General features: G+C 46.4%; 2 protein-coding genes across 2 annotated transcripts; both read left to right on the forward strand.

Annotated features, from left to right (window-relative positions):
- The first annotated feature begins 15,037 nt into the window (after nucleotides 1-15,037).
- On the forward strand, nucleotides 15,038-20,957 carry ACTB (actin beta). The gene is made up of 6 exons (XM_026650585.2): nucleotides 15,038-15,123; nucleotides 17,525-17,653; nucleotides 18,033-18,272; nucleotides 18,826-19,264; nucleotides 19,575-19,756; nucleotides 20,265-20,957. Exons 2-6 carry the CDS (start codon nucleotides 17,531-17,533, stop codon nucleotides 20,406-20,408), a joined length of 1,128 nt encoding a protein of 375 aa, XP_026506370.1. The 5' UTR covers nucleotides 15,038-15,123; nucleotides 17,525-17,530; the 3' UTR covers nucleotides 20,409-20,957.
- An 8,116-nt stretch (nucleotides 20,958-29,073) lies between these two features.
- On the forward strand, nucleotides 29,074-53,392 carry FBXL18 (F-box and leucine rich repeat protein 18). The gene is made up of 5 exons (XM_024205268.3): nucleotides 29,074-29,150; nucleotides 31,094-31,294; nucleotides 32,481-34,027; nucleotides 37,689-37,907; nucleotides 52,371-53,392. Exons 1-5 carry the CDS (start codon nucleotides 29,133-29,135, stop codon nucleotides 52,525-52,527), a joined length of 2,142 nt encoding a protein of 713 aa, XP_024061036.2. The 5' UTR covers nucleotides 29,074-29,132; the 3' UTR covers nucleotides 52,528-53,392.
- Nucleotides 53,393-71,267: the final 17,875 nt, after the last annotated feature.

Consider the following 71,267-nt stretch of genomic DNA (forward strand, 5'->3'; position numbering starts at 1 on the left):
AGACAATATTGGAAAATGGTCACAAAATGCAAATTTCAACTTTGGAATCACAGGTATATGCACTGGACTGCTGAATCTAAGAGTTATATTAATCCAATTCGGGACCAGAAGCAATACAGTCTGATCTATGTATCCAGTCAGAAGAGATTAATTTCTGAATATCCAATACTTGTAGTGAACAGCTCGCTAACCATCTATTGACCAATAATTATTCAGTGACACTATCCACTTAGTTTTGAATAATGAGGAAGTGCAAGAAATTTGTGTACAGAAAAAGAGACCGAAGATGACAAGTAAACAACCCTTTGTGATTTGTTCATCCAGCCCTAGTTTGGATCCTCCACTTATTGTTGTAAGAGCTACATTGTGGCTGGATGCTAAGGCCCGTGGGAAATCCAGATCTAGGTCTTCTCCTTCCATGGAGTCCTCTCTTTCAGCTTCTCCTTATTCCAACTGAGTTACAGACTGCGGGAGCCCTATGCTTCTCAGACACTGATGCAGATTTTGTTACTTAACACTTTTTCTCTGTTATAAGCAGAATCCTGCATGGCCTTTTTTTTGTGCCCATATGAATTGGGCTCAGACTAGAAAAACTGAGCATCCTGTTCTCTCCTAAAAGACCTTGCCACACCTGGCTCCTCCCTACCTCTGAGTAGTTATTACTGGTTAATGGTAATAATTCATGAAGAGAAGGGATTAGGCGATATAGGTGTGGGGGATGCAAAATGGCGGACATTGGTTTGACTAGCTGGCTGTTTCCTAGCCTTTAGATTTTCATGCTCTTACATTTTGACTGTTGTTGCGTTTTTGGATTATACCATGTGGTTCTCAACCTGGGGGTGGGGAGTTGTGAACAGGTTTGAGGAGCTCACAATCACTTTCCCTTTCTTTATGGGAGGTGCCCCCTGAAACCTAGTGGAGAGGGATGGGCCCAAACCTGTTCTCAGTTGTAACATAGGGTGACAATATGGAAAAGAGTGGGGAGCACTGAATTGTACTAATTATTGAGCAGATAACGTTACTCTGAAAATAAAAACTGGCCTGACAACCAGTCACCCAAGCCAATAGCACCCAGTGTTTTTCTGTTGTCCCCTTCCTTTCCCTTCCTCCTCCACCAAACTGACTAACCTAGGAGAGAAATTGCCCCACGCCCCGCTCCGCCATCTCCCCTGGAGTCACGGTAAAACCATGAAGGCAGAAGGAACAAGCTCATATTGTGCAGTTCATGCAACAAAGTGAGGGGCAGGGGGAATCCACCAGCCAATTCTGAGAGGGGAAAAGGAGGAAGAGGTGTATTTTCAATGTCGATTCCTGGCAAATGTACAGGCTTGTCAAGCAAGAAAGGGAGGGGGGAGCTTCAGCCGCTCTCTGGTTTCCTGTTTCCGTTAACCCATTCGCTGAGAGAAGCTCAACGTCAGACCCTATTGGCCAAGCAGGGCTGTAACCAGGTTTTGCCATTTAAGGCTTATTTCCCGGACCGGTTAGGAAACAGGCCCCTGGCTGCGCTGACGGAGCTGCTGGTTAGGTTTGTCAATTGGTGACAACTCACATCAGTTGAGTCTCCTGCTCGTAATGCTGCAACTGTAGGTCAAAGCAAAGGGACCCCTGATCTCTGTTAAACACTGCTGGACGCTGTCTGTAATACATTACAATGGAGGAGTTGCTACCTGATTCATCTGGTGACAGACGTGGTTTAAAAAAAAAAGGGTGGAGGGGTTGGAATTTATTCTCTCTTGTGATGGGCTGCCACCCATGCTGGAGTGGACCTGAGACACATTTCCACAGCCTGCCAAAACACAACAGAACAAAGCTTTGCTCTGCCTAAACATTCCCCAATCCAGGCACCGGACTGTGATACAAGCTGGGCGTGGCAGCCAAAGAGGTTAAGCTCTGATGCTCTTCCTGTAGCTCTTGTCAATTGCCTTTGCACTTAATCCCTTGCAAATATTCAGTAGCTGGGTCTGAATGAGGCCTGGGTCATTGGCTGCTGCCGAGGTAGGCCTGGCTAAGGTTGGGAAGAAGTGGGGAGAGGAAGCAGCAGAGTTATCTCTGGGAACCACCACCAAAGCAAGGCCAAAGCATGTGCTGTGGCTCTATTCCCTGCCCTTCTGACGGGACTGGGCCGGATCTAGTTACACTAATATTCCAGGCAGTCACTAGGCTGCTGTGGTCCATTGAGAATAAGGAACTGGGGCGGACTTTAAAAATAGACGGACAAGAGCCGGCTTGTCTTGTTTACCCCTTGGTCACACCCTGTGTCGCCTTTACAAACTGTTGGGAAGCCTCCGAGGCACCAAAACCGATGGTCCTGTGGCGCAGTGCTTCCCTTCATGCCTTCCAGCTGAGGGATCTGGCCTCTCTCTTACTCTTCTCCTACCTGTCGTTTTCTAGAGCTGTCTCTCTGTCTTGGCCTTAATACTGGCTGAGGCCATCACAGTGGCCTGTGGCCGCCTCTTTCTGTTAGATACCGCCTCTCACGTGGGGTTAGCTAACCAACCCATGGAAGTTGTGGCTCGGGGCCCTTGTCCGTAGGGAGGACATGCTGAGCATGGGAGCCCTAATGCACAAGGTGGAATGGAGGAGGGTTGACGGCTGCAGCAAAAGCCACTGTGGGTATGTGGGATAACTGGATGGCAGGTGAAGCTATACAGGGATCACACAGTGCGCACCCGGGGGTTGTGAATGTGCTACCCCAAGTCACCTTGAACCTTCATCCATCAGCAACGCAGTGTTTGTTCCACAGAACAGGCAGGATATGTGAGAGCCACAGTCCATCAGCGAGACGTGGGGTGTGACCCCCCCAGCTCGCAGCAGACTCCCCAGGGCAATAGCTTAGGGACTCCCCAGCCACGGCCTCCAAGGAGCTGCTCACTCACTGCTGAGTGTCTTCCTCCTCCTCAGTCCTGCTGAGAACTAGGTAGGCTTTTCCCCCTTTGTATTGAACAAGTCAAGGAAAAAGAATGTTCAGTGAGTGCGCGTAGTGTCCTCAGCAGTGGACGGTGCATCGGGACCACACCATGCAGACAACATCTGCTGGTTTTACCAAGGGCTTTGTTGAACTTGGCTGGGCAGACGCACACGCGCGTAGGTGCCCAGTAGCTAAAATCATTGGCTGTTACTACCCTAGGATGGCGGCTGTACTGTCAATGGGACTGAGGGATTCTGACCAGTATGATTCCCCTCTCTGCTCAGATCCTGCCCAATTATTATCTACATGATGTTTGGCCTTCCAGAGCTGCACAGCTTCCTCCACCACGGGGGCTGTGTTGCTGACTTCAGCAATCCGGACCCTAGCTGCAGAACAAAGGAAGAGGCCTGGAGCGCCGATAGGGCGCCAAGGGGAGGGAGTATCATCTGAGCACACAAATGCCTCCTCTGCACTTTCTCTGGGGACATGAGTCCTGCAACAAAACTAAGGCAGGGGAAGTGGCTGCATTAACCATCCAAACGCTCAATACTCCGCACTGTGACGTGTACGCGCCGGCGTGAAATAACTAGAAAACAGCACCCGTCCTTGGAGAGTCACAGCCCCGGCCACTGGAGAGGAGGGACGAGGGACTGCAAAGGGGAGGCGAAAGAACTGGCGCTTTTAGATAGGAGGAGCGATGGGCGGGGACGGGGAGATGAGGGCAGAGCCGGGAGGCAGGAGCAGGACGGTCTGGAGCCTGGGCAGGTTTGCGCCGTTGTGCATTTAATCTCAGAGCGTGCCCGTTGGGGCGGGGTTCTTTTGTCGCTGACATTCAACGTGAAAATCAAAGGTGCAATCCCGCTAGGCAGATCTAAGCTGCATTTCTCCCTCCCCAGCTCCCCTGGCTCCAGGGTATTAGTTTGACTCTAGACCAGGTCTGAAAGGAGCGCGTCTCCCCAGCGGAGAGCTGTGCAGAGGCCTGTGTGGAAGGAGCTGGTGATCTCAGTCCCATTCGGAGTGGCTATTGACACTCACAAGTGCCTCTTGCAGATGGTCTGGGCAGAAAGAGTCGAGGGCTGAATGCCCTGAGGTGACCGAACTCTCCTTTCCCTCCTAGAGGTCCTTTCCAGGTCAGGGCTGAGTCACATTAGCAGGGCAGCATGGGGGAAGCTTGCACGGCTGATGTCCATGCTGTGCATAAGGGGGCCTCTCTCTCCACTGCTGTCAGGCTGGTAGTTTTGGGTTCCAGTTTTCAAAAGGTGGCCTCCATTGCAGAAGGCCCAGAGGGTTAGCTAGCTCCACATTGAAAGCAGCTTCTTCTGCTAGATGTGAAAGCAAGCCACTCTGATACCATGGAGGTGCTCACATGCTGCCTCTCTGGGTATATGTACACTGCAGTAAACTACAGTGAGATGGTATTTTATTGCAATGTAGACACACCCTGAGATGAGCTCATGCAAACAGCTCTGGAGATTGAAGCCCCCCGGGCGTAAGAAGGACTTAACTGGTGTTGGCCCTCTCCCCAGTGGTGAAGTTCACCCTGTATACAGACACAAAGTACATCTTTGGATCATTCTCTCCTGGACCACAAATGATGGGACTTTATCACACATGTGGGCAGGGGGCATAATTGACACACACTGACCTCATCCCCTATGTGTACAGTTATAACATCTGTGCACACAGGTATTGGTGCAGAAAATTGTGCACCATAGTGTGGTTGTGCAAAGTGGCCTTTGCACAAATGGAAGCTGGGTCGAGGGCCTGTCTTAGGGCAGAGTGACTCTAAAACTCACTAGATACATTTATCTGAACCTCTATAATTTAAAATCAATTGGTGAATCTGTTGGGAAAGCTTGTACTTTCTCCTGTGTGTGTGCGTGTGTGTATGTATGTGTGTATATATATACAAAAACAACAAGGAGTCTGGTGGCACCTTAAAGACTAACAGATTTATTTGGGCATAAGCTTTCGTGGGTAAAAACCTCACTTCTTCGGATGTATATATATAAAGACTCTTATTTATAACTGCTTGTTATCTGAATATGAGGGCCTCTTTACTAATCCCAAAATGAAAAAATTAGACCCATATCTGGTGGAGAACAGGACATAATATGCTAATGGATCAAGGGAGTGTCGATTAACACAAGATGTTAACTGGTTTTGTTTAGCTTTCTACTAAGATCTTATCTTCTGCCGGAAAGAATGCATGGAATAAGCCAAAGTGGGGTCTAAACAAAGTGGAAGATAGGAACTTCTGGGGACATGATCTGCGATGAATGATAATAAAATGCAGTTGTTTTGGTTTAGCAACCCAATGTCTAGACACACACAATCTGTAACAGGACAGATTTATTTAATCCCAGAATTTGTTTGCTAAATGGACCATTAGATTGTCTTGGAGGGCATTCAAATACACTGCAGGCCCACCATGCTCCCATTGAAGTCCATGGGAGTTTTGCGGTTGACTTCAATTGGAGCAGCATTGGGCTCTTCTTTGGAGCAGTGTTGCCTAGAGAGAGATAAGGCCTGATTCTGTTCTCATTAGTGTAGCTCCACTGATTTCAGTGAGTTACACCTGATGTGCACGGGTTTAAGAAAAATGCCCATGTACCTGGCATTGGGTGAAGGTCCCACTGTTCTCCTAGAGTGAGTCATAGTTTGTGTACTGCTTATAGGAAACTAGTTACTGGCATTAAGGGGTGTTAGGTGGCATTCAGTATCATTGGTTCCAGTAAAGAGACTAGTTGGTGCACACTGAATTGTCCCAAATGATTTCTTTCAAAAGAGAGATACCAGGGGACTGAATGCAGGACTGGGACACAAGAACACCTACATTCCATTCCTCTGCCACTGACTTTGCAGCCTCGGACAAGTCACTTGGGGGGGGATTTTCAAAGGCACAAGGGGAGTTAGGCACTTAACTCCCATTGACTGTTAAGTGCGAGTTGGGAACCTGCCTGCCCTTTGTGCCTTTGTTATCCTCCCCTCTTTAACCCCTCTGTGCCTCGATTTCCTCATCTGTAAAATGGGGATAACAACAATGCCCTGCTCCACAAGGCTGTGACTGAGTGGATAGATTTTCATGGCAGTTGAGAACTTGCACCTTTGGAAATCACACCACGTAGTCAGGCGCCTCAGTATAGATTGAGATGCCTAGCTGTGGGCACTCAGATTTGAAAAGGTGAGTAGTAGTCACTTGCCCAAAGACAATGGCAGGGCCAGGAAGAGAGCCCAGTTATCCCAAGTCCCCGTCCTTTGTACAAACCACTAAGCCATCCTTCCCTCCCCTAGCCCGAGATTAAAACCACCACATCAAAATCACAATAGTGCTTAGCAGTTATACAGCTTTGTGTATTTTCAGGGCACTTCACAACTCTCAGAACACCTGGAAACGTACGTTTTCAAATGCTGGCTTCAACCCCTCTGCACCTCCGTTTCCCCATCTATAAAATGAAGATAATGCTCTGTCTCTAAGCCTGCCAACAGTCCTGTGAGGTCATCGTGTCATCTTTGCAAAGGGCTTTAAGATCCTTGGAGGGAAGGTGCTAAAACCCTTGTTATTGTCAGCAAGTTGAGAGGAGATTAGACTGAATCCCATTTTGAATATTCCAATATCTGTTTCATTTCCCATGTACACTGATAGCCAGCAGAGAATTCCATCGAGCATTATAATGCTTTTTACAACAGAATTTGCAAAGTAATTAGAAAAAAGATGTAAAAGATACTGTATGGGATGAAAGAATCAATGTTCACCTCTTTGTGCTACGTTTTATGGGCCATGTAACAAATCCATGGAGAACATCACTGTCTGAGAAAGTTTCCAAGCAACTCTGATTCTGCTGCGGCCGATTGTTCTTTAACCCTGACTGGGGTGATGCAGGGTTTGAGTTTCAGGCTGAATCACTGGGGTGATGAATAGTTCCAGGGAGCTGACACATTTCAAAAGAAGCCAGGGTGCCTGCTATTTAGCATTACCCTCTTGTTCTCTCATTCCCCCTATTGCTAGATGGAGGGATGTCCCCTGAAACTCGGGCTAAGGCTAGTGTGAGGGGAAATTTACCAGTATAATTATACAGGACTAGGAGGGCCTTTTTCTGATCTAGCTCAGTGGTTCTCAACCAGGGGTCCGCGGTGAGGGGGGCGGTGAGCAGGTTTCAGGGGCTTTGCCAAGCGTGGCTGGCATTAGACTCACTGGGGCCCAAGGCAGAAAGCTGAAGCCCCACCGTGCAGGAGAGCAGCCCGGGGCCCTGAGCTCCAGCACCTGGGGCTGAAGCTGAAGCCTGAGCAATTTAGCTTCGTGGTGCCCCTTGTGGCATGGGGCCCTGGGCAATTGCCCTGCTTCCCACCCCTTAACGCCAGCCCTGACTTTTATATGGGTTGGAATGGGGAGAAACGGTAAATAATGGTATCCCCAAGATCTAACTGTGTTAGGATGAGAAACTCTGTAAGCAAAACAGACACACATTTAAAACCCCTCCTTTTTTCTAAAAAGGGATACCGATAAAACATGTATGCGACGGGGACTCCTCTCCTCTGAGAATGCTGCTCTCCTGAGTTGGGTGAATGGCTGTCACACTTGGCCAAACATTTGTTGGTCCCCATGGTTACTAGTGAGCTGGAAATAAGGGGTAAACAGTGCAGGGATGAAATTCACAGAGGGAACTAACCTGAGAGGAGCTACAAACCCCAGAGAGGACACAGAAGCTATGCAAAGGGACCTAGAGAGATTCGAAAGGGGGGCAGCAAATAAATATGAGATTCAGCTGGGGAAAATACAAGCCATTACATCTAGGGGGTTAACATAAATGCAGAGGATCCGCTCTCATACTGGTGCAAATCGGGAGTGACTCCACTGGAGTCAAGAGTATTTCACTGGTGTGAAACTGGTTTAAGTGAAAGAAGAGTCAGGCTCATCTCTTCCATGGGAAAAAGAAACCAGTGAGGCCTTACAGCTGAAAGAAACACAGGATGGAGGATGGTGAGTTAGACATGAGCTTTCAAATGTGTTATTGAAGCCAAAAGGCCAAAGCAATTTTTGGCTGTAGATGGAGCATATGCCTGATGCAATTTTATCCTGCCCATGCAGAAGCATCAGGTCACAGAGGGGATAGTTCTGCAAGGGTAGCTGCATACACCTCATTACCACAAAGGCGCTGATCAATTGGAGTGACTTCTCAGAGGATCATAGTGAGGCATTGATGTTTGAATATATAAAGCGATATACCTCAGGGCAATGATAATAGTCTACACATACTAGAAGGGGAGGAGTTGTCTGGGGTGGCACAGGGGATACAATGAAATTAATAAGGAAAAATGTGACTGTCCCTACAAAGCTTCAGGCTAGAGAGACTTCTTAACTCCTGTGGGTGCGATGGACACCCCACTGCCTGGGACATTTCAAATAAGTGGGACAAAACTGTCAGAGATACACTGTAGTGGACAATCCCATGCTGGCCTGACAAGAGGAAGGACTAGCTGGAGTGACCAAATCGCTCCCATCTCTAATGTCTATGGACCAAACCCTGAGGTCCTTGCTGAGACGCCCATTGAAGATGATGGAAGTTTTGCGGGACTGAGGACTAGTAAAAATGGAGTAAGGAACTCAGGATCTGGGCCTGCAAATCTATGAACTAAGATGTCATGGGCTGGGCCTTCCCTTCCGCCCCACAAGCACAAGAGGAGGGAAAAACCAGTGCTAGAAAAAAAGCTCTTTGAGGGGATTTTATTAAAAACCCACTTGTTAATTTCAAAAGTTTCCAGGGGTTGCTCAGTATCTTTTGGCTCAGTGTCACCATCTCTCTTCCTCATTGTGGCTAGAGGGTGGAAAGTGAGAGAGCGAATGAGCGTCGGTGTAGGGAAGGGGCGGAGGAGAGGACTCCAGAATGCATCTCCTTGGAAGGGGCAGGGGTGCTAGAACAAGTCCTTCTCATGTCATCCCTTGTCAGTAACCCCCTGCAACGGTTTGGGAAGGGAAGAGTCTGAAGGAATCCTTGCATGAGACACATCTTCGTTTGGGTTCCTCCTCCGAGGTTCTTCTATTGGGCATGGGAGGAGGGGTTGGAGCTCACCCTCAGGGATGTTTCTCTCACATAATAAATCCGAATGTTCCATGGAGGCACTGACTGGCGGGGAGGAGGGAGAGAAAGCGATCAGGAGGTTGTGAAAAGGCTAACGGCCAGAGCACATGATGAGGGAAAGAAAGCTCTGATTATGGGAATGGAAGGGACAAGCTGAAAACAAAGTTGATGCAGTGTCCTATGAGCGAGGCTGCCAGGGGGTGAAATTTCTTTTAAAAAGAGCAAGAGATGGAGATGAAGGCAGAGCCGTATAGTTCCTGAGAACTAGGCCTCAGCCATATCAACCACAGCAGGGCACAGAGCATCCTCCTACAGATGATTTCACCATGAGCCAGGGAGATCCAACACCGCAGAGCAGGCCAAGGGGAAGGCAAGGAAAAGTGAACTGAAACAAAGAAAACCCCTAAAGCCTACATTGACAGTTTCACAATGCCTGCTCATGGGAGGAACTTGTGCCTTCAACTGCCGTTGGCTTCGACAGACCTCATTGTAAAGCCTGTTCTGGTATTTAACCCGTATCTTTCTTGGCTTCTCACAGCAGCACATCTCAGATGTCAAGGGACTGGCTGGATATAGACAGGTTGGTCCCCTATCCCGAAGAATAACAAAATCCCAAAGTGAATATGAGTAGGAGACTGAACCCCCCCGTTGCATTTTCAGAGAAGATCCAGCCTTTTCTATGGCCCACGTCCAATTTCAGATTGTGGAACGCTCTCTGCTATATCCCTAAACTCACCCTTGAAAATGTTCCCCCCTCGCCCCTCTTTGTGTTACTTCCTTGCAGGTGCAGATAGGGATGGGCGATCTAGTCCAGGTGCAATCCGAACCATCCATGGAGCTTTGCCTCAAGCCAGCATGGAGGTGGGCGTGAGGTTCAGATCAGAATGGGAGCCTTTGACACCCACTACTCACTCGCCTGGCCCAGGGGTAAATGATGATGCAATGGAGACCCAGGCCCTAAGACTCTGCTCTGACCTGCTGTGTCCATCACATCCCGTTTGCCTGGTCTCTTCTGTTTAGGTTCCTGTGCCACCTCCATCGCCATGGTAGATGAACGCCTTACATGCGCCACCAAAAGATATCGGGTTCGTTTCTGTGCTAACTAATATTAACCTGGAGTCTCTTGCCAGTCCCTTCCTCTGCGTTTTGCTCCAGGAGAACATCCTGTATGACAACATTAGGCAGTACTCGTGGTAGTAGTCAGTCTGGGGTGTGGAGAGGACCTCGCTATCTGTCTGTGATCAGCAGCCTCCATAAAGAATCCACTTTATATTCAGGAGACTTGAACCCTGGCTTTTCTCTACCTCAAAGGAAATGACGGAAGCCATGCTGCTAACTACTTATTATGGACCCGCTTCTGTGGTCCTTGTGCGGGCAAAACTCCCATTGCATGAAAAGGATTTAACGTTCAGGGGTTTTGTTATTGTTTTCCAAGTGTTTCCAAATTGCTTTATGATTTGCTCCAATATTCCTGGATGTTAGGTGATTCTGTCTGGCAGGTATTTCCCCTTCCTTCGAAATGATCCAACCTACATCTGCCATCCCCCATCACACCTCGCCCTCTCTGCATGAGTCCCCAAAGACAGGGGAGCTTGGTGACTCCTTTGCTCAGTTCCTTTGCAGGGCTGATGAATCGCATCTGGCCTGCTGATTGGTACACTTCTTATCTCAGGAGTCTTTCACTTGCCTCTTATGAATCCTGATGTTTCTAGTGCCTCATTAACATTTATCTGCCTGAGCCCCCTGCTCCTTTCATCCTTTGTTGCTGAGAACTGCAACAAAGCAGATGTTGACCATGTTAGCTTCCTTCACAGTCCCTATTATGGGAGCTCTCTGTTCCCTTCCCCCAACAAATGGTAGTGCTTTTTCTGGTCCCTTATCAACTCTCCCATTCATCCAGGACTTGGAACATCTCCTATCTGACATATAGTACTCACCACGCAGCCTTTTCAAAGCAGTGCATTAATTAATTATTCCCCTAGGGAATTAACCATTTAGCCCCATTTTACTGATGAGGAAGCTGAGCCACAGACAGGTTAAGGGACTTGCCTAAGGTCACAGAGAAAGTCAATGGCAGAGTCAGGATTTGAGCTCTGGAGCGCCTGGTCCCTAGATTCCTATGCTCAGGCCCCTCTTTCCCCTCTTCACCCCTCCTTAAGGAAAACCCTGAGGTTTTGAAGTAACCTTTATTTCATTCCTTATAGCTGGACATTTTTGGCAAGGTGCTTTGGCACTCACTAGGCTGTATTCTGTATGTTCGTAAGAGGAGATCTAGGGTAGGTTTGTAAGAACATTATCAGTGTAAGCTGAGTGCCTCTTTGCACGTGTATTTGATGACATTATCATTTAAGAGCCCATCCATAGTGCATACACTAGTGATCTATTGTGTCTTATGGGTTTCCCTTCATAGCATAATTAACAGAGCACATTCATGGTGCAATATGCATGGGATGTGATCGTCAGGTTCATGTGGCATACTCATGTTCCTTTAGGCAGGTTCTTGATACCATACGGGTTCTCCTGGATAGGGCGCACATTGTGTGTATCTTCAGAGCCTAACAAAGCTAGTACAGACCTAGGGGAACCCCCTCATTGCTAAGAGCACAGTAATGACACAAAGGGCCAAATTCTGCTCTCAATGACAACCGCATAAATCTGGAGCGGCCCCATTGACAGCCCTGGAATTACTCTGGATTTGCACCAGTGAAGCCGAGGGCAGAGTCTGGTCCAACCTTTCTACAGGGCAACGTGACCCAAGCCAGCACAGAGTTTGGAACAGAGCAGCCACCATGTGGCGGAGCAGGATGGTCCATTCACAGCTATGACACGAAGATACCCTCCTCTCAGCCCCCACCTTCCTCCTACCCAGGATGGCTACTGGTGGCAGCAGCAGCAGTTCTCCTGGTGTTACCTGGGGCGGACACAGCTCTTTCCACCCCTGCCTTAAGAAAAGAGCTCCCTCAAAACAAGGGGCTTCCAAGCACTGAGTCTGGGGGGCACAGTGTCTATTTACCTGAGCTTGCTTGATATTTTCTCCTGGCTGTCATGCCCTTGACACATGACTAGAAATCGCTTATGGCTTGAGTTCACCAGCAATACAATCCTGCAGTGGATCAGCGTGTCCTCACCCTGCAGCTCTAGGGGATCCGCCCCCCTGTTAGGAAGCCATTGGTCCCACAGGCTGTTCTCTGGGCACCTCAGCACTAAGCCACAGGAAGAAGAAAGGAACCAAGGCCTGATGCCACCAGCCCTTCCCAACTCCTCTGAGCATCCTGCAGGATTCTGGCCCCATACAGGGCTACCACTGGGCACAGACCCTCTGCACAGGGGTGAATTCAACAAAATAGAACATAGGAAAGCAACATAGGAAATGATAGGATGGGAACAAGATCCTGGCCCAATCCATAAATGGGTTGTTACAGTTGTTATATCCTATAGTATCCCCCCTCCCTAGGCAACTGCAGAGCTCTGTTTTGAAGCTGTTTACACAGCTTCCCCTGCTGCTTTCTTCCCTCCTTTGTTCCACATAGCACAGATGCCATGATACATCTTACCTGGGGAGATAATGTACTTACCCCCCCCACACCCAAAAAAAAACAAACAAACCACCCAACCTCAGCAGGCAGGATCAACGTTAAATGGCTGAAACAGAGATTCCCTTCAGGCATCCTGTTAGTTGAATGAAGGCCCAGTCCTGCACACCTTTACTCTTCGTCTTTATTCACCTGAGCAGGCTCCTTGACTTTCCTGTGACTAAGGGCTTTCAAGGAACAGGCTGTAAAACTGTCACAGCAGCCCTTCCTATGATGTGTACCCCATCACCCTGTTGTCCCGCTACACCTGAGCGTCACCTAACCATATGATCAGGGCCAAGCTCCTTTGGGGCATCCCAGCTTAAAGGTACCAGTTGGAGGTGTCTGATAAATAGCACACATTGTTGGCATTTTCCAGGGGATTTTGTGTTTTAAACCACTGGGATTAAATCTGAAAGGACCTACATTTAAGTAACAGCAAGTCTGTGCTGCCGACTGCAACAGATTGTAAATTGAGGCTGACACTTTACCTACACTACTGTTTAATTAACTTGGTTAATTACTTAAAGTTTCTACAGTGCTTTGAAGATGCAAAGTGCTATGTAATTGCTGGGCATTGTTACTTTTATGATGGCCTAACCTTTATTTTGAAATGATGTTTTATTATAATAATGAAACCCAGAATTGCAGAAATACAATGCAGTGAGGAACGGTCACACAAAAACAACATACACAAAGACACATTTAGCTTGGCACCAAACAGCTAAATGGAAAAGGAACAAGAACTCCCAAGTTCCAGCTAAGTCTGATCCTACAATGACCTGTGTGCAGATGAGTGGCTGCAGGCCTTCATCTGCAGAGAGCTCAGGCCAGGATCAAGGCCTAAGACAACAACCACTAAGCACTACTCAGGCCAGGTCTACACTATACATGCCCTGAGCAACACAGTCATACCTACCTATCCCCAGTGTAGACACTATGCTGATGGGGGGCTTCTCCCATTGACATAAGCTACTGTCTCTTGCAGACGTGGATTAATTACACAGACTGGAGAAGCTCTCTTGTCAACATAGTACCATATTCACTGAAGCACTACATTGGTGCAGCCTCACTGGTGCAGATTTTTAAGTGTAGACCTGGCCCCAGTGGGTGGGATTCACAAAGGTATTTAGGTGCCTAACTCCAACTGTGACACGCAGAGCAGGCAGAGCAGGTGCTGGCGTACCATATCACACATGTGCAGCAATCTTAATACAAATATCATTCACAGTGTTTGTAAGTTACTGTAATATTCCTTGGGTGGGTGAGTTAAAGGGCCGCCTTTACCAATGATGGCAGCAAGAGCAGCTCCATTGTGCCCACTGCCTTGTGGGGTGAATTTGACCCTTAAATTCAATTTTAAATTGGAATCTGTTCTGGATGATTATTATTTGCCTGGTGCCAAAGGCACGTTAATAGTCCAGCATATGGACAGTAGGGTCTGATTTTCCTTTGCCCTATGGCCTCTTGGTGCTTCTTTCCGAGCATAAATGGGCCATAAAGTCAGCAGCTCTGCTCACTAGGAATACCTCTAGCGTAGGGGCTTCCCTAGCTGATATAACCAGCTGTATGCCATGCCTTTTCACAGCCTGGGGTGTAGGGGATATTCCAGGGGCACAGTTGGGGGCAGGAACTCTGCTGCTGCCTGAGGCGACTCTAATTTAGACTGGGGGACCAGGAAGGCCCCTTAGCTCCAGAGTAAGCTGCCTTTGCGTTTAACCCCTTCCTGCACTGAGGGGGCCCTCAGCCAGGCCAGAGAAGTGGCTCTAAGGTTCCTGTCCAGAAGACCTTGCAGTCTAAGGGCCCATTCGCAGCCGAGTGTCGTGTGGCCCCAGTGAAGGCCAGGCATTTCTTCCAGTAGCCAGCCCACTGCAGCGTTCGCAGGCTCAGGCTCTAGATAACCTCTTTTTCACTGGCATGCCGAGGCAGGGAGGTTATTTGAAGGGGACGCCGCCGGGGCACCGGGCGCCACACAACCGAGCCTGCCACGCTCAGTCGAGGGCGGCCAATAATCGGTAGCACGCGGGTGGGATGGGAGGCCGTAAGACGCCCCCCAGGCCTGGCGAGCCACAGTGGCCTGGGCCACCAGACCCACGCGGAGCCCTTTTCCCCAGGGAAGAGGCTGGTGCATGGGCAGAACAACAAGGCAGCCTCTCTGCATGCACGAATCAACCCTGCAATGCTCTGGCACTGAGCGTGGGCTCACGCCTGCAAAGGAGCAGACAGGGTACGGCACCCACCGCCAGCCAGGAACAGCCCTCCCCCCCCCCCCCTGCTCCACTCCCCGCCCCGCCACTTGTGAGTTTGTTTAGCAAGAGGAAAAAAAAAATAAAAAAAACTGCTGCAATGTGCAAAGCGGCTCGGGAGAGGCAGCGGCCGGGCCAATCAGAAGGGCTAGCTCCGAAAGTTGCCTTTTATGGCTCGGGCTCTACCGCTCTGGCCCCATAAAACCCGGCTCGCGAGGCGGGTTGGAGTAGCTGTGAGCTCCCTCTGCACGCGTCACATTCCCCCCAAGCCGCTTCTTTTTTTGCCAAGGGGCTAAAAAACTTGCAACTTCCTTAAGGTAAGTGATGGGGGGCAGGAGCCCCCCTCAGAGCCGCTTTCCTTGGCGGGGGGCAGGGAGGACGGGCTGGATTTCTAAGGGCCCCTTGGACTCGATTTCACTCCTCCCACCCCAGCAAAAAGACCCCAAAGGGGGGCTGCATTCTGCTGGCTTCCAGATAAAAGCGGTTGGTGCCTAATGCTGCCCCCCCCCCAAGGGAAAGCCATTGCAATGAACTCAAGCTGTTGTGGGGTTGCTTTTTGGGGTCAGATTTATTGAGGGGCTGCTCCGCTTCCAGGGGGGAGTCTGGCTCTTTTCGTGCACAGCTAAAGTGCACGAGCCCCGCTGTGAATGGCTGAGCAGGCGGGGGCATGGTCTGTTTCTTTTCGCTTCCTTGTCCCCGAGCAGAGCTGGAAGTGATGGTGCGAGCGAGCTCCAATGGGGGGTTGAATCCCCCGGTGCTGTTGCATGGTTGTGATCGGGACGGGGCGGGGGGTGCGGTGCGGTGGAGTTTGCCTCCAGTTAATCTGAGTTTGTGGGTGTCGCGAGGGTCTGGTCGGTTGCAGTGTTGCTGAGACCGCTCCGGGGCTGTAATCTGGTTCGCTTGTCTCGGTGCCTAAGAGGATTTGTGGTGGGAGTAGAGGTGGGAAGGGACGTCTAAAGCGAATCCCTCTTCCAAAGAGGAGGGAGGTGGTGGGTCTGGTGGACCAGTGGTGCTGCTGAAAAGAGGGCTTGGGAGAAGAAATCTGGGGGAAAGGGGGGATCTGGTCGCTGCCCTTAAGATCTGGTTAGGGTGTGACTCCGGAGCTGCTGCTTCCGGTGGCAGAAAGCCGGTACTTCTATTGTATCAGCTCAGCACATGCTGGGTAAGGGTGGGGGAGGCAGAGGGAGGATCCTCCATGCACAGGATGGGGAGGGGGGAAAGACATGAATCAGTCTCCCGGCCCAGAGGCGGTGGGGGGGGGGGGGGGGGGGTCTCTTTGTCTTGCTGAAGGCATATGGGATCCCTCTGAGAGGTAGTTGCCTCTGCTTCTTCTCTCCCTCCTCCCCCCCATCCTATGGGGTGGTTACACTGGAGGCCCCCCATACACCCTCTTAAAGGAATACTGGAGGCTCCCTTTTGGTAAGGGGCTGAGGGGGTGGGTGGATCCAGGAAGACTGATCAGAAACCTGATTCTGCTGAGGGCATTGTCTCTAGTGTCTGGGAAGGGGTGGGGTCCCCGCAGGTCTAGATGGCTAGTGTCTCTGGCCTTGGGGCACAGATCAAGGGCTATTCTGCCTGATAATAGGGGGAAGAGGTGCTCTTTTTATTGCTGGTTTGGTTTTAAAATGCATTTAAAAAAAAAAAAAAAACAGGGACTCTTCCCAGCCAAGCCATGCTTCTACCCGACAGTGGGGTGAAGGAATTAGGTTCCCCGAGCAACCTTGCTAGGTTGGTACAAAGGGTGGGAGCAGGCACAGGTGGGGAGAATCTGACTCTTCAGTTAACCAGTGGATCTGCTGCTCTAAACCTGGCACTTTGGTCTCTGTGATTAGAGGTCTCCTTATGTGACAATTGCATAATAGCATTGTCTTAATCCTGTGCTAGCTTCTGCTGTCACTCAGTGTAAAGGGTTTTGAGGCTAGCTGGTGGGGAACCTGCAATTAAACTTGCCCAGTTAATTAAATGTATATAAAGCAGGCTTCTTTCTTATGAAACCCTTTACTGCTTTAGGGGTTAGGTCAGTGGGAGACTATTTCAAAATGCATCTGTTTAAGCTAATGCAATTGCTTGCATGACAGGTATAATGAGTCATAGAGCCTGTGTGCTCAACAGGGTGGGATCCAGGGACAAGCTGCTTCTCTGAAGCAGGGTGTGGGTAACTTCCCCTTTTCAAACTGTTTCAGTTGTCCTCTTACCCTGTGCTTCAGACACCCTAGTGCTGGTACCAGGCACACTCCCTCTTGCAGGGAGTGGCCACAGCCATATGCTTCATTTGAAAAGGGAGGGGAGTGGCTTGTCTCCTTAATCAGTCCTCCAAAAGCTGGCTCCACACCGCACTACTGGCTTCTTGCAAAGCCTGCTCTAACGATTGCCTTTTATGGTAATAATGTGAGACTAGAGCAGGGACTTCCTTTGTCCCAAATCGGTGCAAAGGCAAAATATGCAGTGCTCTGCACCCTCTAGTGGCTGAAAGGGAGAAGTCCAGCTCACAAACAGGAAGCTAGAAAGGAAATGGGTGGGGAAGGCCCTTGCCTCTGCATACTCAGAAGCAAATAGCTTAACCTTACCGCATGGGGTTTTCCTCCCAAACCATTATACACTCGCAGCTATTACAAGTTTTTCCAGAAATTCTGGAGCATGGAGACTTCAATAAACTAAAGTGGAACATCTGTTGCCCAGCCAATCAAGCTTGCTGATGTTGTCTCCATTACTTTACAGTTCGCCATGGATGATGATATTGCTGCGCTCGTTGTTGACAATGGCTCCGGTATGTGCAAAGCCGGTTTTGCTGGGGATGATGCCCCTCGTGCTGTCTTCCCATCCATCGTCGGTCGCCCCAGACATCAGGTATGTAATGGAATAGCATCTTGCCTGTATTGTCGGATGAATCCTAGTGATCAGAAGAAAACACTGTGTAGCGTATATGATCTATATCCTGTCTGTGCACACAGATGTGTGGCTGTGCAGGAGTGAAAAGAAATGAGCTAGTTTAGTTCATCTTACTGTCAGCCAGTAAAACTCCCCATCTCTACTGGGATGGGTAAGTTCTGTACCTATGGCCTGACTTCCTAGGTCCTCTAACCTCTAATGCCTCAGCAAAACTAAAGAGCACGCTAGCTGCCATGGTTGAGGAACGGGGCCTGGTGTTTAGTCAGCCAATGGATTGGTGTCTTCAGAGTTAGTGGACCAAGTTTGACTAATCGGCTCTGACTTTTTCTCTCTACAGGGTGTGATGGTTGGTATGGGCCAGAAAGACAGCTACGTTGGTGATGAAGCCCAAAGTAAAAGAGGTATCCTGACCCTGAAATACCCCATTGAACACGGTATTGTCACCAACTGGGATGACATGGAGAAGATCTGGCACCACACCTTCTACAATGAACTCAGAGTTGCCCCTGAGGAGCACCCTGTGCTGCTTACAGAGGCTCCCCTGAACCCCAAGGCCAACAGAGAAAAGATGACACAGGTGTGTAAGGTGGCCTTGGTCCCCATTCTCCATCATTTGGCTCCAGCTGACTGAGAGCCACTGGCCAGCATTCCTCCCTTGCGTGCCTTCATCTTTTTTCCTTTGCCATTCTCTACAGGGTTTTCCTTTCCTGACCTGAGTCTTCTCTTTGCTGGATCTTGACAGGTTTTATTTGCTCTTCCTAAGCTGGTTTCCTCTTGCTGACTTTATACTAGCAACTCCTTTAACTGCTTTTTCTAACGACACTAACCCATTCACCTGCCCTGAGTGACTTCTGTAACATAGCTTTCTAGAGCTTGTGAGAAAGCTAAGATGTTAGTCCATGTTCTCCATTCCTCTTTCCAAGGTTTGAGCTTGGGTTGGTGGGTTTGCTGTGAGCTCAGAGCTGGTTGGTATGGTCTCCCATTCCAGAAGACCAAATCCTGAGTCTGCAGACGCTACACTCTGCAGCATAAGGACATTTGCATGACTTGCTGCAAACTGTCTCTTGTGAGTGCTGAGTGAGCCTCTTGGTCACATCCTGTCAACTTAACCGCTTCTCTTGTGTCCACAGATCATGTTTGAGACCTTCAACACCCCAGCCATGTACGTAGCCATTCAGGCTGTGTTGTCCCTGTACGCCTCTGGTCGTACCACAGGTATTGTGATGGACTCTGGTGATGGTGTCACCCACACTGTGCCCATCTATGAAGGTTATGCCCTCCCCCACGCCATCCTCCGTCTGGATCTGGCTGGCCGTGATCTGACGGACTACCTCATGAAGATCCTGACAGAGAGAGGCTACAGCTTCACCACCACAGCTGAAAGGGAAATCGTGCGTGACATCAAGGAAAAGCTGTGCTACGTTGCTCTGGACTTCGAACAGGAGATGGCCACCGCTGCCTCCAGCTCTTCCCTGGAGAAGAGCTACGAACTCCCTGATGGTCAGGTGATCACCATTGGCAATGAGAGGTTCAGGTGCCCAGAAGCCCTCTTCCAGCCATCTTTCTTGGGTAAGTCACCATCTTGTAGGAGATGGTTGGTGCAATTTGCTTTTGCCTTTCCCACCAAGCTTTAGTGGTGAATCTAAATGGCACATAGCTTCCCACACAATCAGTCTAGAATAACTTAAGTGTTGTGAAGCCAAGCAAGAGATCTCTTCTTGGCTGAAGGCTGGAAGAAGCACTCGGCTCTATCTGGTGCTGGATTCTGCATGATGTATGCATTTGGCATTCTTAGTGTGCCCTAAATTACACTAGCTTATTAGGTTGTGATCCTCTAGTTGGTATCTTACTGACCTTATTACTGGCTCCTTCCTGCTAGGTATGGAATCCTGTGGCATCCATGAAACTACCTTCAACTCCATCATGAAGTGTGATGTGGATATCCGTAAAGACCTGTACGCCAACACTGTGCTGTCTGGTGGTACCACCATGTACCCAGGCATTGCTGACAGAATGCAGAAGGAGATCACAGCCCTGGCACCCAGCACAATGAAAATTAAGGTGTGGTGGAGACCCCAGAACTTATGCTCTCTGCTCATGTTCCAGTAGTGGGTGGGGTTGTCCTGATCAGAGCTAGGTCCCTGGGATGGGGAAAAAAGCTACACGAGCTGGAATCCTTGGGTCATGGTATTATGATGACAGTACCACCATGTGAATAGTCTTCCTTGGCCTGAAGCACTGGCACTAATGGGCTGATGGAAAAATGCTGTTCCTAAATTGGGAACGAACATGAGATCTTGCCACTCAAGCCTGTTCAGATTCAATGCCATGTGATGGTGGCTAAAAGTGAATGACTACCGTTTGGTCTCTTAATGTGGCAAATCTAGTGGCTTGCAACAGGCCTGGTCTTAATGAAAAATTGAGTAACATGAAAGGTTAAGTTGCAAAAGAGCTCCAGAAGGGGTTGTGCCCTGTTGGCTATAGCCCAAACTGTGATCCAGCTACACTAGCATCAGTGGTGTTGGTTGGCATCTGATACAAGCATGTAACTCTTTCTTGTCTCCTACAGATCATAGCCCCCCCTGAGCGCAAGTACTCTGTCTGGATTGGTGGCTCCATCCTTGCCTCTCTGTCCACCTTCCAGCAGATGTGGATCAGCAAGCAGGAGTACGACGAATCCGGACCCTCCATTGTCCACCGCAAATGCTTTTAAACCGGACTGTTACCACATCCCACCTTTGATAAAACCCATAATTGCGCATAAAACAAGATGAGATTGGCATGGCTTTATTTGTTTTTTTTGGCGCTTGACTCAGGATCTAAAAACTGGAATGGTGAAGGTGACAGCAGCAGTCTTAACGTGTTGGCGCGAACGTCCCCAAAGTTCTACAATGCATCAGGACTTTGATTGTACATTTGTTTTTTAATAGTCATTCCAAATATTGCATAATGCATTGTTACAGGAAGTTACTTGCCTCTGTGGAGGCAGCAGCCCAGCTCGAAGGAGTAGAGTAATGCTTGTCAGTAAATTATGTAACCCAACAAGTGTCTTTGTATCTGCCGCCTTAAAACAAAACACACTTGATCCTTTCTTTGGTTTTTGTCAAGCAAATGGGCTGTTTCCCCAATTATAGATGTGAATGAAGGCTTTACAGTACCCCTTGATCGTCCAATGAGAAGTGGTGCCAGTATGTGGGGGGAGGGGAGGGGCTACCTGTACACTGACTTAAGACCAGTTCAAATAAAAGTGCACACAATAGAGGCTTGGCTGGTGTTGACTCTTTCTCTCACTTCACTGCACACACGGATCATGTCCCGCTACTGGGTTTGGTGGGGAGAAGACCCGTTCCCAGCTGGGGTGAGGTTGGGTGGGAAGGCAAGATGTGGCGCCGAGCCAGCGTTTGAGCGCTGCACCACTGCAGAGCCTACAGCAAGAACAAGTCTCTCCTGGAACCTTCTCAGCATTCCTTGGACCCTACCAGAGGCCAGGCCTGAGCCATTACTTTAATGCCTCCCAGCTGCCTCTCCTGCCAGACTCCCTGCTATTAGGTGCCAGCTGTACTAAAGCAGGTGGACTCCACAGTGCTGACAAGTTTTGTGTCCTTAAACTACCCCCACCCCCTCCCCCTTTCTGCTTCCACCACTTCTATCTGGGTGCTCCTAGAGGAATCAAAGCAGAAGGAAAAGGGTGACCGACTGGATGTCTGCTACAGCCAAAAAGGAGCAGAGGAGTACTGGGGCAGCTCTGATTTGGTTGCTAAAGCACTGAATCTCTCTGCTGTGCATTCAGATCTGTAAGGGGGCTAGATCTAGAATACGCCTGTTCTTTTTTGCGGATACAGATTAACACGGCTGCTACTCTGAAACCTTTCCCTAGACATAAGCAGAATAAAGTTCACTTGTAGGGTTAAAGGACTACTTAAACCCAGCAGTCAGGAATAGTCAAGACCTGACTACCTTCCCTTCACTACACTTACCTCCACTTGTGGACCCCCCCCCCCATAGTACACAGGTGAAGGCATAGGGCACCCACAACTCCCAACTGCAGGTTGCTGAGCAGCTCATAAGCAGGGTCACCAGCAGGGGTAAGTACTGCCAGATGTGCAGTGCTGTGCCCCAAGCAGAACTGAAGTCTGCTGTCACAATGCACTTTCTTGTAAGATTAAAAATCCCCATCAATCAATGACTATAAGCACATGCTCCAATCAATGCTAAAAATACCCAGGAGGCTGGTACCTTGCCCATAATAACCCTCATTGTTTATAAGCAAAACTGATTGATCGTAGTTACGTTGTCTGCAAAAGTCAGTTAGCAGAGGCATTAATCTGCATACCCCTAAGAGTAGATCCACAAAGACCATTCATGCTTAATCCTAGCTTTAGTGACTGTCCAGTCAATAGCAAAACTCTCAGGGCAGTAGGGATTTTATTTATAGAGCATCCAAACTGGGCTAGGCATGGCCCTGTTAGAAAGAGCCGTCCATTTGAAAGGATGGCATTGAGACAGGGAGAGAGATACAGGCCATATGATTGGCTGGTGTAGAGACCCTAACTGAGATCAAGCCCCCATTATTTTAGGTACTATGCAAACAACCCCTGCTTCAAAGAACTTGTCTAAGATGGGCACAGAGGGTGAACTGGCTTAACCCACAGTTTCTTGAGTTCCAGACTTATGCCCTGCTGTCTAGACTGTGCAGCCTCTCCACTACATACTGGGACATCTGTATTAACTTTTATTTATTTTTTACACTATAGGTAGCGTTGAGGGATTCAAAGGAGGATGTTCCAGCACGAACAACCGCACAGCTGTGCGGGGTCAGGCCCTCACCTCTCATCCAGTTGAGAGTGGCTGACTAGAAACTCGGGCTGAGCCAGGCTATGTAATGATGTCCCAAGGCTTTTATAGTCTGCCTGCCTACCAGCACTAAAGGCCTGCCAATTGATCGCCCTTAAGAACAGAGTGAAGGCAGGAACCAGTTTGAGACTAAAATTCAATTTTTATCTGCTTTTTCGGCCTTGTCCTGCTGGGCCTAGCTATCAAGCTGCCTACGGTGTAAACCATCTTCCAGCTTGCAGGCCTATGCATTCTGACTCCGTGAATGGCAGTGTATTAACGATGGGAGCTCAGCGTACTTTTGAGTCCGCTGGCCTTGGTCTGTCACCGTATTAATATATACTTGGCTATGGATACTTACAGAAACTGTTTCCAAACACGTGTTCGGGGGCATAGAGGATGATCTGAACCCATGTCTCTTAGCTTGTCCTTAGAGCGTGGTGATGCCATGGAGCTAGTGTATAAGAGTCCAACTCATGCTTTCCTTTCTGACCGAAGAAGTTGCTGTTGAAATGGTGGTTGTGATACAAACAGAAGATTATGATGTAAGAGGTGCAGGGGAAAGAAACAGCAGGAGTCAGCTATTTATGAAGATCTAAGTGGCCAGGCAACTATTCTCAGCAGTAACAGACACAGGAAGAGCATATACACATATATCTATGTAACTAAACAGGGGGAATTGTTTCACTAGAGGATGTTTTTTGTAAGGTGGCAGCGCTTGTGTTTCCTGCTTACGAGGGCTTCTCAGTGAGGTCAGGGTTATCAAAGTGGTTTTGGAAATGCTTTTGCAAGGGCTTCTCTGATTCTTTTCCCTTGCAGCTACAGTCAACCGACCAGTGAAGTGCACATGCTTCTTACAAGGTTATTCTGGTATAGCTTATCGCCTTGGCTAACCAAGAACTTTATGCGTTATGCCATGTCGAAGCAACATGCATAGATTCTTATTAGGTTCCTTGGATAAGGCTTGGTAATTGTGTCTCTTAGTGATTACATGCTGGAGAAAAGAATTTTGTGTCACCCTGGGGAAAACATTACTCACTACTCAGGACTCTGAACTCCTGGGGTGTTTTCCTTTAGCGAGTGAGGGGATGTTTTTTATACATAGTCATCTCTTCCTAATGCTAATTAGTGTTGAGCTAGATCTGGGAATTTATTTCTAGCCATTGCATAGGTTTGGGGGTAATATATCTTTCCACTGACTCTAATCCCACTGAATCACTGGTCACTGGAAGAATGCGTTGTCCTTAATCAAAAGTAGTCATGCACGGTGCACTGGTTGTGGCAGAGGCCTGGGAGTCAGGAGACCTTGACGCTATACCCTGTGCTACCACTGCCTCACTGTGACTATGTGCAAGTTCACAGTCGCTGTGCTGCTTTCCTCAGCTGTAGATTAGAGAGAACGATACCCACTGTGGTAGAGTGGCCTTGAGCTCCTTAGAAGAAAGAGGCTATGGAAGGGCAGCATGTTATTTACATCATTGCATGAGTTAGTCAGTGAACCACGACATGGATTCAGCGCTAAATATAGTATGTTTATTCATCAAATGTATTTGCATTTCAAATAAGGCCCTCAGCTTCCCAGATGGGGGAGTCCCTCTTGTTCCAGTCTCTGCTTTCTCACTTTATATCTAGCTGGGCCTTCAGACCCTGGTCACTGATCAGTGAACAAGTGCGCCGCATGTAATGCTGCTGGGACTTCCTTAGCGTACACTCAATACAGAATCCAAGTAAATCCTTTTTTCTTTGGCACTTTGGCCATTGGGTAAGTCGATTTCTCAGCCGTACCTGGTATGTGTGTCAGTATTGTGGGTGCCAGTGACTAGGATCCACCCTCATTTGGATTTTTTAGGGGATTTTTCCATATCCTTCTGGAAGGCCCAAGAATTCCCATTTGTCTTAGCTTCACCTTCCTCAACCGTCTTTGAGACACCATGTCATGGGTTTAACCCTCAGCCATCTAGCCTTAACTCAACTTCCCAGTCAATGCCACACTTCATTTGATTGGGAGAAGAAGGCTAATTGGGCCCAGACTTACCTGGTTTTTCGTCCTTCTCCCCTAAAAGTGCTCAACTTTCACTAATGAAATAGGTAGACACCAGCAGCAAGATGTGTGTTCTGAAATCAGCTTGGGAACAAGGAAGTCACCTCACTGATCAGCTTATGGATGTAAGCTATCGAAACAGATTAGTGATGTCCTTGGTAAAGGAGATTGTTTCTTCTTTTGGGATTTAACTCCTGCATTAATTGATCATCAGCCTCCTTACTTTTCAATGTTTCCCAACCACTGGCAATATTATTGGGTGCCACCAGATGGTGCTGTTACAGATAGCCTTACAAGCTCTAGTTAACAGAAAGTATAGCTAGTTATATACTGCAGAAGAAATGCTTATCGTTAGTGGTGGTACAATTCTTTTTAGCAGCTGTGTGTAGCACCAGTGAAGGTGCAGAGCTGCTGGCTACAGGTTATACTCATGCAAACAAACTAAGCTATCATATGGTGTCAACGCATTACATGCCCCCTTTGGGAAAAGTCTATTGTCAAGCAGCAGATAAAGAATGTTTCGACTGGGATTTTGTCATTGAAATGGGTTGTAAATATTCTTTGCGCTCAGAGGAAGAGTTCCATGTTCTGAAGCGAGTAGTGTGTCTGTTTTTTTGCAAAGTGGCTGCTAAACTACATTATATAGTTGCTAGAGGTGGCATTGTGCTCTGGCTTGCCCCCTTACCCCCCCTCCCCCCATAACTCCCAAGTAGGCGGCAAACTGGTGGCAAGAGGGATGAGGCCGTATCACATGCTATTAGCTATTCCGACTTTCATTGCAATGCATGGACATCACCGGGGTGATTGCTGTAGTTACACTGGGAGCCTTAATGGTCCCTACAGCAGCCACATTTATGTATCCTCCACCTTCACCTTCTGTGCTACACTTTCTGGAGGCACAGCACAGACGCTGCCCTCCAGATGTTTTACGCCTATCATGCTGGTCCTGTTGTTTTAGTTGTTTATTTTGCCTGTATGTTACATTGGAAATCCAGGTCATGTCTACCCTTTTTGCATGAAAAATTCTATGGATGACTAGAGAATGGGTAGGTTAGTGATCTCACCCATACTAAGCAAGTCCATCCCGATTGAGGGGGCTGTGATTGTTATTCAGACTTTAAAATATCCTTTTGGTTTGGTTTTGATAACTTCTATTTAACTCCAGCACTTGCCAAATCGTGAGCGTAATACATGTCTTGTTAAAGATGCTACACTCTCTGCCATCAATCAATCAAGGGTTGAAAGAGCTCTCACTCCATAGCTCTGGGCCCTCCAAGGGACACTGCTAGCAAAACAGGTATGACAAGACATAAGGCTCCTGATATTTCTAAGGTTAAAAATACAATCACCCCCTAGTCTTTTAATACCTTGTTCATGACTTCAGAAAGAAACGGCAATTACTCATTTTTGTCCTTTCTAGGTCATCTTTAAGGAATCCTTTATATGAAAACAAATCTAAAACCATACATGTAGCTACAGAAAATCCATCATTTTGGTGGTTTCTGTACTTGAGATTCAGCCATCAGTAGCCAGCAATGCAAATGAGGTAAGTTGCACTCCCCATCTGTTTGAAAGTGCAATATAACGTTCCTGGGTGAGTCATCAGCAGTGGGGATTGAACCCTGGACTTCTAAATCTTAAAGCATAAGCTGCTGCACCTTGTGCCTAAAGAGATGTTTCTGTTAGCTGATGCTATATAATATAAGAACAGCCATACTGGGTCAGACCAATGGTCCATCTAGCCCAGTACCCTGCCTTCTGACAGTGCCAATGCCAGATGCATCAGAGGGAGTGAATAGAACAGGGCAATTTTGAGTGATCTATCCCCTGTCATCCAATCCCAGATTCTGGCAGTTGGAAGTTTAGGAACACAAGGAACATGGGCTTGCGTCCCTGATCATTTTGGCTAATAGCTGTTGATAGAGATGAACTTATCTAATTCTTTTCTGAACCCAGTTATGCTTTGGCCTTCAAAACATCCCCTGGCAATGAGTTCCACAGGTTGACGATGCACTGTGTAAAGAAATACTTCCTTATGTTTGTTTTAAACCTGCTGCCTATCAATTTCACTGGGTGACCCCTAGTTCTTGTGTTATGTGAAGAGGTAAATAGCACTTCCCTATTCACTTTCTCCGCACCATTCATGATTTTATAGACCTCTATCATATTCCCCTCTCCCTTAGTCATCTGTTTTCTAAACTGAACAGCCCCAGTCTTTTTAATCTCTCCTCATATGGAAGCTGTTCCATTATACCCTTAATCATTTTTGTTGCCTTCTCTGTACCATTTCCAATCCTAATATATCTTTTTTGAGATGGGGCAATCAGAACTGGGCGCAGTATTCAAGACTTATCAACCTCTGCATGTGGCCAAGTCACCACAAGAAGGGGACAAAGTGCCACACCGAGTGGGTGTGGGTTACAAAAGTAGGGTGAGCTCTACCTTAGCTTTCTTTGTCTACACTTGAGATTTGCCTCATTGCAGCTGCTACGCTTGCGGGATCAGGGATAATTGCAAATATTGGCAAGGCCTTTGCATTCCCTCCTGAAAGTGGATCCTGATGGAAGCCATCGAATGAACAAATTCATTTGGGAAAACAAAACTGCAATGCCCTGCAAAGCTAGATGTGTTAATAATCAAACTTCATTTGAATACACCAATCAGAACAGGAAGCAAGGGCCGCCCAGCGACTCATAGGTGGAGCCGGAATTGTGCTGGAGGGATCAGTAACTGCTGCCAAGGGTCGTCATTTGGGATGACTTCTCAAGGGGTTGACTGACATTTGCAAAGCTGAGTCGTGGTTTTGAATTATGCTAGGAGTTTGTGAGCAACCTCTCGGTCTGTTTGGAGCTAAAGTCTATGATGGCGTATCGCTTGTGGAACGATGTGAAGTGAGTTGCTGCCTGGCTCAAAGCAAACCACATCAGAATGGATCCGTTGCTGTGGATGGGAGATGTGGGCTTTGGGGCTAGCTTTTCAGTAGCCCAGGCAGTGTTACCTGACACCATTTAAGATATATTTTAAAAAATTTTCACTGGCCCCCTCGCAATGTTTCTGGGCACAGATACAGTGAAATTTATGTTTATGTGATTGTCATTCACTATATATTTGCAGAGTGTCTAATTCAATGAGGCAATGAAGTGACTGCCTCTTAGTGGTATCACAACATACATGTTTAATAATAATAATACATTTAGCTAAATACACAATAAGAAAGTTCTCTGAAATGCATTGACCAATAAGGATGGATTCTTGTCTAGGTTTTACTGCTCATAAATTGTTTTAAACAATATAGAGATAACTAACTAAAGTCAAATTAAATCTAAAGAAACTTAACCCCACAATCAGCTGTGTGCAGACTGTATACCCCATTTTCTGCTCATTGAGCAAACCTTGACTAAACAGATGGGTTTAATTTTTCCTATATGTTTATTTTTATTTCACTAGCTATTGAGTGAATGCATTACCATCCCATAATACTATTATTTTAGTGTATTGCAATAGCACATAGAGGCCACAGGTGGGATCAGGGCCTCATTGTGTTTGGCATCACACAATGTAAGGCCACACCCCTGCAGCTTGATCCACAAGAACAAAAGAGTCCATCTGCACGATCCGACTGCAGGATTGAGGATTAATTAATGAATAAATGTCTGAAATGTTGTACTCTGTTTGCAACAGGGTACAATAAATGCTTTCAATGAGGGAGTAGCCTGTGATAGTAGATAGACAGGCCTTAAGGTAAAGTCCTGTACAATTTAATAGGGCTGAAACCACTATGAAGCTGCAGAAATTTCACGGGGTTCTATAAAAGTAATCTGAAACCAGCATTACCAATTCTTATGAGTTTATCACGAATCTAACCATATTTGCTGCTTATCTTAAAAGTCCCAGCGCTCGGAGTCATGGGATTATGCAACAACCCTGGCTTCCATTTAAAAAAAGAGTAAATTATTAGCTGCGATGAAAACGTGATTCCCTAATCGCTCAGAAACCGGAAGGCAAGTTAAAAGACCCTCTCCCCCATGTATTACTTTAATAACATATCCTGCTTTCTAAACGCAGTTTATGGGGGTTTTTTGGCACCTGACTCGTTGTTTGGGGTTGGCAACTCTGAAAACCCTAAGACTGTAGTATGGGATGAGATCTTTCATAGGTTTTGTTGGCCCAGGCTATCAGGACCTATGGCAAAGAGTCTAGAGACGATTTTCCGTGTAATCCCATAGCATGGCTCAAAGAAGGTTTGGACAAATTGCCATAAGGGATCAGGGATTGCCCAGTGCCACTCCCAACATGACGGCTAGGAAGGGGGCGAGAGCCACTGCCACACTCAAGATGGCGGCACGACTGGGCGTCAATGCCACTCCCAACATGGCGACAAAGGACGGCGCTGAGACGCTAATGCCACTCCCAAGATGAAGGCAGGGGGCTGGCCCCGGAGAAAGAGCGGAAGTGAGGTCAGAGGTGCGCCGGAAGTGTGGGGTGATCCTGAAGCCGGAGAAGCGGCTTGTTTGAGCGGCTCGAGAGGGCGGCCCGGGCTCTGGAGGCAGCTGCTGGGGGACCATGTTCGACCCGGGACAGGTAAAGCTGCGGGAGAGGGGCAGCGGCCCGGCGCCATAGCAACCCCCGCCCGGCCCCATAGCAACCCTCTCTATCCCACTCCGCCCCCTCCTGCCTTCATCCCTCCCCACAAAGCCTCTTCCCTACGGGCCCTGCTGGCCCAGCTTCCCCCCATATCCCTCCCCCGTCCCCCTCGCAAGGCCCTGCGCTGAGTGGGCCAGGGAGGCTGAGCTCTCCCAGCCCCCACTCTCGGGTGGGGGCGGGGGCGCCGCACTGATGCCCCCTGGCTCTGGCAGGGGCCCTCGATGGCAGCCCGGCGCCTTTCTCAACGATACAATCAACATTCCCCGTGTTTCACCTCGCGGAATCCCCTTCACTGCCGACTGTTAAGAATCCGCCGAACAAACATCTGTCAGGGATGATCTCGGTTTATTTGGGCCTGTCTCAGGGCAGGGGGCTGGACTTGATGGCCTCTTCTCTTGAGACCCCTTGCAGCCCTACATGTCTAGGATTCTAGCCTCACGTGCGCCTGCTCCAGAGTTGATTTTCTCCTGTTGATGTTGTTTTGGCTTGGCTTTCTTTTGAGACCCCAGGACTGTTGTCACACTTGTTTTTGATTAGAACAAATGAAAGAACCGTGGATTAGAATGTAAAAATGAATGGAAAGTAACCTTAGATCAAAGTAGGCTAATTCTGGGGCTTGCTAGGTGATCCTTTCACTTCCATGTCAGTGCCCGGCCTGGTTATGGGTTGTTTAGTTAAACTGGAAGGGGAACTGTCTAGGATCTTACTAGTGTATGAATTCCTTCTCTGAGTTAGCAGGAATTTATAAATTGTGATCTTTGCTTCGTGCATCTTTTATCCATGAGAACTGCATAATAGCTGTTTCTGAAATGATCCTTAAAGGAGCAGTTCAGCTGTTTCAGTGCTCTAGCTGTAGTGCAGTGTGTTGGTGGGGTATTTGGCCATGTCTGTGCTGGGTATTTGTTGTCTGTACTGGCTTAAAATGTTTTCTCCCTAGTTTAGAAAATGTATGTCTAGACTTTTAAAACAGAGTCTGACCATAGGACCAAACTCATATCATATATATTTGAGCCCTTTTAAAGACAGGAGGAGAAATCCTGGCCCTCATCAAAATCAGTGGCAAAATTTACATTGATTTCAATGGGACAGGATTTCCGTGAGGGTCTTTAATAATCTAGTTTTGTTCTTATCTCTGTGTAGGCATGCTGTAAATGCCAGACACTCAGGCCTGGGAGTATCATTTTGCTACAAAATCATTCCCAATGGCTGCTGCAGTGTTGATGAGCTCTGGGATTAATAGTCTGTTAGCTGGGAATTCTTGCCACAACATGTGATCTCAAGGGAGGGAGGATAAAAAGGAAAAACAGAGGTGGAATATGGCTTTGCAATTTCTGTAGTTTCAAACGATGTAAACATCTGACATAAAATGTACAAATAAACTGAAGGCAGATGGTGGTATAAAAGATGAGGCAAAGTAAGAGGTTCTTACTTAGATCACACGTTTTGAGGGTAGGGGGAATAGAGGTGATAGGTTGCATTTCTGAAGAAGGGGGAAATCACTTTCCAAACTCCCAAGCAGGTCTTGGGCAGTACTGGGAATTAACTAGTTTAGTAACAACACCATAACAATAAACTACAAGAGCAGAATGAGCATAAAAGGGTTTTCTTCTGTTTCTAAATCAGCACTTAGAAGGAGGCTGATGAATTGTCAAAACAAGGAGAAGGCACTGCAGTATTGGCAAGGCAGTAGTGCAAAATCTGATCTAGAGGAAAGTTTGGCTCTGTAGACAGTAGTAACCAATGGCTCAATCCGTGAGGCTTAATCTGTTTCTACCTCGGCTTATTTTATAAATCCTGCTCTTCCCAGGTCTGTCTTTTCTCCTCTGTCTCTCATTAACTCCATGAGGCTTCTGAGCTGATTTGCTGCTTTTTCCTTTCAGGAGACGCTGAGTGCAGAGATTGGGGAGGACAGTAATGGCATCAACCTGATGGAGTTCTCAGATGAGATCCTTTTGCACATCCTGAGCTACGTTTCTTGCACAGACCTTGTTCTGAATGTGAGGAGAACCTGCAGAAAGCTTGCAACTCTTTGTCTTGACAAGAGTTTAACCCACACGGTGCAACTTCATAAAAAATATCAGGTGGGGAGAAGCTGGTTTTATGCCCAGATAGGGCATGGGGATTGTGGTAGGCTGCCAGAGTGCGCTGCTTCAGAGAGTATGAAGACAGACTGATTTCTCCAAGTACAAAACAAACCATAAACATAGTTATATCCTTATAGCCCTGACTTGGAGGGAAGGGGATGATTTCTCAAGAATTAGGACAGTTAGTATGGCTACTCCAGAGACCTAGTGTCACTTGGTTTAGGATGTAGTCCAGAAAGCCAATGTTACAACCACTTCTGGTTTTCCATATGGCTGTTTAAAAAAAAAAATGCTTAACTAGAATGTACAGTAGACCTATTTCAGACTGTCAGTTGTATTCCAAATCACTTAACTGGCATTTTAAAAAAAAAATCTAAATGGTATGTAACAGCCTGCAGGTGATAAACTAAAGGGATAGCAACAACTTGAAAACAAGTAGCTTTAAAAAAAGTTAAATGTAGCTTTGATCATTTCTGTCTTCCCAGGATGATGATGTTAAGATGCCATTACAATGTTTCTTATTTCTTCAGAATTTGTTTCTCTTCCTGTTAGTGAAACACCCACATGAACAGGGGGAAATGACTACACAAAGTGCTGTCAAATACACAAAGTAAACTAAAACCGACAAATGTATTTTTCGGTCTCTTGGTTATAGAAAATCTTAAGTGTTGTAATGATAGTAGGTAGTAAAAACAACTTCCAGGTAGAAGTGTGACTTTTAAGTTGACTGTCTCTCTAAGTGTAGGAAAGGGAGAAAGCATATTTCGTCTAATATGGAATGGGCTGGAAAGTGGATGAAGCAGAGAGAACAAGCAGTAGTTCCTCTGTCAACTTGAACTCTGCCACAGATGCATAATTCTGCAGACATAGGGCCTGAAGCTGAGAAGTGATGAATGCCCTCAATTCCTGTCAGTCATTGTCACTTAGCATCTGTTAGGGCCAGTCAGTAATGCAGACTCAAACTAGAAACTAAATGAAATGTAATCTTCAAGATCCTAAGTCCAAAGGGTAAAACAAACTACCAGCAGTTACAACAATATGATACTTAGTACTTTTATTGTGCATTTTACCCAGGGGTCTCAAAACACTCTAGTAGAGGGTATGTCAGATGGGAAACTGAGGCACAGAGAAATAATTAAGCATCCTCTTCAATGTTACTGAAGCGGTTTGTGTTTAAATACAGGTCAACAAGGACAAAGTGAAGCAGCTAATGAGGGGGATTGGAAAAGAGATCCACCAGCTGAACATGGCTGGCTGCTACTGGCTCCCCAGTTACACCATTGACCATGTAATACGATGCAAGAACCTGGTGAAGCTGAACTTGTCTGGCTGCCATCTCACCTCCCTCCGCCTCTCCAAGATGCTCTCTGCTCTCCAGCACTTGCGCTCACTGGCAATTGATGTCAACCCTGGTTTTGATGCCAGCCAGTTGAGCAGTGAATGTAAAGCCACACTTAGTCGTGTACTGGAGCTCAAGCAGACCCTTTACACACCGTCATATGGGGTGGTTCCATGCTGCACCAGCCTTGAGAAACTGCTGCTCTATTTTGAGATCCTAGACCGATCCCGAGAAGGCTTAATTTTGTCTGGCCAGCTGATGGTGGGTGAAAGTAACGTCCCCCACTACCAGAACCTTCGTGTCTTTTATGCTAGGTTGGCTCCTGGCTATGTCAATCAGGAGGTGGTGAGGCTGTATCTGGCAGTGCTAAGTGACCGGACCCCAGAGAATCTTCATGCCTTCCTCATTTCTGCCCCTGGCAGTTTTGCAGAGAGTGGAACCACTAAAAACCTTTTAGACTCCATGGCTCGAAATGTATGTTTGGATGCTTTGCAGTTGCCCAAGTCCTGGATTAATGGATCTGGCCTCCTTCAGCACTTGAAGTTCAACAACCCTTTCTACTTCAGCTTTAGCCGCTGCACCTTATCTGGTGGCCACCTGATCCTGCGCGTTATTAATGGAGGGAAGGACCTCAAAAGCTTGACCAGTTTGAATCTCAGTGGCTGCATTCACTGTCTGTCTTCTGACTCCTTGTTTCGGAAGGCAGAAGATGATATTGACAGCAGCATTCTGGAGAGTCTGGTTGTTTCCTGCTGCAATCTGAGACATCTGAACCTTTCTGCTGCCCACCATCACAGCTCGGAAAGCCTAGGGAAGCATTTGTGCCAGCTCCTGGCACGGCTAAAGCACCTGCTGTCTTTGGCGCTGCCGGTTTGCTCCATCACAGATGTTCCTACAAACACAGACAAGCCACCTGTGCAGTCTGTGAGTAATGTGGTGCCCCCAGGCCTTGGAAAGAAAATCCGGATTGGGGTGCCAACATATGCCAAGAACTTCTTGGAGCAGTCAAATCAGAAGTCTCAATCTTCTGTGTTTTGGACTCTATTGGAGAACCTCCCGTTTTTGAAAAACTTGGAGTTAATTGGGTCCAACTTTTCCTCTGCCATGCCCCGGAATGAGCCAGCAATTCGGAACTCACTGACCCCTTGCAGCCGGGCACGGAGCGTTGGGGATTCAGAGGTGGCTGCCATTGGCCAGTTGACCTTTTTGCAGAACCTCACTTTAGCACAGCTGCCTAATATCCTGACTGGTTCTGGGCTTGTTAGCATTGGATTGCAGTGCCAGCATCTGCGGAGTCTCTCATTAGCCAACCTGGGCATGATGGGAAAAGTGGTTTATATGTCTGCCCTCATGGACATGCTGAAGCACTGCAAGTGCTTGAGGGATCTCAGGTGAGGGCCTGTTATTGATCTCCATTTTTATTCATGCATATCTAGAAAGGTGTCTATGTGGAGGAGAGGGGGATCTTATTGGACCAACGTAAGGAGGAAAATATACTAGCTTTCAGGTCCCATGGAAGGTAGCTGTGATGGCCTGAAAATTAGAGGGTTTTCCTCCTGGATAGCAGGTTTGTGGAGGTGGGAGTGGAGTGTGTGTTCTGTATTGTCCTTGAGAAGCAGAGCTGGTCTGTATACCCTCAAGCCCCTGTGGCCTCCAAAGAGGACATATTCCTAAGACTCTCTCTTGGCAGTGCAGAGCATTGCAAGTTAACATGTTAGTCTACAAAGAGCTATCTCCTCTCTCCTGATCTCTTATCAGACCTCTGCTTAGCTTTCTTAACTGGTGATTGCTCTATGATAATGCAGAACATTTACCCTCCAAAAGCTCTATTCATGGCTGCTTCTGAATTGGCCTTTCTCCATAGAGTCTAAATGCTTTAACTCTCACAAACGAAGGTAGCATGATTCATCCAGATACATAAAGAAACCTCAACTATAGCTAAATAACAGTGATGGAAATGACATGGTGTAAATTCTGTAAACATTCTCACCACAGGTTTCTTCATGAGCTCTGAAGATGGCACTTAGGTCAATAGAACTGTTTATTTTTAAAACATCTTTGTGTTGGTGAAAGCTGCTGGATTCAAAGCTCTGACTGACATCTTCTGTCCATGGCAGGTGCAGCATGGGCGGTGGCAGTAGAAGCCAGGAGAGCAATTTAGCCTTTGGCTTTGTCTACACGAGGGACTTTTGCTGGCACAGCTATGTTGGACAGTGGTGTGATCGCCGACCAACGTAGCTATGTCAGCAAAAACCCCTAGCGCAGATGCAGTTATACTGCCAAAGCTGTGCTTTTACTGATATAGCTTGTTTCACTTGGGGGTCGGTTTTATGCCAGCACAAAGCACAACTTTGTCATTATAGCTGTGTCCACACTAGGAGCGTTTTGTCAGTCTAGTATACTGGTGTTCTTATACTGGTAAAGGGCTTCTCGTGTAGACCTGGCCTTTGAGAGGCTAAACATCTTCAAAAAGAGCTAGTTACATAGCAAGACTAATCTTTGGAGAAAACAATTTGATGTGCAGTGGTGGTTTCCATTTGGCCAGGCCCAGAGAACTTTGCATCCAGGAACTATGGTATGCCTTGTCCTCAGGAGTGCCCAGTCTGTGGTGGAGAGGATGTGTACAGCTTCCCACAAAGGAAAAGCCCACATGTCTCCCATGGTAGTAGCATAAGAGCACTCTGCTTAAGGTGTCATAACTTTCCAAATGGAGTTGGGGAAGGTTTTATCTGGAGGAGTTGCTCAACATTTAAAACCTGTCAATAAAGTTGTTAGTTGAAAACCGGATTGGGTGTCATTTGGCTAATTCCACCATCCTCAAGAATTTTCTGCAAGCCTAGAAATTAATTTCAGGTGATGTTACAAAGCAGCAGTGTCACCTAGTGAATAAAATAGAGTATTACTAGCGTGCATTTGCCCGCCACTTCCCCTACCCATGTTTGGAAGTTATTAACCCAGAAAATGGGAGCCAGTGTGTCTTTGTGTCAGATTCATGTTAGGATGATGACATATTGTGAAAAATCAGGCAGGTTTCTGATTTTCAGTTAACGCAACTGGAAAATTGAGTATAATGCAGGATCTTAAGTGACAACCAGGTATTGCTCACCTCTACGGTGAATTGCTGGGTAGCTGTCAAATAAAAACACCATCCCACAAGCTTCCTTACTGCCAGAAAGTTCTGGACTGGCAAAACATGACGTAACAATTATCAGGATGAAGAGTTGCTCAGGTACGCCCCCATACCACAAAAGGCTAGATAGAGATTATCCAGTCCAGGGTGGGATTGCCTGCTGGTTGTCATCTAATGGATTACACGTCTCCAAGCTCCTGGCTCTGCAGACCCAATGACTGAGTCTCATAACTGCTTTGAGATCCTTCTAGCAAACCTGGACTGAGCAGCCATACCTTCCTGGTGACACTGACCTTTTGCAGTGGAGATACTTTCTGTAAAATGGTTGTTTGGACATGCAGAATCTGGTTAGGCTGCGAGTTACAGCATGGAAGCTGATAGCTTCCAGAAACTTCCGTAAGGGAGGGGGAGGTGTTTAGTACTTTCCACTGTGAATTTTCAAATTGACACATTCCTTTCTGAAGTGGTCCATGTGCTGCAGACTGACTGTCAGATTCCTTTACTTAATCAAATCCAGACCAGCTCTTTGGCCCATGTGAAATATAGGAGAGGTTGCATAGAATCATGTGCTGACAGATTCTTCTCTGACGCCCCCCCCTTCTTTCTCCATCTCCTCTCCATTGACTTTTCAGGGCTTGAAGATGTTCAGCCTGGTGGCTCAAAAGCAGGGTTACCATACGTCCGGATTTTCCTGGACATGTCCGTCTTTTTGGTCCTCAAATCCCCGTCCGGGAGGAAATTCCAAAAAGCCGGGCATGTCCGGGAAAATAGGGAGGGGTCGTGGGGCTTGGATCCGGGCTGGGGCAGGAGCTGGGGCCGGCGGTGCTCAGCCGCCGGCCAGCACCGCTCGGCCAGGGCCGGAACCGGGGCCCGGGCCGGGCCAGAGCCGCTGGGACCGAGGCTGGGGGTGCTCGGCCAGCGCTGCTCGCCCAGGGCCGGGGCCAGGCCGGAGCCGCTTGGCCGGAACCGGGGCCTGGGCCGGAGCCGCTGGGACCGGGGTTGGGGTGCTCAGCCGGCGCTGCTCGGCCGGGGCCAGTGCCCCGGGGCCCGAGCCGAGCTGGAGTCGCCCGGGCTGGGGTGGGCCAGAGCTGCTCGGCCGGAACCGGGGCCAGAGCCGCTCGGCTGGGGGGGCTGGACTGGGCCGCGCCTCCTCTCGCCCCCCAGCTTACCTGCTGCCTGCCTGTTTCAGGCTTACCGCGAACATTTGATTCGCGGGAAGCAGGGGAGGGAGAGGAGCAGGGGGGGCGGAGCGTTCAGGGGAGGGGGCAGAGTTGGGGCAGGGACTTTGGGGAAGGGGCGGAGTTGGGGTGGGGCCGGGGCGGGGAAGGGGTGGAGGTGGGGCGGGGCCGGAGTTGGGGCGGGGCCTCTTTTTGTTTTTTTTAAATATGGTAACCCTAACTAGGTCTCCATCAGTGTCTGTTGTGAATCAGTTTTTCCTACTTGGTTCGCTCTGCCTGGAGTCTTACCATCCTCTAGGCAACAAGCTCAATGTGACTAGCTTGCTCAGCATTTGGTCCGCTGGAGCAGCAAGGCCCCATTGTCTATACCAGCTATTAGCCTTCTGACCAGATGCCAAGTAGCCAAGTCTGGGCCTGCCTCAGTCACTGTTTGCTGATGTCATGTAAACTGCTCATTGCTGAAGGGTAGCACTCTGTAAGCAAGAGGGCTGAGATTGGAATATCACCTTTGCTATGGTGCTCCCACTCAGACATGAGACTATCATGTGCATTGTGTATATAGATAGTGCTAGACCACTCCTGATCTCTGAATGCACCAGCTGTTTTCAAGTGGGGGCAACACATGGCTAAATTGGAGACACTCGTTGCACCATTCACAGCCCCATACGAATGCTGCATCCCCCACTTGTTTTAAAGCAGCAGGCTTAAAATTCATCCTCTGACTTGTTTGTGTTTTTCTTGCAGGCTAGAGCAGCCGTACTTCAGTGCTAACACCCAGTTCTTCCAGGCACTGAGTCATTGTTCTTCTCTCCAGCGCCTTTGTGTCATCTCCCGGAGTGGAACTCTGCAGTTTGATGCAGTGATGTCATTCATGGCCAACTGCCTTGAGGTTGTCATGTGCCACATGTTTATGGGAGAATCTCTCACAATTTGCAAAAATCTTCAGCAGACCATTTTACGGAGGTGAGTAAGAAAGGGGCTGAGGTGGGATTTCTGGGGCTGTTCAGGATTTATCCCCATTGCCTTTCCCTCCAGCTTTTATATGGGCCAGGTGTGGGAGCATTGTGTAGTGTTCTCATGGCCTTTTAGCATGCTAAGAAGCTGACAGGTGAAATTTAACTTCTTGGCACAAAGGATGGCCTCTTATTTTAATAAGAGCCATTCAATGAGCTACTTGTAAGTATTCTGTAAGGTTTTTTTAATCCCCTTGTCCCATCATGATTGATTTGAAGCTTCAATCATACAGTCACATGATAAATCAAGTGACAATTTCATGTAAACAAAAAAACATCTGGCAGCATTTTAAGTACTGAAGATGTCCGAATTTGAGCCTTTCCTCCTTCCCCACAAATAGCTACAGCTCATTCACCGACCACTAATCCCTTGTGAATGTCGCTTACTGATAGTGCCCCAGTAGAGCAGTTCAAAGCCTTCTGATTGGCTAAGAGGGGTTCTTTTTGGTGTAGCCTTTGCATGTTTGGCAGTTCTTAAATAAGTCTTGTCTAGCCCCTTGCAGTGTCCTGAAGCTCACATGGTGGGAAGCGTTTGTGTGTGAACCGTGAACTCCTTTTGAAAATAAAGCTTTTAATTACACTTGGCATGGTGGCAGCCATCTCACAAAATATTTCCCATTCAACAGAGACTTCACACTATTTTTTTTCCCTTTTCTTAAGGCATTTGGTGTGTTTTCTTAGTCACCTACTGTGGCTTTCCTCTATTACATTTTAATAATCAAATCAAATGACATTATTATTGCATCCTAGATGGTAGTTCTACCCCAGCCCTTCCCCAGCTTCAGGCTTGTTTTCTAGGATTAAATCCAGCAGAGGCTATGACTGTATTATCTACCTAGCAAACTATGTACAAGACTGCTTATTACTGCCTCTAGGAGCATGCCTGTTCCTTTGGGATAGTAGCTATTGGAAAACATACCAACATCTGAGTAAATAAAGTCCCTGAGATGTGTCAACCGTTTTTTGTTTTACTGGGCTGTCATCTCCGTAAAAGCATTTCTTTATCTAATTCATTTGTGTGCCATGGGGATCTTTAGAAAGATCCAAAAATCCCCTGTCCGCTTTTCTCCTTCTACATGCCTGTTCGAGATGTCATTGCAGTGCTGGCCAGAATTTTAATATCGTTTTATTATGCAGAGCTATGCTATTCCTCACCCGTATTGCAGATCTCCTTCTCCTCCTCTTTTCTATGCTACATATCACTTTTGTAAATTCTGTGTCTCTTTATATTTGAACTCCCAGTAATTTTCCAAAGAGCAGCTGATGCCTTGTGGAAAATGCTGAAAACTGTCTTATATTTAGAAACAATTCTGCCTGTCATATTATTCTTCTTCCCTTGTGTTTTATTAATAGGGATGTTTGTATGAAAACAGGATCTTTGGGGGTATTTTAAAGAGAGCATCTGCTCCTGCTGTTAATTCCCCACCTGAAGTCATAATCCTCTGACACTGTAATTGGTGGCTCTGGAAACGATTTTGATGTCACGTAAGATTATGACTTCAGGAAGAGGATAAGCAGCAGGAGCAGATGCTCTCCTAAGCAACAAAGATCCTGTTCTCGTGCAACTGTCTCTAGTAATAAAATACAAGGAAAGAAATACAGAAAATGATGTGTAAGCAGAACACGAAAGCTTCCATGCCACATCAGCGAGTCTTTAACCATGTGACTTTTCCAGCGTTACCATTTTAGTCCTTGTACAAATATGCCTTCAAATGGGGTCAATAATTGACTCTCTTGACTGTGGTTTATCTGCAACTGCAAGGGTAAAAAGATATGCAGTAAAATTGAGAAGAGATTATTTTTGCTAGCTAGTTCATTGCTAGGTCTTCGGATGAGAATTGTAGTTTGCACAGTGTAGCTCTTTAGTATGCTGGTATTGTACCCCCAAATCCAACAATCTAATACCACAGAAAACACCCAGCAAATATGAGATTAAAATAGCTTTATTCCAGAGTAAGAAAACAGTGATTTTTGCTTTGGAAATGATTTCTATGGGCTCTGTGTAAGGCCAGAAAACGTGAAGGGCTAGTGTGTGTGGGGACGGGGCGGGGACTCTCAAAGCTGAACATTTCTTTGTTTTCTTCCCTCCCTCGGAGCCATGTGGGAGTACATCGGGACTTTCTCTGTCACTGCTATGGACTAGATGATTTGGTTTAGATTCTGGAGGGTCCTGGGGATGGCTAGTTTTGAATGGGGAGGTGCACCTTAAGTGAGATTAATTGTCGTTTTAAAGCAGGGGTGGGCAAACTTTTTGGCCTGAGGGCCACATCTGGGTATAGACATTGTATGGCGGGCCATGAATGCTCATGAAATTGGGGGTTGGGGTGCGGGGGGGAGGGGGATGAGAGCTCTGGCTGGGGGAGTGGGCTCTGGGCTGGGGATGAGGCATTTGGGGTGCAGTAGGGTGCTCCAGGCTGGGACTGAGGGGTTTGGAGGGTGGGAGGGAAATTGGGGGTGGGGCATAGGAGGGGTTGAGGGCTCCGGCTGTGGGTGCAGGCACTGGGGTAGGCTGGGGGATGAGGAGCTTGGGGTGCAGGAGGGTGCTCCGGGCTGGGACCAAGGGGTTCGAAGGGTGGGAGGGGAATCAGGGCTGGGGAAAGGGGCTGGGTCGGGGGGGCTCGGGTGCAGGCTCTGGGCGGTGCTTACCTCAAGGAGCTCCCGGAAGCAGTGGCATGTCCCCCCTGTCCGGCTCCTACGCGGAGGTGCTGTCAGGCAGCTCTGTGTGCTGTCCCACCTGCAGGCGCCGCCCCTACAGCTTCCATTGGCCCCAGTTCCCGGCCAAAGGAATTCATGGAGTTCCCGGCCAATGGGAGCTGTAGGGGGCGGCGCTTGGGGCAAGGGCAGCATGCAGAGCCCCCTGGTTGCCGCTATGCATAGAAGCCAGAGGAGGGACATGCCGCTGCTTCTGGGAGCCACGCGGAAGGTCCCCGACCCCACTTACCGGCTGGAGTGCCGGAACCCTGGCGGGAGCTCAAGGGCCAGATTAAAAGTTCTGATGGGCCAGATGCGGCCCGCGGGCCGTAGTTTGCCCACCCCTGTTTTAAAGGGATTTGGAGAATTGAAGGGCGACTCTGGAAAAGCTTACTATTAAAGATGCAGAGGTGCTCTTGCTGAAGCCTTTAGCGTTTGGAGTGTTCAAAAACATGGTGTAGAGCAGTGATATTCGAACGCTGGTCCGTGAAGGGACTCATGCTGGTGATCCGGGGAGAGCGGACTGGCCACATGGTGCTGTTTCTCTCTCCAGCTGTTGAGTGACATTAGAAGAAGCTGAAAGTACATTATTTTTCTAATACTATTTTTCCATGTAGGTAATTGCTGCAGCCTTCACAGGGATGTTGATTGACTGTCAGCAGGAGGGGAGGTGGCCCATAATCATAAAGAGGAAGGTTGGTGTTTAGGAGACACTGTTGAAATGTCCAAAGTTTGAGAATTCTTGTCTGGTAGATGGAGCACAGGGGGAGCGGAGGCAGGAACTCTGGTGTTTCAATACCAGCTTGGTGTATTGCCTTGCTTTCAGTCCTCAATTAATTCTCTTCAACTTTCTCCTCATCTGTAAAATGGGGATCATATTTGTGCCTAACTCGCTGATTGGCCCAGAAGTTGGATAGAGATGAAGAGGTTGATAATTGTATCCTTTTGGTCTTGTGGCTACTATAGGCAAGAAGCTGCATAGGTCCAGCTTTTCATGGAATTCATTCTATGGTAAGATTCCTGGATTCTGCCGCACTGTGATGTGGGCTGGGAGTTCTCCAACAGGATCATCTCATTGTCTTAAGTGTAGGCTTTTAACAAATGGATTTTCACATTGAAATCAGTGCAGTACCCTCTCTGCATGCATTGGTATTAAATTCTATTTTATGTCCCAACATCTTTGATGCGCTAGAGGCGTTCATATGAACAGCACAGTTGTAACATAAAAGTTGCAGGGGTGAAGCTGGGTTTCCTGGCAGTTGGGTTTTTTGTCATTAGTTGAGAAGTAAGAGGTATTACAGTAATTGGATGCTTATGTTATAATGATTAGTGAAATAGCGAACAACGTTGAAACTTAAATTATTGTCAGTCATAAGATGATTTGGGCAGTTCGCACCTCTCAGAGCTATTGTGTCAGGCTGTCTACAGAGTCAAGAAGAGATCGCTGCCTCAGTTTACACTTGCTTCATGTTTTCAAGGTTTTCTTCCCATCATAAGGGGTAGAAACCATTTTTATTTTAAACAAAAACTTCAATTTTGGAGCACCGCTCTGTGGTAGGGGGTGTCTTTCATGGCTGTGGAATATATTGCGTCCTGACTCTTGACAACTTTATAACTGGAAGGCTTTGTGTAAAGGTTGGCTTGTAGCCAGCTTCAGAAATATAGTTGTCCCAGTTGGTAGCTGAGTATTAATGGTCTCTGTGCATGTAGTTTATTTCAGTCTCTAAGGTAGATGCATATTTTTGAGCTTTTAAACGTTGGTATGTTTGTGGTATTTGGTTCTAGCTTCCCTCGCCTGTTTGCTATACATGTATTGGCTGTGGTGGTCACCTTTTCCTCCAGATGCCTCTGATATAATTTTGTGTCCACTGCACTGGCACACAGTAGAGATTGTAGAACTGATATGGAGCCCTCCCCTGATAGTTCAGCGAACAGGATGACAAGGCCACATTCCCCTCTGAACTGCAGAGGAGACTAATTACTTCACTGTAAGCAAATATGTTTCTTGGCATTTAGGGGGGAGGGGAGAGGTGTTCTATCATTCACTTTTCATGTTGCCCAAGCACACACGAGTCCCTCTTAGGAAAGGAAGGAATTAGAGCATTAATCTGGGACTTGGGAAACCCAAATTCGGTTCCCTGTGCTGCCACAGACTTCCGATGTGTCCTTGGACAAATCACTTAGTATCTCTGTGTCTCTGTTCCCCATCTGTGAAACTGGGATAGTGGCTTTGCCTTACCTCATGGAAAGTTGTGAGAATAAATATATAAAAAGATTGTGGGGGACCCAGATTCTTTGATGATGGGGACCATCTGAGTACCTAGCTAAAAATGGAGTGAATGAGAATACTGCTGTTTCCTTTTTAGATTTGCACATTACCACTACCAGAAATACACTTCTGAAATATTTCAGTCCAGATGGGTGTTAAATTTACTTAAGTAGGCGTTCCATTAACACTGCTCCACGTGTTAATTCTAGAACCGTACCGTAAATATTATGTTTCATGAATATGGAGCATGACAGTTTTAGATTCCAGTCTGACCAATTCTGTGGAGCAAGAAAGTTTCCTCAGGAGGCAAAATTAAATGCTTCCTTCTGGGATTTGTTTTACCAACTCTTGCTGTAGATTTTAAAAATAGTTGTACGTAGCCAGTGTGTCAAATCCTATTCCAGCCAGACACTTCTATGGCGTTAGGACATTACTTTCTCCAAGCTGCTTTCCCAGAGTAGATTTTTGAATTGTAGTTCTCATAAATCTCCACTAGATAGAGCTGTGGTATATAGTAGATCTACCACCAATGTTGACTCTGTGTGTGTTGCGGGCCATGTATTTCTTCACCCCAGAAATCTTGCAGAAAAGGATGGAATTCAAATTACTTTTGCATAGTACTTCTACATGGCACCATTAGCGGGCATGGTACTTCCCAAATGCTGAAGAGAAGTTCCTTTTCCTGCAGAGTTTACCAGCAAAAGAATGCACTGCAGAAAGAGATGTGGTATTAAATGTTTGGCAAATGTCTTACTGGCTCCAGGGACTTTTTTTTTCCCCTCCCAGTTTATTTTTAATCATTTGCAACTGGTAATACTCAATCTTTAGAATATTAGACCTATAGCACCTATCACTGCAGCAATTTTTAGCCACATTTCAATAGTAAATAATGGAAATCTCTGAAAAGTCCCTGACAAGACACCATAGAAATAGAATGGAAATGCAACTATAGCTCAGCGATAAAAAGGCCTTTATCATTGAGGATTTTTGGAATATAAAGCTAAAACATCAAGGAATACGTTGGAGTTATGATATTTATAGTAATGGGATCATAGTTAGGACTGAGATGTCAGATCAGAGCGGGACAGCTTGTGGTTTCAAACTAACTGCAGTGTTTTGAGGAGGTATGTGATGAAGGGTGGTGATTGCACTGCTTGGTACAGTTATTTGTCTCAAGAATGCATTATTGTAGTACCCTATACTTGCTGCTACGTGGTTTGAGCATTGGCCTGCTAAACCCAGGGTTGAGAGGTCAATCCTTGAGGGGGCCATTTAGGGATTTGGGGCAAAAATCTGTCTGGGGATTGGTCCTGCTTTGAGCAGGGGTTGGACTAGATGACCTCCTGAGGTCCCTTCCAACCCTGATATTCTATGATTCTATGAATATCTATGAAAGTCTGCTGGCTAACAAGGGAGTGACCAGCTACTCTAGCAGCATTAGTTACAAGGTGATCCAGGGAACTGATGCAGGGTTGGGAGCCGGACACTCCTGTTTTCCAGTCCTGGCTATATAACTGTCTTGTTGTATGGCCTTGGACAAGTCAGCCTCTCTGCCTCTGTTTCCCCATCTGTATTGGTTACCTGTCTCCATAGAGCTGTTGAAGATTGTTTATGCAGTGCTTTGTGCCTTTAAAATGTTGTGTTTAGTATTCCTCCAATGCTGCAAAGTGACTGACTCCACAATTCTATTCCTCTAGCCACCACTGTTCCCAGCCCCTCTTGTGAATCCTTGGAACTGGAAACTGGGGAGAGAGGAGGAAAAGAAGTACCAAGTCATCTTTTCCAATCCCCTGCCAGTGTAGGGTTCTTCCCAGCATTGTAAATGGAGTGCTGTGTCTAGTTTGAATTGACTTCGACAATAGGACTCCTACCACTTCCCTGGCGTGGCTATTCCACAGTCTAATTAGACCTCCCTGCTAGGAAACTTTCCTAGTATTTAGCCTAAGTCTTCCTCTGCTCACTTTCATCCTTTTCTAACCCTAAACTGTTGGATCCTCCTAAATACTTTCTCCTATAGTGATGGTTACACCCTTAAAATGTTTATCCAATTCCCCGCCCCCTGACTCTCCTTAGTTGTCATTTAGTCTAGCTATGACTATTTAATGACTATTTAATTCTCCCTTTCCTCAGAAGTCACCCCATTAATCATTGTAGCTGTTCTTCTCTGAAAGTCCCTCCAATTGGTCAACCTCTTCCTAGTGAATGCACTTTTTTGACCCACTGGGTTCTTATTCCGCATGATGCTCAGTTCAGATTTTGGTTCAAACTCAATGGCTCCTATGGATGTTACTGACTTGCAGAGCTAAAGCTCAGGGGGGAAAACCCAGTGAGGGTAAGAAGCTAGAGCAAAATTACAAATCTTCTTTGTGAATTCTGCAAAATTCTCCACCATCCTCTTCTATGCTGCCCACCTTGATGTTGCGATTACCTTGATGTTGCAAAGAGCGGGTATTACTGCTTATGGCTTATGCTAGATTTAAAGCTGCGTCTTTGCCTTCTCTTCTCTGCACTTCTTTCTGACCTTGAAAAACTACCTCCTAGTACCCTGCTGTTCTTTGTGAACTCAGTGTTGGCACATTAGCTGCCAAACCCACTTCACTAGCTTAAGCATATTGTGGACTCAGTCCCTGCCTCTGATTGCAAGAAGGCTTAATGTATCGCTAGACTGGTATAGTGAATCATTCGAATCTTGTTCCAGCTTTCATTATCTGTTTGTTTCCTGCTCTTAGAAACCCCTGAATCATCCTGTCTCAGACTGAATTAATAATAAACTGCATCCATGTCCCCTTACATTACCCATTGGAGTGCTTGGTGGAATTTGACTGTATTCTGGGTATGGTATTGCAACCATCATTAGTACTGCCTAGCTTCGACATGGGACAGTTACGGATACCTCTCTATGGGCAAGCTGATCTGATTTGTAGGTGCATACCTGATGGGATTTTAATATTTTCTTGTTGGGGCCACCCATCTATCCCCTTTCTGGCTGCATTCCTGTTGTTAGCCTGCACCACTCCTCCTAATTACTTGTATGCATGCTGTGGCGGGTACGCAGTTGAGGAAGTGTTAGAGGATTGCATGATCTGGACACAGTCCTCCTCAAATAGATCTATAGCCCCGTGTCCTATGCAGCATGATCTCTTACTTTCTCCTGGCTATGCAGTCCTAGTGGAATCTCTGCCCTGGTGCCTTTTTGCATACATGAACGTGGGTGTGAACAGAAATGTAGCTTTAATGTGTTTCCAAAGTAGAAAATGCACTTACTTGAGCAGCTATTGCAATAACATCTCAATCTGCAGAAGATGTTAAGAAAAAACTTCCCAGTGTGTTTCAGCTTGTTCTGGCAGAGTGTTGCTCTAGGACTTGTGCTGGGTGCTCTGGCATCTTTCCTTTGGGTCTCGTCTCTTAATCTCCAACTGCCCTCTCATGTTTGACTGCTTGGTCTGCAGCTCAGTGGACATCATAACTTCCACTTCTTCAGTACCCCAAAATCTCAAAGCACTCTATTGTTAAGCCTCACAGCACCCATCTGGAGTTAGTGATGTATCATCCCCATTTTACAGATGGAGAAACTGAGGCACAGAGAGATGAAGTAATTTGCCCACACTCACACAGTGAGTGTGACAGATCTCACTCCCTGTTCATATTTCCTACCCACAACACTATCCTTTCCCTGCTGGGAAATGACGTTGTGTCACTGAAACCTAGGGACAAGCAGCAGGATAATCTGGCTTGTCATTACTTGACTGGCTTCCAAATAGTCCTGTCCGCACCCATTGGTCAGAGTTTGGAGGCTGTAATTAAGAGCCTTAAAATGAGGGAAATGATGGGGTTCCTTTGGATGCCATTGGGGACAGCTCGGTCATAGCAGATGTGGGGATGAAGAGACCTTGCTACCGAAAAGCGCTTTCAAAACAGAGCTGTATTGTAAATGTAGCTGGTTTTGCTGAATATGAACAAATTGAGGCTATTTAATGAACCCAAGAATCTTGCTTTCCTGCGAAGCTCTTGACGGCAACTCCTGCTCTGGGGTTCTGAGCTGGAGTCTGCTAATCATTGATATTCCAAAGGGGTCCACGGCAAGAATGGCACAGGGGAATTGGCCCACTTTACAGTGGCTACAAACCAGCTTTGTACCCCTCTTGGGAGACTCCGTGAAGGACAGGTAGATGTAAATGGAGCTCTCTGCCTCATGAAAGAAGGCACCTTGGGGATAATTATACCAGCACATTCCAGGGAGCCAGAGCTCTGGCACAGATGGAAATTAGCCCTATAGAAGTTATTGGGGTAGGGAGGTGTGTGCGTGCATGTTTGTTTGGGAGATTGCCATAACAGGGTATGACGGTTGAAATTTCCTAGTGCCAGTGTAATGTGCGGGAAATGACCCAAGCAGCAGAACCTAGTGGCATGTATGGTTGGTGTGATTGGAAGGAGGAGAAAAGTGCACATAGCTCATGCCACTTAAGATGACCTGTCTGCCACTCTGGCTCACAATCTTTTTTTATACTAAATTAATCCACTATGAACTGTGCACACTGTGTGCCCTGCTGCTCACGTGCTCTTTGTAGCTTCTGCCACGCCGTGCTTCAGGGAAGGGAATTTCAAGCCCTGGCATCGTTTATAGGCTTCAGCCCTACATTTAAATCACAAATGTCTCTTCCAGTGAAAACAAAACGGCTGGAGTTTCTGGCTTAAGGCGAAACAGCGTGCACATATGCACACGTGTGGCTGAAACAAATTGATATGACCAGATATAGGGCAAAATTTGAGTTGTACTGAATTCCCCTTTCCTGGTTAATTAGCTGCTTCCTGAAGTAATGCTCCAAAGTTAGAAGTGATGCGTAAGTGCTGTTACAAAATGGTAAGTGGGTGTAAAGGACTCTAAGACTGTATAACTTACACACTGAGAGGCTGGCAGGAGGTAAGCCGGAGCATGGTAGGATTGGAAGTATAGTGCAGGGGTTCTCAAACTGGGGGTCGGGACCCCTCAGGGGGTTGCAAGGTTTTTACACAGGGGGGGATTGCGAGCTGTCAGCCTCCACCACAAAGTCCACTTTGCCTCCAGCATTTATAATGGTGTTAAATATATAAAAAAGCATTTTTAATTGATGGGGGGGGGGGTTGCACTCAAAGGCTTGCTATGTGAAAGGGGTCACCAGTAAAAAAGTTTGAGAATCACTGGAATAGTGGATTAATTCTAAATGACGACTGGATCCAGTTCAACCAAAGGGTACCCTGCTCCCCACAAATCATGGCACTCCTGGCTCCCTATCAGTATTTCTTCCTCCCTATTCTCCATGTAGGGTCCCAAAACTCCTAGATGGTATCCTCTTCTCCCCTCTCCCCCGTGGATCTAAATTTGGTGTCTTTGTGACCCTCCTAGCCCAGGTCCTGAATTTGTGGATTCATGGATCAGGAGCTAGAGTCGTCCTCCTTTAGTTGCTTTTCCTGCTACACACCTCTCCTCCATCCCCTCATTGTGTAAGTTATACCAGCTTAGCTGCCCTTACACCTACTTACTGGCATGTGTGAAGTGATGTGCCAAATTCAGATGATGTGTAACATACAGAACCTTTGTTATATTCCTCTGGAGGTCTCGGGGGGAGCAGGGAGAAGGGGAGATTTGTTTCAATGCAAGATGTCACCAAGTCCCTTCAAAGCCCCTCCTTATAACCAAGAGAAAATAAGTTGGTATAGTGCCTACCGCATTGGGGCCTTTTTCCTAAAGACAGTCTCTGGGAGCTACTGCAATGCAAATAACTAAATTGAGGTATTAATAATCTGTGCCCTAGTGTTGCATAATCTTTGCTAAACTTTGCTTGTTCTCAGCTGCTTTTTCTATGCAACTTTACTAGGTGGAGTTTAAGGGGCTCATTCTGTTTCCACTTTAAAAGTACATCTGACAGCACATATATGGGTATTTGCCATGAGATAATGAATTCAGTCTAGTGACTCTTTTGTCCTGGAAAAAATCAAGGAAATCTGATTGAAGTACAGATTTGCTTTCAACTTTTCCTTCCTTTTTGACTTTGTCCATGACCTACATATTGGATCCTGCCGTGCCAGTTGGAAATAATTGAGATTGTAGTGTAGGTTATTTACCAGACTGTTCCTTTGAAAATACTCGTACTGTGCCCAGGCCGCCGTAATTTTGGGGCAGGCAACAAAGCTCCATTAACCCTTTTTGGCTAACAGCCTTGTGCAATACATTAGGTGTAATTAAAGGACGGGATAGGAAGGCAAGGTCTTGCTTTTGCTAATGCCAGAATGAATTGTAGGTGTGCCCTGCATCACAATCGATGTGTCCATTTTCGAGCTCCAAGGATGACTATAGCCAATTGCAGATGTTCACATCCAAATACATACTCTTCAGAAATCTGCTTTTACATAAAGAGCCACTGGGGTCTTGTTGGTTTGAGGCTAAGTATACTGGATCAGAGGCTGCTATGGAAAGCTTGTCCTTATCTTTGTTATCCCAGAGATTCTCCCCTCCCCCAAAGGATAAATACTGAAGAGCCAGCTCGTCAATTGCTTAGAAAACTTATTTCCATGTAATTAATCACGAGGAGTCTAGTTTGGAGATTGATTTGTAGGAGAAAGCAAGCAACAGTCACAATTTTGGGCTTGTTTTCCTTGGAATAGAACAGGGATGCAAGTCTGGAGCTGCAACTCTTTTGTCTCCCCAGCTCCACATCCCCCTCCATCCGACAGGTTTTCACTAAACACACCATAGACTTTCAGAGAGAGATCCAGTTTGAAATCCATCCAGGTGTGGAATGAGGGAAGAATCTTCAAGAAGATTACAGCAGCTATGCTGCAACTCGTTAACTCAATGTCTTCCCCTTCTCCCCATCTCCACCCCATGCCTGGGGTCTTTTAGTGCTAGTACTAAATTCACTTAATCTAGCCCACCTGGCCAGGTGTATGAAGAATGGAATTGCCTTGCGGCAGAGGACGGAAGGAACATGCACACAGCTTCTGCAGAGGAGTCTGCTTTGGGGAAATGCTAATCCCATTTTAGCACTATGACAGCAGCTCGTTAAAAGTGGTTTTGAAATGTGCAGCTAAAGCACCGGCTTTGCACGCACACACAGCTGAGAATAATGGTAAACCATGTGCGTTTCATTTTCATTTTCAATTGCGCAAATCGACCCTGGAAAGAATTTGCGGGCCTAAACTTGCGGTGGTATGCAATTTACAAGTATCAGAGCCACATACAGTTTCCAGTTTTAAAAAAATACAACTCACAAAATTCAAAGACATATTTTTGGCTGCCTTTTTTTGCTGCAGATCATGTTCAAAGCTCTTCAGAAATATTTACATAATTCCAGCTTCTTGGAAGGCATATTTAATGTGTATTTTTCCAGTACTCGGAGGCAAATTATGTGCAAACTTGGTTAGAGTCCCACTTTTTAAATTATGTATAAATTCTGTTTGTCGTTTGTGTGGTGTTACGGTAGCATCCAGAGACCTCAATTAAGATTGGGGCTTTGCTCTGCTGGAATGCCGTACAAAAACAGAAATAGGAGAGAGTTTTCTTTGCCATGAAGAGCTTACAATCTAAGGCACCAGTCCTAAAAAGAGATCTGCGTGGGTGGGTGGACCCCAGTGAATTTGGGGTCGGGATTATTAACATGGTTCCTTCTTCAGCAGGATTGTGGCCCTTAAATGAGTAACGTATGAAGAGCTGGGGGGGGGGGAGAGAATATCCAATATGTTTGCTACATCCTAGTGTTGAAATCACATAAATACCAACTTTATCCAATTGCCTTTGGCCTAGCCATTATTTGTTGGCTAATTTCTTACAAGCATTGCTGCAGAAATAGGTCCTGAGATGGGAATTGGAGGCAAGAGTGACAGGTTTATGGATCTGTTTCGGGAGAAGTTTCTGTGCATAAGGGTTGGCATGGAAGGAAGCACAAATATGTTTGTGGGAGGTGCTTCTTCGATCCATCACCCAGAGAGAAATGCGAGCCTCTCGTGGATTGAACTGCAGCATGATCGGTCTGCCAGTATTAATCTTTAATGAGCAACAATTACTCTGAAGTTTCGTGTGGGATTCTAGCACCTGAACTTACAGTCACTCTCCAGCCCTGTAACACCACAATATGGATAATTATTTTAGTGTGATGGGTGTGCTCAGAATTGTACAGACACATGGGTAGACAAGAATCTTGGTCTATAGTGGACACTACTACAGTTCAGACACATGATTCACAGAGTGAATGTCAAACTAGGCTCTGCCTTAGTGGGTTTATGTTCTAACATGGATCCAGTCTACCCTAGAACAGTTAAGGAATAAACTCTGGACACACTGCTCAGGGAGATTGCAATAACCCTGCTAGCAACAACCCATGTGTTTAAATATAGTTGCATAACTATTCTAATAACAGCAATGTAGACATGGCTCTGCCCAGTCAGCCAATCAATACTTACCTGTCCTCATTCTGATGGTCTTCTCTTACCCTGTAGTCCTTCCTCCCCTCCTTTCCCCCCCACCAATGTGTTCTTCTGTGACTTCTCTGAGTTGCTGTCATGCACCGTACTTGCTATCTGTGCCAGCTTTCATTTCAAAAATATTGCATATGGATTTAACTTCTGCTGTTTTTTTCTCCTGCTCCGTAATTACAACCCTGCTGCTCCTGTCTCTCCTGTTGTCACATCAGTCTGCTCTCTGTCGAAAGGTCTGTGATGCTCAATGTCTGCTGAACGAAGTGGCAAAAAAATTAGCAGAAGGGGCTGGGGCTAAAAAGATTGGTGTAGAAAGGAGTGGAGGTAAAGGGCTAATAGATTAAAAAAAAATATATATAGTAAGCCAAAATTCTAGTGGCAAATGTGGCTGTTTGCTTTTGGGTTTACTCAAACCTGGAACTGTGTGTATCTGTCACAGGCTGTTAGGTGGCTTTTATTAAAAATGACACTGTTGCCAGTGTATTATTCTAACACTCATAAACATTTAGTATCTGCAGTGGTAGAGCTTTCCTTTTTCTCTAACTGCAGCGTTTATCCTCCGTATGCTGTACAATTGACCCTTCAGTGATAATCCCAGGACCAATCCTAGGGCAAATCCCAGACACTTTAGTCCTAATTTTGCAGGCTGTAAAACCTGCTGTTGTTAGTGAGAGTTTAAATTGCTACCACCAGCATCTTACCCAGCTAAGGAAAGTCTCATGCAAAGTTCTAAGGATCCCTTCCTCCTCTTGTAAGATCTCCATGTTGTGCTTCCCAATCTCCATTTTGGGATTGGATCAGGACTCCTTTCAGACTCCTCCTAAATTAGCCACATGGACCCACTGCAAGGTAATAAAGTCCCACACAGGTGGGAGAACTTGATTTCCTGTCTCAGCAAGACTCTCCTTCCCCTTCTGCTGCCTCCTACTCTACCCATGCAAGTTTTTTCTCTTGTCGCAGAACTAGCATTTCTCCTTGGCTAATAACTTGTATCTGATTTAGTTTCCAGGCAGACCGCCCTGCATTAAATGTCGTCATTTTCCCTCTACTACATGAGGACTTGACGGAGGTCATCAGAGATGTCCCCATGATGCACTTGGATGAAATTACCTTGTTTAAAAGCAGAGTGGCTGAGGAACCTCCAAACCTGTGGTGGTGATTATGCCATAGCACATGTAGAACAGTTGGGATGAACGTGTGAAACAGCTTCTTATTGGCCTGGAATCTCCCTTCTTGAGCTTATGGCCGCCTTATGGGATGCTGTACGATCACTTTAAATCAGTGCAATTGAAAAGCAGAAGAGTCTGGACAAACATTGCTGTGGGGAAACACAGACCTTGCACATAAAAATACAATATCAAAGCCTTTTGGAACCATATGGAGATTTTCTTGTGGTTAATAATGAATTCCTCTTTTACTTTATATTAGTTAAAGGTAAGAGAAACTAACTTAAAGAATGATCCCATTCTTACCCTTCACCCCTTGTTGCCTGATATATTTCTGTAGGGTTCCCGTGTACTTTGGTGGTATGCGCTGTTGTTTCCTCAGTGATCATTCTTTGCTTGAGTCTGTTATTAATGGCAAAGTAGGAGACCTGATTCTGGGTGAGTTAATGTCCCTCTGTTACAATGGGCACAAAGGTTCATTGCTCGAATGAAATGCATCATACCTCTTATTATAAATGTGTGTACATAGTTACGCACGTGTGATGAGAAATATTTAAGGGTATTCTCTTTTGAGAGAAGTACCTCAGGTTTTTTTTTGTTTTTTTTTTTTTTTGCCCCCAAGTAGCAAATCATGATTGTTAACCTTTCAAGCCCATTGCTACATTCGCCTTGCTGTTAATGTTTGGGCCGTTTGGCTTGTGGGGAAGAATTCCTCATTTTGTGTCTCAAGTTTCCTCTCTAGATTTCACAAACTCCATGTTACCAAATCTCCAACCTGAGTCCCATCTACCCTAAAAATAATAAATAAATCAACATGTTAGAACACTGTTCCAACTAGCAGTGTAGGTGGGAGCCTAATGGACCAGCTCTATCCCCAAATCATGTGCATGATTTCAGAGATTGTATGGAGTATTTTCAAAGTGTAACTTCATTAGCCTTGCCTGCTCTACTGAATGTCCTTAGGAATTTGTAGTGGGCTGGATCACTTTTCAGAGTGCCTTTATTGATGTAGCACTTTCTAAAGGGTCAAATCGCTGTGCCAAAAGCCAGAGTGCGCGTATTTAGTACAAATGTTCTAGGTGGTGGTAGGATTTCCCTTGAAGTGGAATATTCCATGGTAAAATGTGGGGCTAATCTTTTCCTTAGAGGTTATCCATTTGAGTTTGAACACTTTCTATCCAGTGGTATGGCAAACAGCTGTGCTGTGACATCACTGCTTGGGAACTCAGCACGTCCATGGGTGACATCACAGAATCAGCTAGTCAGTGTTTCCTACACAGCAGTGCCATAGTTTCATAAGCAGTGGCTACTGGGAACGGTGTCAAAAACATCATGGTTTCAAAGGGTGGATTGGATAGCAGAATAGATCTTTACGCAGGCTTCAGACACTTTTCTCTAGTCTTCTTCCCACTGCTTAAAAATTTCCAGACTTGTTTATCCTGTCCTACACGTTAAATCATGGGCCAGCCTGATGCAACCCATATGTGTACAAAGAGGACCTAACTATACATGTGCTCATTGATACTTTCTCAGCATTCACCATTTATTAAGAGTGAGGCTGCATATTACCAAATTAACCCATCGGAGCACATTTGTACTCCTCTTTGCTTTAGAGCTCACCCTTACCTTTAAGAGCATCAAGTAGTTAACTTTTGCCTTCTCTTTCTGTACACTCTCTTTTCAGCAGCCCCTTCACTGAGTGGGACTTCCAGATTGAAGCTCTCTTTCCCTTTCCCTTCCCACAGGACAGATTGGCTAGCAAGGGTGTGGGAGTGCGAGCTGCTAGTCTTGGAGCTATTAAATAAATTAGCAGATGGGTTTTATGCTTTTACGTGAAGCAGGTGCCCTGTAGCATTTCAGCAGCTTTAGCCAGAGCCCTCGCCGCTGGGCCACTGGATGAGGTGCTCCAGAACTAAACTAGGTTTCCAAAATATCCCTGACTTGTGTGTGTGTGTGTGAGGGGGGTTGGGGGTTCCGTTAAGCATGGGTAGGTAGGTAGCTGTTACCCCTTTGCTAGGGTCCTACCACTGTTTTCTATCTAGTTGTCTCCAGAATCCTGTCTCTCTCTTCCAACCTCTTCTTGTATCTGTGGCTTGGTTGAGCCCCCTTCTTTGTCAGGCTGGGCTCCTTTCTCCCTCCCAAAGCAGATGTACTTTTTTTGGGGGGGAGGGGGTCAGGAAAATAAATTACTGCTTTGTCCAGGTAAGACCGCTCTGTGCAGTTGCTGAGTAGATCCCTTCTCCAACACAGATTATTGGGGTTAGGTAATGAGGAGATATTGAAGCATCACTAAAGCTGCATTTCTTTTCCTCCTGAACCCCTAGCAACTTCAGTGTGGAGCAGAGGGAAAGCTGAGTGGGTACAGGTCTGGAGACGGTTCTCTGATATTCAGTCCATAATGGGAACTATCCTAGCCAATAAACAGCGGCCTCAAGTAGTGCATAGTGTGGTGCCTGAATGCTATAGGTAAGAGCCCTTTTGCACTTGAGCAGGGATTTCTCTTTCTAACAAGCAATGGGGCACCGTTAAGAGATGGCTCAGTGGATTCTAGTTACGAGGAAACTTCCAGCTCCCATTTTCTTCCTGCTGGAAGGATCTGATTTCTGTGATATCTGCTGAATTGGCAGAAAAAAATCGATTCAGATCTGGCTCTATTGTTCAAAAAGGTATGTTCTAATAGGTCCATGCTTTTCCTAGTCCTTTCTTTTAAAAACTGTGTTGGTGTGATAAAATATGCTTCATGTAGGTCAGTTCCTTTGTAAAGAGATACTGTATGCTTTCCTACCTCTAGATAAAATGGGAGTGGATCCCTTTATCAAGTATGTATACGACCATTATTGTATTGCCCGTGGCATGATGCTTAGACATCTGTATTCACGTGAGCAGGTCTGTGTTCTCAATATGAACCGCAACATTCAGAATAAGGGCTAGGAAAGGCCAGCCAGTCGCACCTCAGGTTATGCTAAAGGGACCGAAAAGAATCCTCACCCCCAAACGGTGGGACCGTGCTCTGCATCCCTGCTACAGAGCCTCCTGACTGCGAGTGAGAATTTCCGCTGCTTCTGCACTCCAGGCAGGAGTCACCAGATGTTAATAATGTGCTTATTTTCTCTAAGTGCTATTTTGGCATCGGTGTTAATTACAATTTATATTCTGCAACATTTACACTGGGAAAAGAACCCACCCTAATAGTCCCCAATTGGCAGTGCTGGGCTATTAAACATAGCACCATATGTTCTGAGCAGAGAAGTATATGGGATTCAAAGTATAGTCAGCATTAAGGTTCCATGTGCAGTTTTTGGGGAGGACTTTTTGTCGTTGTTCTTGTTCCTAGTTTTTCTTTGACACAAAATGCCCTTTTTTGTTTACTCTCCATCCCCTCCACTCCAAAAATCCCTCCCTGCCATCTGTGGATGAGACGATTGTCAGACTGGCCCCGTTCTCTTGAGCACCCTGAACCGCATCAGGTGCCCTTCCCACAGGGGCTGCTTCTGCGGTGCTCCCGGTCCCTGCCGGACAGTGAAGGAGCACCAGTTATTAGATCAGAACTCTGACCGCTCCTCTGGCAGTGGGCTCCATTGCTGGCAAACCAATGACAAACTCCCATTCTTTGCAAGTGTTTGGATGGATGCATTTTGACGCTAACTGGATCGGATGCTAAAGTTAAATTAAAAGTTACAGTCACAAGATCATTGATGCCAAAACATGTTTAACAAAATGGCTTTCCATTCCTGCTGCCTGGTGGGTTCTAGGCTTTTTTTAAAGTGGTTTTATCTTTTGGTAAGGAGAAGCTGACTGGATCAAATGAGTCGAAAAAAGGCACCTTAAAGGGAATGTAATCCTGTTGGTCTCTTCCTCTGCCTTTTGGCAAAGCTCTGTTTGGGTTCTTTTAGCACCTTGTTTAAAACCCTCCCACCCACTCATGGTACAGCAACAATATGTCACGTCATCAGGTTTCCCGAGTGCTGGGAGTGATGCTAACCTGTCACCCTGCGGTGTGGCACTTCAGCGGTAAGAAAAGAGTTTAAAGAGAATTGAGACCGCTTGATCTGTTGGCTGGAGCATCAGCCTGGGAGCTGGTTTTCAGCCTCCTCTCTGCCACTTGCTCATTGTGTGATCTTGGGCAAGTTGTTCAACCTCTCTGTGCCTCAAGTCCCCCATCTGGCTCCCAGGTCACATTAGGCTATTGTAAAGCTCTAAAGTGTTGTCCGTCTTGGAGGACAAACAACCGAGGACAGTGCTAATTTAGGAGGAGGGGAAAATGGGATGAATTAGAGCAGCTGTCTTGAGTTTCCTAACGTGGCCCAAGGTGGAGCAGAGTCCTGGTGCTGCCAGCTGCAATCCCAATATCAATATCCTGATTGTCTCAGGTGACAGAGTTAAAAACACAGAATAAACAGGGCACTGGGGAGCTTCCCAACAATGGAAGCTTCTCAACAGCAGTTTCCATTCCCTGTGAAAGGCCACATGAACCATATACTACTAACACTCCCATAGGCGGCGGTCACCTTCCTTAGCTGACTGTTACTGGGACTTACCCTGCTGCTGGCAACGGGCTGCCCCATGACTGCCGGTGACTGTGGGCTAAAGGACTTCTCCATTGCTCTCCTCGTATTGAGAGGAAGGGATGAAAGTGTTGCAGATGAGTGCTACTATAGGGATTGCCAAGAGCCCTCAACTCTTGTTTATCCCAGTGAGAATTGCGGGTGCTCAGCACCTTGTAGGTCCAGCCTTTCACCTTTTGCAGTGGGGTCTCGTAACTTCAGAAACAAAATCCCGATACTTAATTTAGCAAAAATTAATACTTCAGGTGATGCGGTAGCTTATTTGATCTGCTCATGGGAGTGCTGATCCTGGCTGATGCCGTGTCCAGCCAAAGCCTTTCACACTCCTACCAGGAGGAGAATAAGTCTGGAAAAGGAGCAACGTGAACATGACTTGGCTATTGCAGAAGAAAATCTCTCTCTCCATTGCAGGGTCCGTAGGCTGCCTCCCTGTTCGATTAGATGCATAGGCAGCCAAGGCTCTCTAGCAGGAGAATCATTTCCATAGAAACCGATTGGGATGTTGTAGAGGGAATAATGATTAATAGTGAAGGGACGTTGCCTCAGGCCCTTTTCATTTTTTCGGGGGCAGCGAGGGACAAACCAGAAGGAAGCAGAGCCCAGGTAGGGGGAGATGCAGTCTCTAACACTAATGAAAAACATCTCTTCCATTAATTTCCAGGCCAGCTCCCCTCTTCTCCCTCCCTCGGCGGCTGCTTTCCAGCTTCCTTTGAATTTTCAAAATGGCTAACCTGGTTAGAAGTAATGATAAAAGGATGGATGATGCCTGGCTATTAACATGGTTGCTGTTAGCAGCAGGATCTCAGCCATAAAACATGAAGCAAGGGAGACATTGACCTTTCTGCTGTTTTGAAATGAATGGAGACATCGATATCTATTGTTTTCAGTGGCATTGACCTCTGACACTCTCACTTCTCCTTCTCCCTCGCTCTTTTATTTCCTCCTGACGCTTGGGGAGAGGGGTCAGTTTGTACCATCTATTGATCCTGATCTTACTTGGTGATAGGGAAATAATTAGAATTGTAAAAGATCTACAACATACTAGCACTATATATATACACAAACATACATCCCTCCCCCTTCCCCCCCCCCCCCCCATGGAAATTCAAAACTCCTAGATCTGAAAGAAGGCCGATCAATTTAGGTTTAATTACTAAATGTTTTTTATTTTAGCTTTGTAAATGCTCAAGTGTAGCATTTTATGTTACTGTCACAGGAGTCTGGATGCCTGGTGCCTTGTTTTATTTATTTATTTTTTGTAAGTAGCCCCTCTTATGTGAACAACTTCTACGTACTGAGAATGTGAAATCAGGCATTGCTAATTAGCTGTATGACAATTAAGTAATGTAGCACAAAACCATTAGTACATCGGATTTGTTTTTGAAGTTTCTCCTTTGAAGTGGAAGCTGCAACTCTGCCCAAGGCTGCTAGGGAAATGTTTTTTTGTCAGAACTTTCTTTGAAAAATGTCATTGTAAAGTCCCTATTCTGTTGAGAATCTCCTATATTCACTCCTATATAAACAGAGGGTGAAACTTTGTTGTCAAAATGTTTAATTTAAAAAAAACCAGACATTTAAGGAGCAATTGGTCAATAAGTAACACCCACTTTTTGGGTATAACTGTTACTGAAACCGTTGTTTCAGCTTGCTGTAAGAGAATTGTGTTACAATGAGAGTGAAGACGTATGTTACACCAATAACATGAAAGCTAGAGGAGGTGGCTCCCAAAATCAAGATTTAGCCTGTGATGTGCTAAATGACACCAGGAACCCAAGCAGCCTGTTTGCAAATGACTGACAAACTCCTCAGTTTTAACAGCTCCATCTGTGCACTTGTTTTACACTTGTATTTACAGCTCGCTCTTTGTTCATAATAGTGAACCACATTCTCAATGTGCAATTTTTCATGTACATTTGTGGCATGTAAAAGATTTCAAATAAAGAGTGAAACTGATTTTAAAACAGGTCCAGTTCATTGCCTCCTGCCTTTTTATTGTCTTCAACAACGACTAGAGGGGGGGAAAGAAACATGTTGCTAAGAGGCCCACTTTTGTGTTCAAAGTTAAAGAGAAGCTATATGGGTATGTTTAGGACCGTATTGGTACTGGCTACAGCCAAGCATGTTGTGGGTAGGAATGTTCTAAGCTTTCGGACACAGCTCTGCTAACCCACTTCAGTTTTGACTTGGAACACCCCTACTGTTTGCAGTTAGGGGCTCAGTTATGTATTTAATGGAGACAGGTCCTGACTCCCAGACTTTTATGGCACAAGCCTGGATTTTCAGAATTACCGATGCAAAAATGCACCTAATCACAGTAACTTTGTGCACAAAATGACCAGTAACTGCTTGTAACTTGTAACTGCTAACTGCTAACTGGTGTATGCACTATTGCAGGCAGAACAATGGTGACTTCACATGCCCAGTTGAGTGAAATTACAGCATCCTTATTTCAGAGACTCATTTAACCTGAGATCATTGCAGAGAGAAGGGAATCTAGAATTTAATAAATAAAACCAGGAAATACAATGAAATGGTGAAAGCGTTAAACATAATCAGCTGTCTGAATCACGACTAATCAAACCTTTTTCTGTGACCTCCCAACTGGATGAGGATTAACCTGTATCAGCACCTCTGGGTCCATAACCTCTTCTTTGCCACATCAGATAGAATCCTGATATCTGGTTTCATGAGGAGCCTGTGTCGGTTGTTGACGGTGTATGTGACATCAACTGTCTGAGCCGGATGGAAGGGTATTTTTGGAGTACTGTACCAAGTCCTCCTCATACATGGTAACAGCTGGAGTGGTGGCAGCCTCTATCTGTCTTCAGTAGAACAACATACAAGCTGTAACCAGGGTGGTAAAGATTCTTGCATCCTGTCTATACTACAGCTTCAGCCATTGTTTCGCCAGTAATGACCAACGGCTATGAAGTTTGCTAAAGCAGATGTCTGAGGCCTGGTCCACAATCGGAGTTGTGTCTGTTTCACTAAAGGTGTGATTTTAAACTACTGAAATGATGTAGCTGCATGTTTGCACATGCTTAAATCATTGAATTTAAATGCACAGAAATTAAGTGACTTGCCTAGCACGAGAGAGGCCCAGCTGGGAGCAGAACTGTATCTGGCTTACTTGAGTTTAAATGTTCTGGGGCAAGCTAAACTTGTTTTAAAACTGGTATTTCACCAGTTTAACTAAACCGATGTCAATTTGTTTGTAAACAAGCTCATAGAATGTTGAGCATCTTGCATCTGGTGGAACAGCACTAGGGAGTGACACAGGCAAGTCTCCTGAAAGTGGCTCATGGTTTGTGACCTTTTTCATAGATTCTAAGGACAAAAGGAACAGAGAGTCCTGTGGCACATTTAAGACTAACAGATCCAGACTAACACGGCTACCCCTCTGATAAGGACAAAAGGAACATGTGTTAATTTAGCCTGACCTCCTGCGTAACACGGGCCATGGAACTTCCCCAGAATAACTTGCTTGAACTAGAGCGTATCTTTTCCTTTGCTGTGTTGACAGGTTTGACCTAAGGTGCAACCCGTGAGGAGCCTCCTCTACATTTCACTCACAAATGCTTAAGTTATGGTTTTGTTTTATCATTCCAATAACTTATCTAAATGTGCTTTTCGGGGAGAGGATAAGAGAGGAGGAGGCTGAGGAAGGAATGTGCTGTCTGAGTCTATTACAGAATGCCAAGCGTTATTGCTGAGGTTTGCTGCATTGTTTCATCATTAATAATCTGAGAGGAGGAATTGGGGAAAAATGACTGAAACATTTTAGCCTGCAACTCTAGCATCAGATGTATTGGCAGATGAGGGGGAGTCCCACTAGGATGAAATGGAAAGGAAACATATGCCTAGAGACAACTAGACTTTAAATTTTGTACTGGTAATAGTGCCTTTCAGCAGACTATCTAGGAGCACCTTACCAAGATGGGGTGACACTCCCATTTTCCAGATAGAGAAACATGCACAGAAATTAAGTAACTTGCCTAGCACGAGAGAGGCCCACCTGGGAGCAGAACTGTTCTAACCTTTGACTATCGTTCTACTCTGTCCAGCCACTTCTGTGCTACTCAGTCTCTTAACAGTCCCATGACTTGGGTAAGGGAGATAAAGGGGCTCTGCAGCTACTTTTGGAGAAGAGGGGAACATGGTAGTTGTATAACAGATCCCATCAGTCATCCAACTGTTTAGGACATGGAATAAAAAATATTCAGGAAGGCAACCGATTCACCACTTGAGTCTGATTCCAAGTAAAGGCCGGGAGGTCAAACTGACAGGAAAAGGTGAACTCGGAGCTAGATTCCAGCACTAGGTAAAGATCATAATGTAACTGGTTCACTGCCCACCTATCTGCCCTAAGAAGCTTGTCAAAGAAAGCTCCCTTTGGGCGTGATAGAGAAGGAACGTGTGAGTCTCTAGGTACAGCTACTCTGAGCGAAGGCCCCAAGATCTCTCATCGCTCTCCAGATGAAGTAGCAGGAGGACAGGTTGATATGTTGCAAGGTGGAGTGGGAGAAGATGGTTGCGCCTCTTTCATAAAATTTCCAGACAGGAAAAGTTGTTACGCTGCCAGGCAGGGGCTCACCTTAATTATTTTTTTTATCTGAGCTGATGTGCCTCCACACACGCAGATTAACAGCAGCCTGTCCGCATACTCCACCCCTCCACTTTTCTTTATAATTACTCCTTTGTGTGACTGGTAAACAGCTCCAGATGTGGAGGTCTATCTTGTTTAATGGGTCTCACTGGACTGGGACTATTGGCTGGCTCAGAAATAGGCACTGTCCCGAGCAAGATGATAGATTAGGGCCGGCATTCTCAGGCCAAGGGAAAGTCAGGGTGTCAGGAGCCAGGAACGGGCCTGCACAAATGTTTACTTACAGAGCTTTGTTTGGAAGGAGACCTGAACATTCAGAAAAGTATCTGCAGACAAGATAATGAATCTAACTATCTAAAATAAATCACCTGGCAATGAAAGCAGCCTGGGCTGTGCACAAAGAAACTCAGCTTCTTATCAATGGCTGTGCAAGGTAGGGAACGATCCCGCATGGGTGAGAAGACGGAGGAGATGATCGAAGTCTCTTCTATCTCTGCCTTCTGTGCAATCTGCTCCCAGTCTCCATCCTGTTGAATTGGCTTCTCGTGTTGTCATAGCAGGTCTGTTCCTCAGAGTGTATTTCAAAAGTGCAATGCGTCTATGGGGCTTGCATTGGTGCAGGGAATGGGTCCTGTAGACTGCGTGTGTTAACGTCCTGTTGTTGTTTCAATGTGTGTAGCAATGGTTACCCACCGTGGCAGATTCAAAACAGGTTTTCAAACAGAAAATTAAGGAGGCAGCAAAACTAGAATGTAGAGCTACTGAAACAAATGTCTTGCATCCTGTCTTGAACGCTGGAGGAAATGGGCTCTGGTGGACCCTCAAGGACAGTGAATTTCTAAGACCGGATTCTTTGGCTGAAAGCACCCATATGCCATTGATCAATGGTTCCCAAACTGTAGGTAACAATCCCAAATGGGGTTGCACCACCAGCACATGGGGTCATGGCAATCCCTAGTGGGTGGAGGACACCATTTTGCTCCGCACACCAAGACCTTGCATGTACAGTGTGTGTGAGGTCACAATGCAGGGAGGATGACATTTTGCTCTATAACATGGGGGTCCTCTGCACCGTATGACCTTGCATGCCCCATATGTATGAGGTTACACAGTGCAGAGGGTTCCATTTGGCTCTTCTAAATGGCATACTCCGTGCTATCTGGAGTCCCAGCAGGAAATACTTCATTAAAATGGGCTGGTGCTGGCAAAAGGTTTGGGACTCCCTGCCCTAAATGGAGGTCAGTGCAGTCAGTGGAGTTGCACCAGGGCTGAATTTGGCCCAAGATGTTTAACCGGGGAACCTGCTTTTAGTAAATTGGAGAATTGGTCTGAAATCAACAAGATGAAACTCAATAAAGATGGGGAAAAAATCAAATGTACAAATACAACTTGGGGAATAACTGGTTAGGCAGCAGTGCTACAGACAAGGATCTGGGGGTTAGAGTGGATCCCAGACTGAATGAATTAAAACATGATCTAGGAGGAAAGGCTGAAAAATATTGAGCATGTTTAGTCTACTGAAGAGAAGGCTCGGGGCTGCAAGTCTTCAAATATGTAAAAGGTTGTTATAAAGAGGACAGTGATCAATTGTTCTCCGTGTCCACTGAGGGCAGGATAAGAAGTAATCAGCTTAGTTTGCAGCAAGGGAGCTTTAGATTATATATTAGGAAAAAGAATTCTAGCTCTAAGGATAGTTGAACACCGGAACAGATTACCTGGGGAGGTTGTGGGATCCCTGGCATTGGAGGTTTTTACGAACAGGTTAGCCAAACACATGTGCACGTGTCAATCTCTGTCTGCCTCTGTTTTGCATCTGTAAAATGGGGCTAATGAACATAATGGCCATACGGGGTCAGACCAAAGGTTCATCTAGCCCAGTATCCTGTCTTCCAACAGTGGCTGATGCCAGGTGCCCCAGAGGGAATGAACAGAACAGGTAATCATCAAGTGATCCGTCCCATCGCCCATTCCCAGGTTCTGGCAAACAGAGGCTAGGGACACCATCCCTACCCAATTGATGGACCTATCCTCCATGAATTTATCTAGTTCTTTTTTGAACCCTGTTATAGTTTTCGCCTTCACAAGATCCTCTGGCAAGGAGTTCCACAGGTTGACTGTGTGTTGTGTGAAAAAATACTTCCTTTTGTTTGTTTTAAACCTGCTGCCTATTAATTTCATTTCGTGGCCTCTAGTTCTTGTGTTATGAGAAGGAGTAAATAACACTTCCTTATTTACTTTCTCCACACCAGTCATGATTTTATCATATCCCCCCCTTAGTCGTCTCTTTTCCAAGCTGAAAAGTCCCAGTCTTATTAATCTCTCCTCATACTGCAGCCATTCCATACTCCTAATCATTTTTGTTGCCCTTTTCTGAATCTTTTCCAAGTCCAATACAACATATCTTTTTTTGAGATGGGGCGACCACAGCTGCACACAGTATTCAAGATGTGGGTGTACCATGAATTTATATAGAGGCAATATGATATTTTCTGTCTTATTATCTATCCCTTTCTTCATCATGCCCAACATTCTGTTCGCTTTTTTGACTGCCGCTGCACATTGAGTGGATGTTTTCAGAGAGCTATCCACAATGACTCCAAGATTTCTCTCTTGAGTGGTAACAGCTAATTTAGACCCCATCATTTTATGTGTATAGTTGGGATTATGTTTTCCAATGTGCATTACTTTGCATTTATCAACATTGATGCTGCCTTTCTGCCACTCTTTGCCTGTCTTGTCTATTTAGATTGTAAGTTCTTTGAAGCAGGGACTGTCTCCTACTATGCATATGTGTTAGCATCGGAAGAGGAGATACTGGTTAGGATCTTGAGGTGCTATGGTGGTTTTATGCAGATTAACATCGAGTTTGCTGTGTAACAGGCAGCATTAAGATAGTACAAAGAATAGCATTGGAAAAGGATGCAAAGTGGTCAGGTGGGCAGGAGACATGGGAGGAGCTGGCTGGGAGGAAGTCGGACGAATTGGGAGCAGAGATATAGACAATACAGAGCCCTGCAGAGCCTGACTTGGATACTGAGTGAGAGGGGAAGCCTGGGAAGGGCTCTGAAGAAGAAAGTGATGTGCTCCCAGCATCAGGAGGGGGAGACTGTTTCCACAGCTGCAGTTTAGGTAGGTTGGAAGAGGATGAAATGAGATGAACAGGGGAGGCCAGAGAGGAGCAGCAGAAGGTGGTTGCAGTGGTTGGCACAAGCAGTGGCCGAAGTGTGAAAGGGGTTTTAGCAGTAGAATTAGAGGGACAGCACCCTTGCTCTCAGTAGTCCTGTCCCCACCCACCCACCCACCCAGGATCTCCTACCACACATCCGCTCCCCCACCTTTGGCTGAAGGATGAAGATCCTACCGGAGATATTGACTATCTACCTGCAGTGCTGTACTTGGCTATCTTCATGCCATATCCTTTTGGCTCTTCCTATGCATCCATTGGATGGACTCAGGCCCTAGCCTCCAAGGACACTAGTGACTGAGATCAAAGGCCAGGTGCAAAGGGCTCTGACACGCAGATATTTCCATCTGATCATCATTCCCTACCATTCATGCTGGTTTTCTTGTTCCAGTGGCCTCCAATTCCTGTTTTGTTTGCTTCCTGGTAAAGCCTCAAGTGAGGAAGGCAGGCCAATGCCCTGAAGACGGGGGATAGGAAGATGAGATTGATAGCGCAAGCACAGAACTTATTGATGGATGGAGACGTATTTCCCTTTGAACAAACAAGGCTGTCAGCAGCACTTCCCAGAAGCCCCATTATCACAGAACCAGCACCACTTTCCCCCAAATATATAAGAATTAAAAAAATATATATTTTTTTTAAAAAAAAGCCTTTTGCTGTCTGCAGAACAAATACCTCGAAAATGCTAAAGGACATAAAGGGCATTCATGAAAGGGCTGGATGGTTGTTATTGCAGCAGGGGGAAAAACAACATTATTTCACTGTGCAGATAAAAGGAAACGGAAAAGCGGCATATTTATAGCCAGGGAGCCTGGATTCCTTGTTAAGCCACTGTTATCAAATTAATGTCAAAATGCATCAAACAGGCACGAGTGTTCTGGGCTCCTTATGCAAAGTGCTTGCAAATTGGTTACAAATACATTTGTTTACAGGGTACGAAGCAGGAGCTCGCTAATTAGTCATTGTACCATTTTTTTTTTTGGCAATTACACAAATAAGCTGTTTTGGAGTATAAATATAAGATATTTTATGCCCCCCCACTTTTTTTTTTAAACCAAAAAAAAAAAAAAAGGTTTTTTTGAGGGTTTTAAAGTGAGCTGTGTGGTGCCAGGCGTCCTAGGGTATGTAGTGCTGGCACTCTGTGAATTGGAAATCAGGGGACTGTTTTGAAGTATTGTAAGCTGGCTAAATGTCTGAAACTGTGTTTCAAGGAGTAAGGATGGTATTCGAAGAGGGCGATGGCTTGGACTCTGGCATAGCTCCAGCTTTGTGTCTGGGCCTCTCGCGGGGCCCTGTGCCTCAGTTAAGGGATGGGAGATTCTGTGCTGGAATGTACAGGAGACAGCAGGGATAGATTTGGCCCATCATGTCCATAAGAGTCGAGGTCACTTTCTCGCCTCTGCTGCAACATGATGTTCTGCGTAGCCACAGGCAGCTGGTCGCAGCAAATGGGAGGTGACGCAGTGCTCAGGGGCAAAGACGTGACCTTCCACATCATGGCAGATCTTTTCAAAATACACATTCAGAAGTGGCAGGTGCCATAATGCCCTAGCATTTGTGATGCTGCTGCAGCCTGATCTTCCATCACACCACACACTCGCTCAGGCCTACCCTTCAGCATGCGTACATGCCACCCTGGAGCCATCTCTGCTTCCACTCAGCTGAAGAGAAAGCCCTTTGCTCTGGCAACTGAAGTCGTTTCATCAGTTGGGCGTAGCCATAAGAAAACCAAGGACCACCATTCACCCCAAATCAGTTAAGGCCCCTATAATGTGGCCTAGGGAATAAGGCACAGGGCTGGGTGGCAGGAGATCTGGGTTTTCTTCTCAGCTCTGCCCATGACCTGCTTGGTGATCTTAGGTAAGTCACCTCTGTTGGCTCAGCTGTAAAATGGAAATAATACTTGGAAGCAAAGAGCTTCAAAGGGCATCTGTGATTATAAGCACAGTGTGTTTTGGTTTTAGCTTCATGTATACATTGTGAACGAAGGTTCAGTCTTCACTGCCAAAAGGCCACGCTGTAGCTTCATGTATCCCTAGGATAGCCGTAAGAATACAGTATTATTACAGTAAATGGTCACCGTGTCCTCTTTTTGTAAGGAATAAGGCCTGGCATAACCACCCTGGAGTCTAGCTAGAACCTAACTAGCTAGACACTGACTGTGCCACCTTTCAATAGGAAACATCCTAGGAGAGATTGCCTGGCTCATATGGATCGGAATAGGCAGTGCTTAATTTGTAATGAAAAGGGGGTCGGGGCTCAAGCTGTGCAGCTGGAGAGCAGGCCAGGTGCCCAGCTCTGAAGATGGAGCCCCGGCCAGTAGCACAGAAGTAAGGGTGGCATAGTAGGGTGTATCACCACCCTTACTTCTGCGCTGCTGCTGGTGGCGGCGCTGCCTGTAGGGCTGGGCGGCCGGAGAGCTGCAGCTGCTGGCCGTAAGCCCAGAGGTGCCAGGGCTACGAACTGCCAACCCTAATGGTGCCGGGGCAAAAATTAAATAGAAGTTTATCCTGATCGGCCAATTCAGGGTGGGGAAGCTGGGCTAATTTAGGAAAGAACAGGGGTAATTTTAGGATAGAATGAGGCTATAAATCCATCTTTATTCATCCCACCCACCAGCTGAGCTGCACCACAGCCCCCTGGATGGTGGCGGGAGGGGTGGGAGAGTCTAAATGAAACCACCCTCCTGGCCAGGGAGGATATAGCTGAAAGCTTTTTAATTGTATAGGAAAAAGGAAAGAGAGAAGGAAAGGCAAAATCTTGCCTCTTTGATTTGTAAAGGCTCAGGATCTCCATTGTCGGAAGGAATGTTAATAGCCCTGCGGTATATTCTCCCTTTGTATCATTTCTGGTAAATTGCCCTTCAGGCTGAAATAGCCTCCCCGACAGCGCTGGCCTCTGTGGCACTGTGCCAGGCAGGATCTCCACTACCTGAGACGCTGGGAACAGTTGAGTTTAATGCGGTCGTGAAACACTGCTGTGGTTTCCATTCCCTGCAGTAGCCAGGCAGGAAAGCCGATTTTGGCCCTGGTTTCACACGCAAAGGCACGAGTTTTCTCCGCAGCAGAGTCTACGCAGCATGGACTGGAGTCGCAGGCACAGATGGGGCCTCAGGAATTAGATGGTATCTCGGGCATCTCACTCCCACACCACCACGGGGAACTGCTCTTTGTGGCTGTGTTCTTGGGGTTTTACTTTGGAAGGGATTTGGACTTGCTGCTGCTGAATCACCAGCATAGAAAAGATCACTTTATCTCCCGGGCAAACCGGATGCCTGCTCATCATGGGAGTGAAATGCTGCTGGGCTCTTGACGTCACCCTAAAACCAAAACTCTGATCCTGAACCGTAATACCCTAAATCTCAGTGCCAGCCCTACATTTCATTGACAACATGTTATAACCATACCTACAGATCTAGCAATATTTGTAACCATAGCTTACGTGTCTCTGGAACCTTCCCCCTAAAGACTTCCAATGCCTGTCACAGTGTATATATAGCACACCACTGAAATGCAGCCACCCCTGGGGTAGAGGGCAGCAACCAACTAGCAAACAGCAGGAGCAGAAATTATGGCCCAGGTTACTGGGTAAGCCCCTATTGCTCTTTCCAAAATATCACAGAATCTTGGCTATCCCCCCAGGACTTTGTTCTTTTACGATCTTGGGTAACATTTTCAAAAGGGCCCAAGTGACTTAAGAGCTTAAGTCCTGTTTTCAAAAGTGACTTAGGTGCTTTGGAGCAAAAATCTCTTTGATTTTTTGTAGGTCAGTTTTCCTTGGCAGGACGACTGTTCCTGTCGAGATTTAAACATGTGATTTTCTTGCTCTTTCCAGCATCAATTTCCCAATCGCCTAACCCCTGGCCTGGAGATCTGTTATGTGTGAATCTGACTCACCTTCAGCAGGCTGTGTGCATGTGTTGGCCAGCCAGCTTTACTTAGGACACTAGGTTGTTATAATCAGAAGGTACTGCTCATTGTTGTTGGGTTTTGTTATTGCGTTGAGTTCTCTGCTTTCCCCAGATGTTCACAGAGGAGCCTCTGTGTGAGGCTTTCTGTGGCATGCTGTCACACCAGGGGTTATTACTTTAGATAGATAGATACATGTGTCCCTTTTCCTGAACAGCAGTTCCTAGGATTCCAGATATTGCCATGTGCCCGTGGCATGTGCCTTAGGGTGAGGGATGTGTATAATAAAGGCCAGCAGAAGTTGGTGGCCAAGTTCAGTTTCCCTCCCATTACAGTGATTCATAAGAGGCTGCAGTAATCTAATTAATTCAGGGAAGCTCTATTAGTGACAGTATAAACTGCAAGAGTGGCGCTAGAGGCACCAGACCCCGGTGATGGAATTCATTCCATGAATCCAGCCCTGTTTGCAATTCGATCAAAAACCCAAAGAGAACATTAAAGTTGCACAATTAAGTACTCGAAAGTCAGGGTATGCCAGAGAAAGTTTCACGTGCAACCTTCTCTTGGCATTAAGGTGCAGCCTTTAACATGAGCACATACCATTTTAAAAAATAAAATAGGATAATACAGTTCTTTCTGCAACTTTAGATTCACATGTAAGCACCATCTCCTCGTTTGTATCACTCTGTATACCAGACAAATAGAGACTATGAAAGTCTCTCACAGAAATACATAGTGAATGAGGCCAGGGACTCCTGCAAAAGCCTGCTTTATTCCTCTCCATCTTAAAAGCTGCATCTTTCAAAGCAGGAGAAAAAATAGTATATTGCATTATGTGAGAAAGAGCATGTGATCATGTAACTGAAGAAGTGTATGCACAAGAGAGCAGAGTTTTATGTGCATCCCTTAAGTGCTTAATTGTGTAACTTTTTAACTTTCCTTGAACATTGTTTTTTTTTTTAATTGAATTTCCTAAGTTGTTTTTCTTTAAAGGGAAAAAGATCAGTAATCTGGAACTGTTTGGCCAGTCATCGCTGGAACGCCCTGGCCGTGGCAGCGTGAGACACTCTATGAGGCAAAGTCTGATTCAATCTATACTTTGCTCAAAGAGTGTTTGCTTCACTGAGGGCTCTTTTTGTGCAGTTGAAAACTCACTGTACCACCATACTGTAGTTTCCCAAAGAGTCTCCATTACATGCCAGCTAACATCCTTCCTGGTTAGACGACATGGAGTTAAGTGCCAATCCTATGCAGACGATGCACAGCTCTGCCTATCCTTCACCACATACAAACCCCCCACTACTGTCAAGTTGGCCCAGTGCTTGGATGATATATATCATGGACAAAGAACAGCAGGTTGAAGCTTAACCTGAGCAAGACCGAGATGATGCTGGTGGGCAGAAGAAAGCTTTTTGAAGAGTTTTTGCCACAGCGTGGGTCTTCTTTGTCTGAAGGTACACATCCATACTTGGTCCATTAGATCCATAGCTTAGATTCCTGGCACTGTTGTCACATTGCAACATCTGCGAGTAATGCTTTCTACCATCTCCAGTTACCTAGGAGACTCTATTCCATCCCAGCAAACGATGACCCCGCCTCAATTATTCTCGCCGCTCAGCCGGACTACAGCAATGCAATATACCTGGGCATTAAATCTTCAGCACTTAGAAAATGCCAAAGCGCGTCTTCTCAGCAACCCGCCTGGGCTACCACAAACATCACATCTGTCCTCCGCTCCCTACACTGGCTTCTCCTAGAAGAGCGAATCAAGTTTGAGTGTCTCAGTCCTTATCTAAGTGCTCAGTGGCCTGGGCCCAGGGTATCTGAAAGATCAGCTGAAGCTCTGGGGTGAAGGCCGTTGTTGACAGTTCTGCACAATAAGGGTGGTAAAGCTCGTCTGCGCAGGAGACAGAACCAGGGCCGCCCAGAGGATTCAGGGGGCCCCTTACAAAAAAAAAAGTTGCAATACTATAGAATACTATATTCTCGTGGGGGCCCCTGCGGGGCCCGGGGCCTGTGGCAAATTGCCCCACTTGTCCCCCCCACCCGGGCAGCCCTGGACAGAATGTTCTTGGGAGTCACCCCAAGACTGGTGAATTAACTCCCCCAGGAACGAAGGACCCTCACAGACCTCCCCACTGTCCGCTCCAAATGCCGGATGCATCCTTTGACCTTGGCTTCTCTAACGTACGTGTGTCTATATTATAATAAATTTCAAAGCAAAACTCTCCACTGCGCACCGTTCTCCCTCTGGGGAGAGGCGGAGAGAACAGACACATGTCAGCTGTTGGTCACGTTGCTTAATGCACTACTGGAAGGCACTCGGATACTATGGTGATGAGCGCCGTATAAGAACCTGAACAGAATAGAAATAATGGGCAGCGAGAATAAAAGTCGAGGCAAGGGAGGAGCATTTTAATTCTTGTTTTCTGATGAAATGTGAAGATCATTGGGATGGAGATGCAGAAGG

This window comes from Terrapene carolina, unplaced genomic scaffold (assembly GCF_002925995.2).
Source record: "Terrapene carolina triunguis isolate 2854851 unplaced genomic scaffold, T_m_triunguis-2.0 Scaffold93, whole genome shotgun sequence".
NCBI lineage: Eukaryota > Metazoa > Chordata > Testudines > Emydidae > Terrapene > Terrapene triunguis.

Coding starts and splice junctions, on each gene's coding strand:
- ACTB (XM_026650585.2), top strand. CDS start 17,531: ATGGATGATGATATTGCTGCGCTCGTTGTTGACAATGGCTCCGGTATG. Junction 19,265..19,574: donor CTTCCAGCCATCTTTCTTGG/GTAAGTCACCAT, acceptor CCTTCCTGCTAG/GTATGGAATCCTGTGGCATC. Junction 19,757..20,264: donor CCAGCACAATGAAAATTAAG/GTGTGGTGGAGA, acceptor TGTCTCCTACAG/ATCATAGCCCCCCCTGAGCG.
- FBXL18 (XM_024205268.3), top strand. Junction 31,295..32,480: donor AACTTCATAAAAAATATCAG/GTGGGGAGAAGC, acceptor GTTTAAATACAG/GTCAACAAGGACAAAGTGAA. Junction 37,908..52,370: donor CAGCAGACCATTTTACGGAG/GTGAGTAAGAAA, acceptor TATCTGATTTAG/TTTCCAGGCAGACCGCCCTG.